The sequence below is a fragment of the Condylostylus longicornis genome, unplaced genomic scaffold (assembly GCF_029603195.1).
Source record: "Condylostylus longicornis isolate FDR11 unplaced genomic scaffold, ASM2960319v2 ptg000004l, whole genome shotgun sequence".
NCBI classification, from domain to species: Eukaryota; Metazoa; Arthropoda; class Insecta; order Diptera; family Dolichopodidae; genus Condylostylus; species Condylostylus longicornis.
In genome coordinates, this window is record NW_026577973.1 from 1,436,517 (window position 1) to 1,497,464 (window position 60,948).

Here is a 60,948-nt window from a genome sequence, read left to right on the forward strand (position 1 = left end):
CTCGAAGCTGGTCTGGACTTGCTTCAACAATCTGAAAAAACTGAGTGTGAATAACAAAGTCACTCTTATGTTGGCTCCTGGCCAAACAGGAATACCTGGAAACGCCGATTATCTGGCGAAGTTGAGGGCAAATGCCTTCTTCGTCGGGCCTGGTCCAAGTAGTGACTACCTGGGTGAAAAGGCGGGCTTCGGAGCTGGTGCGCCCCCGTGCGGAGCTGTCACGGTTCAAAGACTTCTTTGGTCGACGGATCGCAGGCGTTCCTGACATTGTAAGGCGGAGCCGCTCTTAACTGAGGGTTCTATCGTGGTTTGTTACTGGGCATGGGCCTTTTAACTCATGTCTACAAAAAATTGGCAGATCGAATATACAGCGATGTAGATTCTGCGACTGGGGGACGGAGGACTCCACTCATGTCCTATTTGAGTGTGATGGCTTGGCCCGCCTTGCATTCTCATGAGTCGATGTGCATGGCGGGACTGTTGAAATTTATCAGGAGCCGGAATCTTGAGTTCTAGTGATCTTGAGTGAGTGTATGGTCGAGATGTTGATTAAATTCTTCCCATACATAACATAACATTTTTGTATGTTAATGAAAATAATTTAAATAGCTTATTAAACCCAGATTAAGGCTGCAAATATTCGATCCACGTACAAACTTATGTGAGTGTTTGCAATTTCTTTATGCAATACATAAAGATCTACGTTGAGATCACCGGCTTTTTTTCCATAGATTTTAATAGTTCGATTTAGAAATGATATGGTTTTCAATGGGTTCGTTTTCGCGATTCAACTTGTCATTTCTTATAAGAAAATTGTTTATGATGATATGATATTACAGTAATTCTGATGTAAGAGATATACATATATATAATGAAAGCAGAACTGACTTAGTTTGAAACAACTTTTATTACTGAAGAAGTGAAATTAATAATAATTTTGAATTTACATAGTAAATAGATATTTGAACTTTCGCAAATTCATCACAATTCATTGAAATTTATTTACTAGAAAAGATGGAATATTTTGCCCTCGTTCTTTAAAATATAAATTGAAAATTATTAACCCGAAGGGTATAATTTTATATACTTTTCAAAAGAGATGTACGTATGTTTACGTTTATTTCTTTTTCCAAGTCAAAATAAACCACGTAATTCTGTGCGTGTATTATATTATTGCATTGTTTCAATTTTTAAAACCTGTTAGTTTTAGCCAACCCCCTTATAATTTTGTTAAAGAAAAAATTACACCATAAAATATTGAATGCAAATATACATACATAAGTAGAAATTATAAAAAAATAAATTGCAACATCTTTGTAAACCAAAAATATATTATTAAACTCGCACAATCGGATGTTCGAAGGGTATTATAAACCCATAGTGTTACAACCCAATTTTGTACTACAGGAATAAGAGATATGAAGCACATTTCAAAAACTATTTATAACTTTCTATCCTTTTCGGAAGAGCAGTATAAAAAGAAAAGAAAATAAAAAAAAGTTTTAGGAAACTAAAAATTCCTGAAAATTCGTTAAAATCCCTGTATCTCGGAATCCGCTGAGATTGTACACCTAGTTTCAAATAAATATTTATCCATTTTGAATACGTAAACGATTATACATATATAATATTGTGCTTTTTACTGAATCATCCTATATATTGGTATGCCGTATAATATTTCTTCAAGGCAACCCCCCCTAATGAATTGGAAAAACTTGTGGTGTTTAACGGCTGGAATCTCCTCAGCAAGTACATAATTACTCAATCTACAATGGGCTGACAAGACGCACATGACTCAATTGATTTCAATAATCCACTTAATATACTGTAAAAATTCATATTTAACATTTAGAACTTATGAGATGAAGCGTGTATTAATAGTAACTTAACCCAATACATTTTTAAATTCTAAATGTTGAAATGTGTATTAATACAACATTACTGTAATTTTGAAAACAGCGTTCATAAACCAGGCGTGGGTACATATACAACATATATAACATAATATTATAGTTTTGCTTGTAACTCAATTTCAAGCTCCTATTTGATAGCATACACTCGTATTTTGAAAATATTCTTTATACTTCTAAAGTTCAGATACAAAAATATAAATTTCGTGCATGCATAAAAGGTATTTAAAGTTTGCTACATATTAAACTACTTTTCTATATTAACCGTAGCAATACTAATGTATACAATTTTGTATAAATAACAATTTTCAATAGGTGTGCGTTTTCAAAGAAACTACTAACTTCCATACTTATACATTTTAAGCAGATTATTCATTACATTTTCTTCAAAAATTTTCGAAAATCCTGAATATCGAAATGAATATCGTTTAAGAAATGACGTCACATAAAGAGGAGTTATTTTTATGTATAACTATAGCCCCTATTCTTTACTCATTATTAGGAACATGCGCAAATATAAGAAAATCTAATAGAAAATTACACCAATATTTTCTTTCACTTTCATATCTGTTTATTCCCCATGTTAAGGCCTCATATTATAAATGGTACAGCATAATAATGTACATAGCTGCAAGATTCTCTCATTTAATATCTGTTTTAAGACGAGAGAACTTTTTTTTGTACATAAATAAAGTAAAGCAAATACTGAAATATAGCAGCTGTATGTATAATATATTTCAAGGTCAAAACTATTTAACGTGTTTAAAAACACAAAAAAGCTTCTTTGTATCCTTTCAAGGTCAACTTCAAGAAAAACTCATTATATGTATACATTGTGTAAATGTATGTACATGTGTATGCTAAGTTGCAATTTTATGTTATAAATAAGGCATAAGATACAAACAGGAAACAAAATTATAATATGTATGATTTTATATATCCCTATAATATTGAGTCATACATAATATTATATGCAAAATTGTGCACATGTACATGTATATTGACATACACATAAACACGAACACATGGTATATTCAAAAATTCTTTTTTTCACAACATATATAATACATAGGTATTCCATACACATATATTAAAAAAATCAATAGAAAACTTTTTGATTATAGCTTTCAGATCTCTGAACCATCAGTCTCACAGTCGATTTGAAGGTACTTTGAGACGCGACATCAGCAACTTTACTTTACCATTTCTGGCAAAAATTACTCTAGTCTAAAATAATAAAAAGGATGTTAAAATAAAAATTTTATATATTCATTAAAAGCTTATATTTCTTAAACCTATATACATATACACCTCATATTGTAGGTATATTGTTTGTAGATCAACTAAAGTTCAAAACAAGAAAGAATCTGAATTGAAAATTTTTTATGCAATTTCTAGAATTAGCTTTGCCAAATACTCGAATCTGTCAAACCATTCTATAGAAACTGCGCAGAATTTTACATTGAACGAAAATATATTTATATACATGTCCATAGCGGAGACAACTCCATTTCAAAGTAAATATATCGCTCACGCAGGTGCACGGTATAAAAAAATAATTTGGTTTATATTTAAATTAAGTTATATGGGTATGTATTCAGCTGTGTATGTATGTATGTATTAATATATAATAAGCTGACATTTAACGTAGCCACTGCAAAAACGTATTTAGAATAGCATGTTTCATGTTTCTAATATAAAGTATGGACCTAAGCGTGTTTTTATCTTGCTTTTTTACTCGGCGAATGAGATGTAAGTGAGTGAGCGTGAAATTATACATATTTGTATAATGTAATTTTGAATTGAAAATAATTTTTTCCTGTTACGTATCATGTTTTTTTCAAGAATGTATGTATGTATGTACATATCCAATAAAATTTACTTTTTCGGTTCTTTTGAAACGTGACAAGCATAGAGTTTTCAAACAAGTTTATGTATGTAAGTATACATACATATGTAACTACAGTTCTTGGTTTTCCTCATTTCCCTATCTGAAAACTTACACACTTAAACACTTTAACTTTTAAGGGTATTGTTAGATACGAATGGCTACCCAAGACAAGACACTGGATTCTTATACTTAAGTACATATTTTAAGTAAATGATTTTTAACTGACTACTAATAACAGTCCTAAATCTATTTTTTACATACATATTCAAATTTTTAATTTAAAAATTAACTCAATTATTGATAAAACTCAACTCAGTGTTTTTTTTAACCTAGAGGGATAGCGAACATGCGGCACGCGTGCCCAAGGTGGCAATCGTCTCTACTTTCCCTGGCACGCGCTAATAAATACTTTGGTGCAAAAATTTTTTATATTTTCGATATTATATTTGCTTAAAATATAAAAATTATATTTGCTAAAAATTGTTTCCAAAAATTTTTTAAGTGAAGCCTTTGAAGCCTGTATTCCTTTAAAAAAAACTAATTATCATCCTGATGTTGATGACTTAGCGGCAGCAATTCAACAAAAAAAAACTCATTAATTCTCTATGTATAATGTATGTATAAATATGATTATGTCAGTTATAAATAAATCGACATATTTGTGTAAATGACAAATATATTTTGTTTATTTTAAGGCACGCGAGTATTTTCATTTTTTTAAAATAATTATTTTTGGCACGCAGTCCGATAAAGGTTTGCCATCCCTGCTTTGAAATTCCATAATATGCACAGTATGTTATACATACGAGTACAATCATAATATAAAGAAAAGAACATGGTAATGCCCATATCTCTTGTTATCTTTTCTTAAACTCTTAACATGTTAATGTAAACAAAAATTTTTTTCCATAGCAAATTGGTAAGAGTTGATAGTTTTGAAAATGAAAATTAGTTGCAAAACAATATTTTAGCGAATTGAATTAGTCAAACTTTCATTTGAAAATGTGGGAAAGCATCAAAATTTTTTTATATAATATTTTTATAAATAAAATATTAATTTATTTATTGGTTGAATAAGTATGTTTTGTTTAAATATTCTAATAAGAGAATTATTTAATTGCTGCAGAGTACTCAAAATTAATAAAAAAAAACATTTTTTGGTATGTGGTACCAAGAGTTAGGTATGATTTTAAGGTTCCTGTACCATTTTTTGAAATTCAATTTATGACAGTCCTGTACTCAACATAATTAATCAAAAGAATAAACATGAGAAATGGGAATTCTCTTGTTATCTAACGGCACAGCGCTATACTCACCAAATTGAAGCATCATTTCTCTCACCATATTTTAGTGTTATATGTATTAGGGCTGTCGTTTGGCTCCGACGACCCTAAGAGAGCCAAATGGCTTCGTTAGGGCCTCCCATCAATGTGTGATGTGAATGAAGAGTTGAACTACTTCTTGGGTAGATATACATACTTTGCTTAAAATTTTCAGAAAACGTTAATTGTTGCCATTGTACTTTTAAAAAATTTGCCAGTAATCTTTTTAATAATATATGTACATACATAAGTACATATGAAGTATTGTTGAGTAAGTATATATGCGTTCAGAATGGTGATAAAATTATTTATGTATCAAATCACTATTTACGTTCTCAAACTTTTAATAAGCCGTGACTTCAATAATGCGCTTACGACGTAAATTTCACAAAGTATCAAATTCCAAAAAGTTTTGTAAAAGCTTTTGACATTCTACACTTTTCCTAAATGCGTTTTATACGTAATGGAGACGTAAAATAAGAGTAAATCGGGTATTGAAAAAACCGAGCACGCTTTTCTTATACCTTGTCATATAAATGTTGCCAGAAATAACCGATAAAATAAACTAGCATATATTTTCAGCAATAAAGTGCTAGTTATCAAGTTTTTTTCCTAAAATGCAGCATAAAAATGTTATATTTTTAATGATGTGGTAACGTTTTATAAAAATGAACATTTTCACAGAACTTTAAATTGAAATTTTCAAACAAACGTCAAAGTTTTACTGATATGGTAAAAATTGTATTCCAAAATGTACCAAAAGCTTTAGTAGTTTTTTTTACAATATAAAGGTATTGAAAGCTCTGAGACGGTACTACAACCGTATTAATACCGTACTTAAATCTTTTTTAAAGCATTATTGAAGTCACGGAAGCTTTATTACCAACGGCAATGAAATTAAATAACTTAGTCTAAAAAAATTTTAACGAAATTAGTCCTAACATTGAGAATTGGAAAGCAGTCTGGAATCATCTTTCACTTGACATTACAAAAAATCTGTATTTCTGTCAGCTGTGATCTTTCCAATATATTGATTCTGTCAAAATAAAGTGATTTTTAGTTCATATAAATATACATAAACAAAATTTAAAAGCGACAAAATACATAGCTATCAAATTTTTCAATTGAATTTTTCAATAAATATAACAATTTTTATTGTATTTTGAATAAGGATCTTAAGCAAAATAAAAAAGAAAAAACGCTATCTTGCCAAGTAACGTAAATAATCATAAATCTTATAAACAAAAATTTTTAATCAAAGTTTTGGTATGGAACGAGTTATTTGTTGACGAGTTATATGCTCATGAAAAACTCAAATAACGCAGAAATTTGGAAATGTTTATAAAATAAGAAGAGCTTTAATTACGCTTTGATAAATTTCACTTAAGAAAATACTTTAAGATTTGTCCAACAAATACAACTCTTCACTGAATACTTCAAGATTTATTCAACAAATATTGATTGCTCAAAATTTCGGGAAGTTTCGAAGAATTTTTGAATACAAAATAAAATATTTTACATACTAATAAATTTCATCTCTGTAATAAAACATTAAAGAGATGGAATATAATTCTTTTTTATGAAAAATTTTAAAATGTCCACTTAAACATTGATAAGTTGCTTTCAAATACATAATGCGATTGAAATTTTCTTTGAAAAAGTAAATGTTATTTTAAGGTACAGAGCAATAATGGGAACACAATTTCGTCATAAAAATGTCTGCAGTAATACAACTTCTATGAAAAGTCTGATTTAAATGCAGCTTCTGTTAAACGCAGAGATAAAATAAATCGCGAAGGAATTAATACAAACGAAGTAATAAAAGATTACCGTATCAAAATAATAAGTCAATATTTAACTAAATTAAAGATTATTGGTATCTGTGAAGTTTGTGGTGAAGGATCCACTTCAACTTCCTTCGTGTCTGAGATTGCACAGAGAACGTTTACATGTTATAGAGTTAAATAGGATTGTTCGCAAACACAAATGTAAAACTTGTAATAAAAATTTCATAAGGAATAATAAAAATATCTTACATCACTCAACGAAGAGAAAAAATATATTTGCAATACACACTCAAGGCGTTTTTCATGGTCATCAACTTTATAAGGACACATGAATGTTCATAACAATGAACGAGATTTTATTTGGAAGCTTTGTAAAAAGGATTCTACATCTAAACTTAGAATAAGTTGCCAAATGAGATCTCACGGATGCATATACATAATTATATTAATGAAAATGTTTATCGAAAATCTAAGAATAGCTAGTCCTAAAATTTTTTTCAACAATTGAAGAAGACTCATTTATTTTCTTGAATATTTATAATATTATTATATTTTATTAAAAACCAAAACAATATTATTTAAATTATATATCAATGTATTATCTATATCCTTATATAAATTTAAATTATATATAAGAACATGTTAAATTTAAAAAATTCAATTTGTGAAAGGTTGTTTTACAAATGAAGATACATGTATTTATCTGCATTTTCATTTTAGTTTTAAAAAAGAAATTAAATAGAAAAAATTATCCTACAAAAAAATAGCAATATAATATTTAAAAGTACACAAAAAGTAATTCTGACAGAATTCAAAATTTCTAAATTTTTCTTACCGCAGTTGTTTTTTATTAAGACGCAATTTAAATATATTTTACACCGGAAGATCTTTTAAAATGCTATCACTAACGTTGAACAAAGAATCATTAACATCCGTTATATTGAAAGTACCAGATGTGTCAGCACCCTAAAAAACGAAAATGTAAAATTATTTAATTATATTCATTAAAAATACCTGCCTTAGCAATTATAGCATCATCATCCAGTTCTAAAACTTCTAAATCAGACATTATTTTCGTAAAACTATTTTTATCAAATTTAATTAGGGGATCTAATCTCCCAGAAGGGGATGTGCTCATTTTTGTTAAACTTAGATCTAATGGATTTCCATTTAATAAAAAATTGGGTGATCCTTTGATAGCTTTACTCAATTTATGTGGTCTATCTAAAAATAATTTTCTTTTGCTGAATTCAGGTTTTTCAGCATAAATCGGTGATTCGATCATTGTAACAGTTTTACTCATTGCAAAACACAATTTAGCATTCGTTTCAATTTCAGTTTCTATTAGACATACCGGAACTTGCTGATTTTTTATTTCTGCTAGACTTGCATCTTGTGTTTTATTTAGTAAATTCGACTTCTTTTTAGAAGTTTTTTTCAAACTCCTCAAAAAAACGGAAGGATCAAGAATTTTATTACTTTGATTTTTACTGTTGTTCTTGGTATCATTTTTTAATTTTCGTGCGGATTGAGGAAACATTACTGTTGTTTGATTGTTTGCAAACGTAAATTCTTCTATAGTAGGAGGTGAGACTAAAAATAATTAAAAACTATTGATTTTTTTTTATACATCTTAGAACTAGACATAACAATACCACTTTCCATCAAAGGCAAGCAATGTCTAAATTGAACTTGATTGTTATTGAAGTGGGTAATTGGCGGGGTGCACAACAGTTTTGGGGCCAAATTAGAATTAAAAAGTGCATTATTTTTATGTAGAGCAAAAGAGTCCTTATTTTTAGCTATATTTTCATATTCATAATTTAAATTTGTCAACAGTTTCTTGACTTCCGTATCCAATTGCAAAACTTCTCCGTTAAGTTTCTTTAATTCAGTCTCTTCATAGTTAAAAACGCTTAAAGAATTTTCATCGAAAGTTTTTAATAAGTTATCAATGAAAGGACAAATGTTAACAAACACTTTTGATAAAACCAAAAAATTTATTTCATTTTTGGAAATTATTTCCTCTTGTGGGAAAAATGATTTGGCAGACATCACTAATTTCTCTACATCATATTTCAATTTATTTTTTTGTGAATCGAAAATTTCTATATTTTTTCGAATTATTTTCAAATTATCCTCAGTTGCAGCAATATTTTCTAATCGACTGGATATCCTAGTCTTCAGAACTTCATTTGAAAAATCACCAAAATTTTTAACGAATTCTTCGCTTAACAAATTTCCCAAGTACATTTCACGCTTTTGTAATATATCATCAATTGTATTTTTAATAATTTCACTATTGTCCTTACATTTTTTTGTAGCGTTATCTAAAGACCTTAAATAATTTTTAATTAAGAGAATTTAAAAAATATAATTTAGTGTTGCTTACTCTACATAATGCAAGGAATTAATTTTGAAACACTGATGGCGCAACTTTAATTTTGTCAAAAGGGATTTTCCAAAAGGCCTTTAATGAAATGAATAGTAATATAATTTTATATTTAAGATATAAACAATTTTTACTCTTCCAATTTGTAGTTTTTGTCGGCGAGATATTTCTCCTTTTGTTTTACTATTTCTCGTGTAATAAAGTCGGTTAACTCCATCAAAAATGTTAGAAATTTGATTCCTCCAGGCATTTGCACTAAATAATTCCACTGGTGTTTCCATTGTAAATTATATTTTTTATTTATATATGTCATATAATCAACAATTGATGTCCTGAATATTCCTTCAGATTTCTTATCAGCTATTGGCCAATAAAATCGTCTTTTAAACTCATTTAAATCAAAAAGCGTAAGCAAAAAATGCATTACATGAAAAAATGCCTTTTGATTTGGTTTTAAAAATAAACCCTTAAAACAAAATTATTAGACAACGACGAAAAATTATCAAACATACAATACCTCTGCAAATAATTTTTTGAACTCAAATGTTGGTTGATGAAATAACATAAGAGTTTCCAATTTTTTATGAACTTGTTCACTAAGCACTTTTTCTTCTGCTCTGTACGTATCGATTATTGTTCTGTCCATTCTTGCTGGAAAAGCAAATAAAACAAAGTAAATTTCATAAAAATTTACGTGATTATTAAAAGTTGTAATTTCGTTTTTCCTTTTATCAGCTCGAAAAATAAAATTCTTATATCAAGTTTTAGGTAGCCACTAGCTATTTATTTATTTTTGAAAATTAAAATATCAAATTCTGCCATTTTTTTCTAAAAAGGTAATTAATTATTAATTACATATATACAAATGCATTTTATTGTGTTGTAATTAGTTGTTTTTTAGACACAAGATACTTCTTAAAATGTTATGTTTCTCCTCTTCGGAATTACACATTAGAACACCTTCCAAAAATACATCCATTAATTCCTTATCAGGATTATAAAGTAAACAGATAGATGCATACTAAAAATATTAGAAATAAGTTTCTTTTGAATAAATAAATTATTTCAATAAATATACTGTTAAAAAAACTGAAAAATAAAGGCTGTAATCACTTCGGGTTAAAGGTTTTGCGCATATCAGCACTCTAGCTAACCCCGACCAATTTTTTTGAATTAAACACTTTCTAGCCAATTCCAAAAGATTTACAAAATATCCTGTGTCAATTTTTGCGTTTCTCTTTTCAAAATGAATTGAAGCCACGCATTTTTCTTTGTAAATATCTCTAGAACTTTTGTAGTTTTCGAAAAATTTTAAGGTTCTGCCAATTTCTTCTTGCGAAACATTACATGTTGGTGCATCTTAAATATCAAAAATGAATTTTTGGCTGCAAATCAATTATTGACTTACCTTGCTCGTTTTTCAAAATGCTTCGCACAGCTTTTCCACTTTTACGATTTTTAATACCGATTCTCTTGCGTTTTTTTAGAAAAGAAGCGGGCTTATTTGCAGCTAAAATACAGAAAACATTACAATAAAATTATGTAAAAATGATATAACAAACCTTTAATTTGTGTGTCTTTTTCACTTATATGTAATTCATGTATAGTGTTATCATCATGAAAATTATCATCCATATTTTTGTTTGATAATTTAATCAACCTCACAAACAACTGATTTTTTAACTTAAAATTTGACAACTAACTTAACCGACGTCAGTCGAAATATTTATAAAATAAACACATACCTGCAAATAATTTTCCGCTAAAACTTTATCTTTATAAATAACTTTCCGCTAAAACTTTGCTGTAATCTTTATATTGATTCAATGTAAATCTTTATTTGGTGATGAAAATTTCGTTTAAAAAAAATTGGAACTATTCTAAACTAAAAGTTGTAAATTTTCGCCTTTTTTTGAAACTATTAACTGTAACTTCATATTAAATAACTCGTTGAGTTAGCGACGATAACGACTCATTACCCCGATTGTCAATTGTAAACGTCATTTCAACCGTTGTCAAACGCAATTCAAGCGGTTTGTCAATTACACAACTTGTTTACAATCTGTGTAAAAAAATGTCGCTGTGTAGTATTCTATATTATCATTTATAAATAAAAAGACAAATGAAAGAAAAGAGTGGATGTAATATAATTTATTTACTAAACAATTTACTAAATCTCGAGACTAGCTAAAAAATAACGTAACTAGTTTAAAAATACGAGTAGAAACAAAATAACCGGCTGTCTTTGTTAAAAATATCTTAAAATTAACAGCTTGTCAAAAAGTTAAATCATCATTTTTAGCATAAAAAATAAATAAGAGTTAAGGCTTATAATTTTATAATAAGATAACAATAATTAAGAATTATAATTTGATTATGCCTACTGAAGGGACCTAATTTTTGTTTGTAATGAAAAAAAATTTTCATTGATACCGAAAAATTAGGAAAGTAAAATTCAATTTTTTTCTTTCAAAACTTTTTACTATAAATTTTTATGTCGTATATGTTAGACGTTTGATACAACAAATTATTCTGAAAAAGCTAGTACACTCATCCCTCGCTTTAAGGAACTAATATGTTCCGGAAATGTTGTCCGTAAATCGAATCTTTTTACTTACATTATGTTACAAAAACATACTTTTTTACCGAAACTTTTATAGGTACATATATTTCTGTTAATTCGCAAAAAATATAGTAGGATTTTATTATTATTACAACATTAGACAACAAGAATCAAGAACAAATTTTAATTGAAACAAGAAAAAAAGCAATTACATATCTCTCTGATCTTTGTTTACTTACAAAGAGACTTTGGTTTAAATTTTGAATTCCGTAAAACCGAAATTTCGTATAACCAACTTCCGTTAAGCGAAGCGTTATGTGGATTTATTACTATTTAACATGTAAGTTTTATGTCAAGTTTCTTTCCGTTCGGCTCTGTCTGACGTGATCCTTAGAGTATTCTTTTGGCTTCTATTCTTTCTATAGTCGCGACTAACGATGCTTTTGGCTCTGTTTTCGGTTTTGTTCTTTACAATTTTACCGATAACTCTAAGCGTTACTGAAGTTATTTGGGAAGTTTTGGATGGTGGTGTCCAACTAATAGCTTGCAACTTAACGTTAATAAAGTGTCTAGTATTGAGTTTTTCGCGGAGGAGATAGTTTTCTGTTATCCGGCATAATTGTTGCTTCAACGGAGTGGTATTGTGGAGTGTGAACGATTTTTATGATTTCAGGATAGTACTTAATCATAGGTTGGATTTTTGGATCTATTTGAGCCCTATGTAGCGGATGTTTCTCGTATTGAACCTGTTCAGGGGAAATTAATAACAATAAAAACTACTTTCTATTGAAGGTAATGGAATTTTAGGTCTGTTTAATTTTATAATATTTACTATAATTCTACTGATTAGGAAAGAAATGAGCCCGTCACTAGAAAAATGCATTGTGTTAATTATAATTCTTTAGTATTTGGTTGTGGCCTTTAAGTTTTTTTATTTGTACTCGACCTTTTATTTTTATTACCTTTCATCTCCTTATTTTATTTAACTTTCATTATCCACTCTTTTCCCTTTCTCTTTTCTTCCTTTCATGTAAATGATGGCACTTGTTGCTCGTCAATTTAAAGTTTCTTAGTTACAATTACAACACTGTCTTTCCAGAGAGGGGAAAAAGCGATTTTCTGATTTCTATTTTGGTCATAATTTTTATAGTAATATTTGAACTTTGTCAGATACATCGGTCTAATATGTAAACAGTCACCAGGCTTTATCGAAGATTTATACTTAAATATTGGCGTATGTTGAAACAGTAACTTAATATTAAATTTTATTATACATATAAACACTCTCTAAAGCACCATCACACAATTTTGACAGATTTTGATGTAGCATAAAGTGGCATCTTCTGTCAAGAATACCTGTAAATTGAAATTAGCAACAAAAATGACGTTCGCTTTATTATTGTTTTGCCAAAATATAAAAATCTAATTCTTAATTTTTTTGTTTTAAACCATTTTAAAAATTATTTTAAAGAAAATAATTATTTCATTTATTCAATAATAAAATGTTTCATTATTGGACAGATAATGTTCATACTACATCATTCACACCTCGAGATTTTCAAGTTGAATTACTAGCTTCTGCTTTAGAAAAGAATATCATTGTTTGTATAGGACAGAAATCTTCAAAAGAATTTATCGCACTTAAATTGATTCAAGAACGTGCATCAGATATTAGGAGAAATAATTATTCAAAAAAGAAAGCAAAAAAGTGGACGATCTACATAACTAATCGTAACAGTGAATCAACTTATAATTTAATACATCATTTAACTGATTTAAAAGTATACCTTCACAGTCCAACTTCTCAAGGAGTGGAAAAAGCAGATTATGATGAAAATCAAGTATTAATTTTAAGTCCAAAATTTTTTTTAAATGAGTTAGAAGGCAATAGAATAAATTTTTGCCATGTAAATGTATTAATAGCCGAAGACTGTCACGATTTGGAAAATCAAAACGTCCTTTTTCAAATATTCGATAAATTTTATTCCAAATGCCCAGAAAACTCTAAACCTAAAATTTTATGCTTAGCAGGGCCATTACATAGTGCGGGCTGCCTTCCTACTGATTTGAAAGGAACTTTAGATATTTTTGAGAAAAAATTACATTGTGAAGCAGAGACGGCAAGTGATATAGTTACTGTATTAAGGTATAAAATTATAAAGTATGTTAGGTTTATTTAAAGATTAAATAAATTTTGTTGAAGATATTGCTCAAAACCAACAGAAATTATATTAGAATGTGCTCAACCTCCTCAAAATGAACTTATTGCAATTTTAAAAGAAATCATTTTTACTAAGCAAGAATTTTTAAAAGATCACCGCTACGACCCATCTGAAATATACAGTGATGAGTTTTTAGAGGAATTGCAAGGTAATTCAATTACATCTTTCCTACAAATTTTAAAAAACATTTTATTTATAGGTATACCAGATCCTAAAAACGAACCTAATAAGTTTTTGAACATATACTTGGATGTACTTAACGAAATGGGGCCTTGGTGTGCCGATCGCGTTGCACTTAATTTTTTATCACAAATAGAAAAACAAAAAGTAAAAACACCGTATGAAAGGCATTTTTTACTTTTGTGTTTGGTTTCAACGACACTAGTTGAGATTCGATCATACTGTGATTATGTTTTCCATAAATTACCTAAAGAAAAGGATCGCATTGAAAAATATTCGAGTCCAAAAGTATTACGCTTACTTGAAATTTTAAGATGTTTTAAACCCGAAACTCAAAAAACGGAAAATAAAGAACTAGAAAAAATTATAAACGATATAGATAAATTAGATTTCAAAAAGCTAACAAATGTTTTAGAAAGCACTTCACAAATGCTGGAAAGAAATGAAAGTCGGGAATTACGGAATGTCATGGAAAATTTGGAAAATATAGTACAAGATGCACAATTGCAATATTCTACTTCTAAGGAAATAAATATAACAAAATCAGAAAACGTTAATATTTCTAATCATAAAATCGTGTATAATGATAGAAGTCGAAAAAATACCAATAATAGAAACAAGCGCAAGTTTAATCCTAATATTAATGCAAATGGCATTGGTACAGAAAGCAATTCAAGTTATTATCGACACAAAAATCGAGATAACTCAAGTGATCCTGATGCCTTGTGTGGAATTGTGTTTTGCAATAGTAAAAATACAGCTAAAGTTTTATTTGATTTACTATGTGAAATGTCGAAACATGATTCTGACTTAGGATTTCTTTGCGTGCAGTATACAGTCGACAGGGTTGCTGATCCCATTACAGAGCCAAAGGAAGCTGAATTAGAACATAGGCGACAAGAAGAAGTCTTAAAAAGATTTAGAATGCATGACTGCAATTTGTTAATAGGAACATCCGTTCTAGAAGAAGGAATCGATCTTCCAAAATGCAATTTAGTGATAAGATGGGATCCACCAACGACATATCGAAGTTATGTACAGTGCAAAGGACGTGCTCGTGCTAGTCAAGCATGTCATATAATGCTAGTGTGTCCCAATTCAAATCAAATCTCTGCAAAAAACAGCGAAAGGGAATATGATCCTAAGCGTGAAACACTATCACCTTATTGCCATAAATTAATATGCGCAAATGAAAACAGAAATAAAGAAAGAAAAAATGAAATGGAAAACATTTCGTCAGATCATCAGGAAACAAACAAAAAACACAGAATAGAGGTAAATAATCAGAAAACTTTAGCTTTAAAACCAATATCAAATGGCACAAAAGAAGTTGAAAAAATTGAAGTAATTACAATAGAGTCTGGCCACATCTTGGAACAAACCAATCAAAATAATTATTCCAATGAAAACAATGTTTACATAGAAAACAACAATGATATTGTAGGAGAAGAGGAAAGTTCGGATTTAGAATATAGTTCAAGCTCTTCTACAACAAACAGAATTTCATACACAAAATTTGACAAAAACGAGAAAAAATCAAAAAAAAATAAAAAACATGGTTTTGACAACCTCAACCAAATTAACATAATATCTTTGGATGAAGCGTTTGATGAAATTTCAAATCAAATCCAAAATAACCACTTAGAAGCTTCTTCAAAAGACGATAATAGTGATATCGAAGACTTAAATAATGTGAAAGCAGATAAAGAAGACCAAAATTTGAAAAATGGTGAAAGTAAAATACATCATTCTGACGAATTTCAAAAATTCAATTTGAAAGAGAATACATGTTCAAAGCTTGATGAATCTGGAACATTAAAACAATTTAACGAACAAAAAGTTCATAAATGTTTGGTTGAAAATGTAGAAAGCGCATCAAATCATTTAACGGAAACTAACACAATTAACATAGAAAATTCGATAAACTTTGTTATAGATCGTTTGGCAGAATATCGAGAAATAGAAAAGGTAAAAAAAAAACTTGAAATTACCATATTTAATGTATAGATTTAATAAATTCTATAAAAAGCATATTTATATATGTATGTATGTATATAAATAATAGTGTTAAAATTTAATAGATTTTGTTGCAAAAATGTGCCAACAGTGAGCCCTCAATGGAACATCATTTCGAAGCAGAAAGATTTTCTTCTTGCGTTGAACCATATAAACCGTTATCGGAACTCTTAACAGGAGCTTCAGTCGATATGAGTTCTGCTATAGCATTAGTCAATAAATACTGCGCCAAACTGCCAAGCGATACATTTACAAAATTAACACCGTTATGGCGTAAATCAAAAACTACTCGTAAGAGCCACGAACTTTTTCAATATACAATTCGACTTCCAATAAATTCACCTCTTAAATTTGATATCGTGGTAAGTTTTTGATAAGTTAGTAATTTACAAAATACATTATAATATAAACACTAAATTTAAAACATTATAATATAACGTAACCCAATTTAAAAAAAAACCAATCATCAAAGCAACCTTTTTTTATATACATAAAAAAAATATTTTAAATTTTAGTATTTTAACAATTTTACGGTAAAAGAATTTAATAATAAAATAGGAATCTGCTTTGATATTTCAAAAATTATTACATATACTCTATTTAATTTTAATCGTTGATCCAGATAAAATAAATTCGAATTTAATTACATAAGCATAACTGATGATGCAGTCTACTAACTTTCTAGAGAATTCTGCTTCCCTAAATGATAATTACAAAAAAAAGCAGTTAATGTTAAATCCCACCAACTGGAATGTGATATTACGGCAAAAAACTTCAAAGATGGAAAATGTTGATCCCAATATTAGCAGGAAGTTGTTGCCTTATAATAGTAGAAACAATCAGCATCATTTTTCCCACAATTGGACTAATTCGATCTCCATGAAAAAGTATCAACAACATTTTGTAAAAGGTGAAGATTATTTTCTACGTCCTGTTCAAAACAACTGTGCAAATCTAAGTTCAAGTTTTTCAAAAAATTATGCCGATTTTGAACTAAAAGCTCAAATTGACAAAGAAAAAAATATCTTAGAAAAAAGAAGAAACCATTTACGTAAAAACGCATTAGAAGCTATGCTCATGGTAGAGCATAGACGCTTGAGAGATAGAGTTGAAAAAAAGAATCCTGATGACACGATTTTAGGAAATTTAAATTATAAATTTCCAGCTGTCAGAAAAAAAGAGGAAAATCTTTGTAAAGAAAAAGAGAAGATAAAACGCGGAAAAGAATTGAAGGCTGCTAAAATTCATTACTGCATAGAAGAAGCTAAAAAGCAAAAAGAAATGGAATATTTCTGCAAGAACATGCAAAGTGAGAATTCGGGATATGTCGACAGTAAAAAATATACGTCAGATGAAGAAGTAAAACAAAAAGAATTGTTACACTATGACCAACCAAAATTGTTGCATAACAAGTGCAATAAGGAAAAATACACAAAATTTGCACGAAGCTTAAAATTTCCAGAATCGGAAATTCAGATATTTCCCTTTAAACTTCCTATTTGGCAAAACTTAAATGTTAAAGCATCATCTTTGGAAAATGACGCTTTCCAAAATATCAGAAACGAATTTCTTTACAACTTGTCTGTGCCGTGTAAAAAGGAGGAAGTTTCAGATAACAATTTAAAAACAAATTTCAACAATGGTTCTGGTATTTGTCCTGAAATAAAAGAAAATCCCTTAACAGAAGTTAAAAAATATAGTTTGTCTGTATTGAAGCAACTTAATCCATATAAATAATCTTGTAACAATAATGTTATGTACTACATAGTATAACAATACAAAATATAAAATAACTATATTAATATGATTGATATTAATTGAATCAAATATTTAAAAAATCTATTTCATTCGAAAAAATAAATATTAACAATTACTCACTATTGCTTTTTATTAATAAACTTTTGATGTGCACGAACTTGCAGTATTTATTTAGATTTAATAATATTTTTAGGGCCTTCCAATGCCAAGTGATATACTTGCACGACGCTTAGCTGCACTTTTAACTTGCAGAGAATTGCATAAAAATGGAGAGTTGGATGACAATCTTCAACCAATTGGAAAGGAAGGTTTTCATGCTTCAGAACCTGACTGGGAAAATTTTGAGCTTGAAGAGAACGATGAGCAAATTGTTCAAGAAAATTCTGAACCACGACCAGGTACAACTAAACGGCGACAATATTATTACAAAAGGGTAACAGAGTTATATATCAAACAAACATTTTTAAATAAATACGTGTTATTATTTCCCACTTTAGATAGCAAACGAATTTTCGGATTGTCGCCCAATACCTGGTGAACCAGCTTATTTATATTTCATAGATCTTACATTACAATGTCCAATTCCTGAAGAACAGAACACTCGTGGCCGTAAAATTTATCCGCCAGAAGATGCACAACAGGGTTTTGGCATTCTAACTTTAAAACAGATTCCAAAAGTAAGTTCTTTTCCAATATTTACACGTTCGGGCGAAGTAAAGGTGTCGTTAAAGCTTTGCAAAGAACAAATAGTTTTATCAGAAGAGCAAGTAAAAAAAATCAATGTTTTTTTGAATTATACTTTTACAAATGTTCTGAGGCTTCAAAAATTTTTAATGTTATTTGATCCCGATGCAACTGAAAATAGTATTTTTATTGTGCCAACTATAAAATGCAAATCTTCCGCGCAAGGTATCGTTATTGACTGGAATTTTTTGGAGGTAATATGCAAAAATTGTGATAAGATGCCGACACCTGTTCCAGAGCCTGATCGCAAAGGCAGAGACTTTGATGCAAATCGATTTAAAGACGCCGTCGTGATGCCGTGGTACCGTAACCAGGATCAACCGCAATATTTTTATGTTGCTGAAATTTGCTATCATTTATCACCAGAAAGCTGCTTCCCAGGACAAAATTATAAAACATTTCAGGAATACTATTTCCTCAAATACAACATAAATATACAAAACACGAAACAACCTCTATTAGATGTTGACCATACAAGTGCCAGGTTAAATTTTTTAACGCCTAGATACGTTAACCGAAAAGGAGTCGCTTTACCAACAAGCTCTGAAGAGACAAAAAGAGCAAAAAGAGAAAATTTGGAACAGAAACAAATTTTAGTACCGGAATTGTGCACAATTCATCCTTTTCCCGCTTCACTATGGAGAGCTGCGGTTTGTTTGCCTTGTATATTATACCGAATCAATGGTTTGCTTTTAGCTGATGAAATTCGGAAAAAAGTATGTAAAGATTTAGGGTTAGGCAGAAAAGAAATTTTTGACGAAAATTTCGAATGGCCTATGTTGGACTTTGGGTGGAGTTTAGCAGAAGTATTGAAAAAAAGTAGAAAGCTAATTACAGAAGATGATATAAAAAAGCAGGAAGAACAAGAAAATGATATTTTAAAAGAAAATTTTGAGGAACCTGCAAAGCCTACACATAATGAAAGTGCAAAAGAGAAAGAAGAAAAAGTTACAAAGTCAGTGAACGATATTTTAGAAGAAGCTGATGAAAAAATGAAAGCTGATAATTTTGTAGAAATCGGAACATGGTCCAATGACATGGCCAACAACATTGAAAGTGATGCTGATTTAGAAGATGATTGGGGTCTCTTACCATCAAATATTAATTTATGTTCCACCAAGAACACAAATATTCGTTATGGTTCTCCAACGAGCTGGGTGTTTCTCGGCGAAAATAATCAAAGAGATAGACATTTTTCAGATTCCGATGTATCTTATCAGTCGGACGACGAATTTGACATGCGTTCTTTAATAAGTTATTCCAATGGTAATTTTTACCAATGGCAATTCATAAAAAAACTGATGTATTTGAATTTTTCTTTTAATTTCCAGGTTGTAACAATGATATTGAAGATGAAGATGAGAGTAATGAGGCTGGGTTACGCATAGAATTCAAATCTAATAATGTTGCTGAAGCCATTGAAACAGAAGAACAAATTTTAAAACGGCAGAAGCAATTGGCAATTATTCAAGAAACAAGTGAAAACGAAAAAAAATATCAATTGCAAAAAAATCAGGAAATAGGTTTTGAGCTTGAATTATGCCAAAAACAGATTCTGTATCAATCAGAACATTACTTAAAAACTTTTGAAGATTTTCAAAACTCTATATTAAACTTCAAAAATGATATATGCTCGTCAGGGGTATTAAAACGCCATGATGAAAAATTTTCACTACCAAAAAAAGAAGTATTAAAAGTTAGTAATGTAGAAAATGATTTGATAAATGTTCAAAAATTGGTTCCTTATATTTCTCTTAAAAAATTGCAAAGTTATATGTCAGAAAAGTATGGTGATTTCCAATATTGCAATGTACAACTGAAAATTGAGGATATTGAAGAACTTAACCGAATTCACTTGTTGGAAAATCAAGGAGAACAGAAGGAGAAATATGAGGTTCTAGGTATTGGAGATTTATTTGATAATTTTAATGATTTAAATGCCATTCAGTCTAACCAGGGTAAATGTAAAAATATATTAATCGATTTTGAAAGGAATCCAAATTCAAATATATTTAATAAGGATGAACAAAAACAATGTGATCCTATAAACGACAATTTAAATATTGAATTTAGCTTTGATTATCAACCTGAACTAGATGGACATCCAGGCCCTAGTCCTAGTGTAATATTGCAAGCTTTGACTATGTCTAATGCAAATGATGGAATAAATTTAGAACGCTTAGAAACTATAGGGGATTCTTTTCTCAAATATGCTATTACAAGCTATTTATATTGCACTTACGAAAATGTTCATGAAGGAAAATTAAGTCATTTGAGATCAAAACAAGTTTCAAACTTGAACTTATATAGATTAGGCAGAAGAAAAGTGTTAGGTGAATGTATGATTGCAACAAAATTCGAACCCCATGATAATTGGTTACCCCCTTGTTATTATGTTCCTAAAGAATTGGAGAAAGCTTTGATAGAAGCTAAGGTTTGTAAATTTTTTTGTCATATTTTATGGTTATTATAAAACATATAATTATAGATCCCACCTTGTCATTGGAACTTGGCTGATTTACCAAATATTAAACAACTCAGCAGCGAAGAGATCTGTGAGTTAGTGAGAAAAAAGGCTGAAGCTTTAGATTTATTAGATGATGATACTGTTGAAGAAATTATAGCATCTCCACTTGATAAAAACATTGATGACACGAATTTTACCTGCTTCATTCCATACAACCTTGTTACACAACATTCCATTCCAGGTATTTAACAGAATAATTGTTAAATTAATTACATTTAGCAAAAATTTTAGATAAGTCAATTGCCGATTGTGTTGAAGCTTTGATTGGAGCTTATTTAATAGAATGTGGACCACGCGGGGCACTGCTTTTCATGGCATGGCTTGGGATAAGAGTTCTCCCTATTGTAAAAAAAAATAATAAGCCCGGTGAGCTGCGTAAACCAGGTACAACTTTGCCTGATGAAAATAATGAAATTACTATTTATGGAGAATGGAATGCCCCAAAATCACCCCTTTTAAAATTTGCTCCTAATCCTTTTGAACAACTTGAGCTTCTGTTGGATGGTTTCAACCACTTTGAAGATGAAATTGGTTATCATTTTAGAGACCGCTCTTATTTATTGCAAGCTATGACACACGCAAGTTATTCACCCAATAGATTAACTGACTGTTATCAACGATTAGAGTTTTTGGGTGACGCTGTTTTAGACTATTTAATTACACGTCATCTTTATGAAGACCCGAGACAGCACTCCCCTGGCGCTCTGACAGATTTAAGATCAGCGTTAGTAAATAATACCATTTTTGCATCATTAGCAGTTAGGCACGGTTTTCACAAATATTTTCGGCATCTTTCCCCAGCATTAAACGAAGTTATTGATCGTTTTGTTAGGATTCAACATGAAAATGGACATGTTATTAGTGAAGAAGTAAAAACTATAACGGAATAAATCAAAATAATAGCTTCAACGAATTTTTCTTTTTTGCTTATATATCTAGTATTATTTGTTATCAGAAGAGGAATGTGACGACGCAGAAGATGTTGAAGTGCCTAAAGCTTTAGGTGATGTCTTTGAATCTGTGGCAGGTGCAATATTTTTAGATTCCAATATGTCATTAGATATGGTGTGGAAAGTATACAGTAATATGATGAAACCTGAAATCGAACAATTCAGTAATTCTGTTCCAAAATCTCCAATCAGAGAATTGTTAGAATTAGAACCAGAAACCGCTAAATTTGGGTGACTATTACATACAATTTTCTAAAAACAAATGTTTTCCGATTATATATCACTTATTTAAGAGTTATATGATTTACTTTAATTACAGACGCCCAGAGAAATTAGCTGATGGCCGACGTGTACGTGTAACAGTTGAGGTTTTCGGTAAGGGAACATTCCGAGGCATTGGCAGAAATTATCGGATTGCTAAATGTACAGCTGCAAAGTGCGCTTTACGTCAATTGAAAAAACAAGGTCTTATAACAAAAAAACATTAATGATGAATCATATATAAATTTTTTGTATGATAGCAAAAGTAATTAAAATATTACAAAACGCTTAAAACTGGGTAAAATAGATTGTTACATACTTATTTGTATGTAAATTAACATTAGCTTAATTTCTATTAAAGTTAACTTAATGGTTAATTTTAAAATTTGCAACAATAAATTATAAGTTGCAAATTATAAAATTAACCATTTTTAATTTTATCTTTTAATTATGTATGTATGTAAAAGTTAATTTTTTTAAACTTAGCTACTTTTTATATAATTATTTTGTATAAATCAAACATTTTATTTTGGTAAGCCAAAGAATTTTGAATTCGAACAATAAAATTAAAAATTTAAAAAATGTTTAAAATGAAATAATTTGTAGTTTATTTGTGCTTTAAAATATATCTCATATGAAACACAAAATATAAGACAGACCTTCATAATATGTAAAATTTTTTGTTAAGCTATAATTTTCTTTATTTTGTCCAGTTGTACTCTACCCACATTCATTCTATAACTTTATATACAAATGCTTATCTATAAAATCAGTTGTTTCTTATTATCAATAAAAAACTATTTTTAAACTCTCACAAATATTTGTGAATGTACCTTGGAAAACTAACGTTTCAAAAAAAAGTGATTTAACAAAAATAATTGAAATAACATTCTGATAAAACTTAAGTTACTTTTAATGTATTATTGCACGTACATATTATGTATTCAAAGTATGGTAAATTTATCTTTACATTTAATACAATTAGACTACAATTGAAAATATGTATTTGTTTTACGACTATTTTCATACATACTTACATGTGTATATCATTAACGAGCACATATTATGTAGGTACCTTTAAGAAAATAATGAGCATTGATAATTTTTAAAATTAAATTAAAATTTTTATAATTAAAAAAAACACTAGATATTATACTATGTGTTATACTAGTGGGCTCCTAAAAAGTGAAATTATACATGATTGTTATTTCTTTTAAGTAGTATTCTAATAATAAACATATGTATTTGATTTGATTAGTAACACAAACAAACCAAATTGAATTAATTTTCAAAAAATTATTTATCTTAAGTAATTGGGAAATGTACTTTCAAAATTAGCTAGGTATTTATTTTCATAAAGTAGTGTGTAGGTATATCTAACTTTTTTAAATACTATTTTTTAAAATATATTGGTTTTAAGAAAGCGGTAATTTGAAGGAATTGATAAAAAATAAATCAAAAACCAGTTCATAATTAAAATAAACCTCATCCACTCATATGTACGAGTATATATACATATCTACACTTACTATATTATTTAAGCACCATTAAAGACGCGTAAATTGTAATGCATTATATACTTTATTGTTACAAACAAAGAACACAGGTATGAAAATAATATGTATAATTACAAATATATAAAATTCTTACATACTTTAATGTTAAGGTCAGTTGTAATACATAATATCCTGAAAAACCAGTTTTTACCTATCTAAAAAAACCTATTTGCTATTCAATAACTTAAGGAAAATTAAAATGAATGCAATGTTATGCCTAATATATTTCAATACACATTAAAAAAATTGAAATATATTAACAAAAAAAAAACTCGTGACAGTGGTGGGATTCGAACCCACGCCCCCGAAGAGACTGATGCCTAAAACCAGCGCCTTAGACCGCTCGGCCACACTGCCTCATCTATTTTTCTGTTCATTATACAATATACGTTTCTATTTCTTTTAAGTTTTTAAATTTATAAGCTTTAAAAAACTAGCTGTAATTTTAAAAAATCAAATTTACATGTAATAAAAAACAAGTACATACCAATATTGATTAAAATTATGTACATAATATGTGATACTCATTATTTGATGTGATTATCTTTTTTGTTTCGTATTTTCTTTTAGTTTTTCCAAATTTTACTCAGATGCTTTAATTTTAGGTAAGTTAGTTATTAGGTTTTTTGGGGACACCACTACAAAGAATGCGTTTTCTTACCGCTATAAGATGGTATGGAAAGTGGGGTAATTATATATGTATTTGCAATTATATACATATTCATATTATTGTAATTATATATTGTATATTATTTCATTAATCATATAATCATAAAAGGCGTCATTATATTTCATAGACGCATTTTCATGTCATTTATATATGTAAATGTAAGAATGTAGATAATAAAAACGAGTATATGTAGTTAGCACAGCACATCCATATGTATATTTATATCAAATGTATACTTTTCCAAATTCAAAACGCAAAAATAACATCAATATTCTACACAAAAAAAAGTTATTTTTTCTACTTATAATGTAGCATTTTAGTAAAAAATTAAAAGAATTTAGGTTTTTTTAAATCAGTTTTTTAATGTTCCTATAACACAAAACTTTAAGAAAACCGTTAGTTCGTCAGCTGTGAAATGTCACTCTCTCTTAGCGTCCAAACCTGTATTTCTGCCAGCGTGCGAAACATTTCAATCCAAAAATTTGCTGCTGTATATTTACAGATGTCACGAAAAACCAGATAAAATATGTCAAAAATAGAAAAAAAGAAAACAGTAACATCCTTCCTCGCAAGAAAATCTTATTTCTAAAAAAAAAAACCCAACTTAAGAGTTCAAAAAGCTTTCAAAAATTTTATAAAATAAGTAAAACATAAAAAAATATTTTTAAATTTATTTTTTAGAAAATTTTAATTTTGGATTAAAAAATATGAAATTTACGAAAAACCATTTATGAATTAATGAGTTTTTAAAAATTTTTTAAAAACAACACCTTCTCACAAAACCAAAAAAAAAATATGTTTTGCTTTTGACAACTTTATGATTTTAAAATTTTAGGTCTATCTAGTATAAGAAAGTTTTTAAAAGGTTTATGAAGTTTTTGCGTGCAAACCCTCTGGGATAATACTTTTTGAACAAAAAGGAGAGAAAATGATGACGTTTCATTCTCTCAATGTTTAACATTTTTTTAAGTTTTGTAAAGTAAAATTTAGTGTTTTGAAAACATTTAAAATCTTACAGCTGTCGAAATATGTACATGTTTTTCTTTGTTATGTCTGAGTCTGTTGTTTTTAAAAAAAAAGGTTCATCAATAATAATTCTTTTTTTCAAAACTTTTCAATTAAAATAAAGTAAACAAAATGGATTCGCAAATGGTTTTATTTAAGTTTCACAAGTTTATAATCCCAAATCAAAATTTTCAGTTTTTGATATAACCTTGACATTACAAAAAACATATTTCTGTCAACCGTGAGTATAACCATAGACTTCTATAATGTACTATATGTACTGTAATGTAATATATAAAGATGTCTATGGTATAACGAAAAAATTTTTGTTTATGTTTGATAAATACTTTGAAATTTGACGTTTATCGCATATTTATAAAGTTTTTATAAGTTTATTCAAGTTTTCCCGACTGATTTATTTTTTTTAAATGAAATTTTTTCTTTGCCAGAAATTATGTCAGTTTTTCGATGACGTCATCGTTGTTCTCAAAGTATTAGACGCTTTGCATACTAAAACATTGTAAAGTTTTTTCAACTTTTATACCTAAAGTTTTTAAAAACTGTCTTTTACAAGACAAACCTACAAATTAAATGACGGGTTTTACACGAATGATTTTTTGAATTCGTAAACAAGACGATTAAATTTGTAAAAAGTGAAAAAAACATCAAGGGAAAAAACATCATTTTTATCTCTTTAAATAACCACAAAAATATGTACCTATGGAAACGTGTACTCGCCTAATAACTAGCAATTGTAAATATTAAAACAATAAAACATAAAATATAACGGGTAATTTAAATTTTTAAAATAATTCCGATATATTATGCATAAATTATATATAATTATTTCGTTTCTCAATTTCAAAACTCAAATGCTTAGTTGTGACTTTGTTATGACATTGTGTATGTAAATTTGTAAATCATGAACTAAAAAAAATCTCAATTTAATCTTTTAAATTCGCCATTATCGTTAAATAATTTAGTTTGACAAGACCGCATACATATTATTATATTACACAAAAAAAGCATATTAAATATGCAACATTTTTTGTTTCTTTCACGAGACGGTATTGAATTTTAACTGAATTAAATTATTGAAAAATAATGCCTAATTAGGCGTTTTTTTTTTTTCGTCAAAAATTATTTTTTAATTTTTTAATAACATATAAAACGTATGCTACACCATTCATACAAACGAAAAGACGTGTCAGATAAATTATTTATTAGGACTTTCGAACTACCATTATGTAAACCTAAATTCTTTTAATAGTTTTAGTAATCTGACAAAAAACTGAGCTATTTTTTGACAACGTACCATAAAACTTGTACAGCTTATCAAAAGATTAAATAATAATTTTTAATTATCATTTCCTCTAATTTTTAGTACTTCACTTCTTTTTTGCCGCGAACCATAAATAAAATGAGCGCATTTAGCATCACCGACTATTTCATTCAATGAGGAAAAGCTTTATAGGCTTAAAGCTTTCTCGTTTCAAATTGACAGTTCTATTAATTGACTTTTAGAAATTACACGTCATTTATGTCAAAATATTCTTATCTTTTGCGGGTTGACTTCTAGCACATAAAAAGAAAAAAATAATGATTTTATAAGAAAATTATTTATTTTTAAATACGAAAAGTGATTACGTGTTAATATGTAATAAACTGTTAAAAATATTCAGAACTCATAATAGATGTAATTACAATGCATTAGAAAAGTTCTTAAATGAATTTTATATAAAAGATCTCACATTTATTAGAAACGTAAACAAAATATTTACTATTTATCAATTAAAATGTGTAAACAATAAGTGTAATTAATTTTAATAAAAAGAATCTACGAACAACAAAACGGCAGAATACAAACAAAACTAAAAGTATAAAAATACCCCAATGGATTTAGAAAAACTAATTGATTTTTTAAAAGACATAATAATTGTTTCTCACACAGCAGCCGATAAGACAAGGAGTGACAATAATTTTAAATATTCAACCTCTAATACCAATTTTGTACAAAGTCGAAAAGAAAAACTAAGAAAATTTAAAGTAATAACATTGGTGCTTCAACTAGTTTATAAGCTAGATAAAGTTACTAGTTATATCAACATAATATACAAATATAATTTCCTACTCCAACAACTTTCACTTCTTTGTACGTGAAAAACCTTCAGAAAACTTGATTCTCGTATTGTGGGTTTTAAATCCAAAAATTCGAATGCTCATTATGAACTAAAGCTTCGTAGTTTTATCTAGTTTTTTAAATTCAGTAGGTAATTAGATGTCGTACCGTTAGGATATAACAACGGTTAAGAGCGGTCAAATAAAAAGCTTACTTAGAAAAAAATAAAAAATAAAAATTTGTTATCAATTTTATTTTGAAAAGAATAAACAAATATATATATATATATATTTTAATAGATAAATCCAAAATTTTATTTTTGGCATAATGACTGTTTTTGAAAGTTTAAGAGAACGTTTGACTAAGGCTGGACAAGAACATTTACTTAGATTTTGGGATGAATTAACTGTAGATGAACAACGTCAATTATGCGAAGATATAGAACAATTAGATTTGCTAGAATTAAAAACATATTTTGATCGTTCTACATCTTCTTTAAGTGAAGCTGCTGGTTGTTTGGACGAACGCCTACAACCTATACCAGATTCAAAATTATTCAGTTTAAGCCGAGCATCTAAAGAAAAAATTGAAAAATATAATAATGAAGGCTTGAGACAAATAAGTCAAGGTCATGTTGGTGTTTTATTAATGGCTGGCGGACAAGGTAATTTGTAATTTTTTTAACTAATTAAAGGATAACATAAACAGACAATATCGAAAACACTAAAGCCTATGAACCGACTTTCAAAAATGTAATAAAAAATAATGTAAAATATTTATGAGTAGTAATAATGTAAAGTATTTACCGGTTATTTGACATATATTTTTTAGTATATAAGTATAAATGTGCAATTGATTAAAAGTTTTGAATTTGTAAACTTACTTACTCATTGAATTTCACGTTTTTTTCAAGAAATTCCCCTTTGTAATTAAATTTTGTGTTGATCTGATACTTCTACCATTACTTCTTTTATTTCTTGCTAATAGTTTTTATTTATGATGGCCGGTAAAAAGTTCGAATAGTTTTTTTCCAAGTTGACATGGATCGTTACATGAATTTTTTCTCATCCATATCGTTCTTAATTTTTTCTCATCATATTTATTTTTACAATTACTAGCGAAAAGTACAATGCAATTCATACATACAAACTTTGTGTTATACTTTACTTAAGTACATCGACTTTGGTCTTTTGTAATGAGTACCAACAATTTGCATTAACATTTATTTGGTGAAGTATTGTGTTCATTAAATATTTTTATTTATAAAATCGATGGGAACATCAAACAAAATATTCAATATAATATTATTTAAAATATTTACTATTGAACTTATGCTTGCATTACATTAACTACAAGATCATTAAACAAATGATTAGCTTATATTTTTTGGATTGTGATGATTGATGAGAAACAAGTTCGCCGTTTCCGTTCTGACTTTTAAACATTTTTCATATTTCCTGTGATTATTTTACAACAAATTAAATTAAATAAAACGATCTGAATTCATACATGTGCATACATATACAATTCTTTTTGCCATAAATGTAGTTATTAACTTAATATATAAACACAGTCCATGCACTGTGTATTTATATTAAGTTGATCAATACAGTTATTAAGTTATCAATATATTTTATGATCATAAGTAAAAGGAAATAGGTTAGTATCAAATATCATAGATTAGTTTTAGGTTATACGTACGTTAAAATTACACTACAATACTACTACTCCTATTACAAAATTCATATGCTGATGTTCCTTTAGAAGACTTAATAATTTCAATTTTGTAAAAAATTTAGAAGACAAAGAACACTTTTATTCATTATAAAAAACTTTACAATAAAATTACACCACTCCAATATTATGTACATACCTACCAATAAATATTCAAACATATACTTACCATGTAGTAGGTATGGTTTTTGAATTCCTATAGTTAAATTTTATTTAAGCTACATATTAATGAACAACAATATTGAAGGTAAGCAAGTTAAGTTCAGCAAAATATGCGTTTATTTTGAAATAAACGCATATCTTGGTAGAAAATATTCATATACCAAGATAATGTATAAAAAATTTCAAGAAATTGAATAAGTAATAATAGTAAAAGCTAAGGTTTAAGTTTTTTGAAGTGCATATTTATAATTATATTTAAATGTGCTTTATGCACATACATACTTTGCATTAATTTAAGAATACAAATTTTGAAAATTTTTATTAAATTAAATTTTAAATTTATCTTCCTTTTTTCATTTTATTACCATTTTTTAGGAAGTAGTTAATAACCCATATTAATCTACTTCTGTTAGAAGTATCGCAAATTTTGTATGATTTAATTGGTCAGATTTTATAGATAATACAATAAGATACAAAATAGGGTCAGAATCAAGACTGGGTTATATTTTTTTTATTATTTTTGAAATTTTTTTGACTTCTATACATTCTTTTACCATCACCTACATACATTCTTTTTTAAACTATAAGTATATAAAACTGTAAAGAAAAATCAATCTTTTTCTAGGTGATTTTTTGTGTGATTGTGTATAAATCGGCATTTATAATTTATCATACCTGTTTATAAACATTAAAATTCTTGAAAGAAAAATATGCTAAAAATTAGTTTGAACTAATAGATATTATTATATATTACCTATATACATATTATATATGTATGCATTTAAAAATACATACTCACTTTACTATTTTTTCAAATTTTGTTTCGATTCTAAGTTATATTGTAAATTATATGAATATTGTTAGAAATGTTTAATTTTATTTTTCATTATAATATATGTCCAATTATTCATTTTCTATATGTAAATTTGTAAATATGTAAATTTTTAAAGTTTAAATCAAAATTACAACTAACTCATGTTATCAAAATTATCTTATACCAATTTCACAGAAAAAAAAACAGTTCATATCTAATATTTTCCCGTACTTAGTACAAATATAAACAAGATTTACTGAAATACAGTTTTACATTAAGAAAAAAAAAAAAAAAAAAACATGAAAAAGTTTTTTACAGTATTATAATGAAAAAAAAAAGAAGTATCCCTGTTCAGTCTTAACTTTACTCACACAAATTTCAAATAACTACTTAAATATATTAAATATAATGTTCCAATATTTTATATTTTAATATACTTAAATAAACTAATTGTAGGTAAGGTTCAATATGATTTACTTATATACAGTGCTGTACTCGTAAAATTAGCATAGGGTATACGCTTGAGAATATAAATTTTTGGTAAAAATAAACAAGGTTATTTTTAATTATATTTTTATTTGAAAAAAACATAATTACCATTTTCAAAAATTAAAGGTTCGGTTATATTCGTTTTCCGTTTTTCGTTAAAGGAGGCTTGTTTGATTATTAATTTGAATATATATATAATATATTATATTATTTGTAGTTGATATATTTTTCCCAAGAAATTTTTACTAAATGAATGAAATATTTTGTGTGAATTGTTAATTTGAAAATTTTTTGCAATTTTTCAGTACAATTTTTATCATCATTTTTTTTTTACCATTACAAAGAAAGAAAATAATAAATTTTTAATAAAAAATTTGAACAAAATCATAGGGTATACGCTATTTTTAAGTAAAACCACTAGGTATACGCTATCTAAATTTTAAAAGCATAGGGTATACGGCGTATACCCTCGTATACCCTCCACTACAGCACTGCTTATATATGTATATTTATGCATATGTTATAATATGCATAATACTAAATAAATTTATGCATATGTTATATATGTATTAAATAAATTTTAAAAATAAAAATAAAGATATGCATAATATTAAATTAAAATTAAAAAAAATAAATTAATAAAGAAAAATTATACCTAGTATTTCAAAAAAGATAATTATTTTTATTTAAAACAATATATATAAAGCGAAACAAGAACACAATCAAATATGTTATGAATTTTATTATTGATTCTTAATTAATAAATGTCTTCAATATACAATTTTTACATAATTTTAAGTAAACAACTTATAGGAAGGCATTAAAGTAGTCTATTTTTTTTTTCATTTCTAATAAATTTTTTCACATTAACAATTATGTGTAATTTGTATTTTTTCGATTCAAATAATTCTCTTTAAATAATCATGCAAATTCATGTAATTTTTTTCCCAAAACTCCCAATACTATAAAATACAAATGATTAAAAAAAAAACTCTCTTAAATATTAAATGAATAATAATAATACTATAAATATATAAGTAAAATTTTTAACAACAAATAAAAATCTGTTTTTTTTCTTTTTTAAAATGGATTTTAAGTGCTTTGCAGAGACAATTTAATTTTAGATTTAGATAAATTTTTTCTCTTACATTTTTCTTCTATTTATTTACTTACACGCATATTATTCCTCAGTATAAGAAAGAATATAGGTCTAAAAATTATTCTTGTTTTTTTTTTTCAATTTTTATTTCGTTTTGAAAAAAAATATAAAAAAAAAATTATTTTCTCATATTATTTTGTATCTTAATCTTTAGCTATACTGCACAATAATAATTTCTACCGGTTTAATTGTGAGAAAAAACATTTATTTCATTAAATTTTTATTTTTAATAATTGTAAAGACACATTGACTTTCAAAAAACTTTGTTTAACTAAATTCAATACACCATAAATTCTATTTATGTGTTAGAATAAGGAATTGTAAAACAGTTTTTATCTTAACAGCGTTCCACTTATTTATACAATTTATACTTGCTTATATAACTTGTTAACTTACATAACATTTAAAAGAATTTGTCAATTAAAATTAAATTCACCCGTTTTGTATGCCTACAGATACACTACAGATGTAGTTATATGAAACCAATTTTATATGAAACAATTTAAATACGAATTATTTCTCCTTGATTAAACAAAATTCTTATGAAAGGAAACCAAAAAGCTTAAGTTAATAAATTTATAGTATTTTAATTTTTATAAAAACATGCATAGATATATTTCATTTATATTACTTATTTTTTATATTTCTATGTTAAAATTTATAAATTTTCTATCTTGTATGTTGTAATTTCTTTAAAAAAATACCAAAATACTATTGATATTAACTGGCGTCTAGTATAGCTTTTAATTTATCAAAACACAAAAAATATTCTTATAATATAAGTATTTATATTAAAATGTACATACAACACTTATATAGTTTTCAACATTATATTATAGTCTTACCCAATTACAATAAAAATTATTAAAAATTGTTAAAAAAAGTAAGAGATTAAAAATTAAAATTATCGAATTTTAAATTTAAATATTTTCTTTTCCGTATAAATCACTCTTATTATAAATTTACCTTATAAATTAAAAAGGTGCATAATGCATAACAAAATGATCTGCTGGAAATGCTAAAGGCTTTTTTAGTAAAAAAAAAACACATTTTCAGAACAAATTAATTTAAATAAGAAATATATAATATTATAATACAGATCACTAAAAACAATTATGCCTCAAACAAAATAATTGAATTTTTTAATCATGTTGCTGTTCATATTTTTTTTCCATTAACTTTATTATTTTTTTTTTTTTTTGTTTGTTCAAAAGTACAAAAAAAAGGCACATTTTTCAAAAATATTATTGCATTCTCCGACAATAATAACCCAATGTTTTACATTTTTCACATAAAAATTGTGGATGAACTTTCGATTGATCAGAAACATCTAATCCATCAGGTTTGTCAAGTGGTCGTTGTTTATGTGGATAGACATTTATATGACATTTGATACATTCCTGGCCCATATTGGCCCATGAGTTTCCGGACATCCATTTTCTTTTACATTTTTGACATTTGTATTCACCAAAACAACGTTTTTTACCTTGATATGGTGTTAAGCCTTCACCTTTTGGATGTGCTTGTGGGCAATCTCTAATAAAATGTCCTTTTTTAAAACATAAATGACATAAATAATTGATAGGCGGTGGTCTTATTGATTTTGTAGTATTATTGCTATTGTCATTATTATTATTATTAATATTATTATTATTATTATTAATATTGAAATGATTCGGTTGATTTAAATTCAATGGAATTTGATGATTATTTAAAAAATCAGTTTGATAAAATTGTTGACATAATTCAGCAATTGCTAAATCGAAGTCATTGTTCATAATGTTAGGATAAAATCCAGATGATGTGGTCTGTGTTGAATTTAAAATGTTGAAATTTTGTTGATCGATTTGATGTGATTGCTGTTGTTGTTGTTGCTGAGATTGTTGATGAAAATGATTAGGTATTTGTCCATTATGATTCGAAATTTGTGTTAGTGAATTTGAGAATTCTTGAGAATTGTTGTCAATTGGTAAATAATATTGTTGATACCAATGTAAATTAGTTGTATTGATTTTCGGATCTGATGTTGAGTTAGATATTGTTAAATTTTCAAATTCATTACAACTATTAAAATTATTTATCGATAAAAGATTCGTTTGTTTTAAGTTATTCAATTTTTGTAATGGCGACATATAAAAATATGGGTCGTCAAATTTTGGGGTTATTTGAGGTTGCACTGTTGGTGGCATATTTTTCTTTTAGTTTTAATTTTTGTCCCGTTTTTTTAGAATTTTGCCATATATAATTAATTTTTTTTTACCAGTTTTATTTTTTTATAATTTAATCTATTTAAATATTTGAATTTTATTTGATTTTTATATAAAAAAGGTAATTTTAAAATTATTACGCATTTAGTGCGACGGAATATATGTAGGTACAATACATATGTATAATATTTTTCACTTTTCTTAACATTAAAATATTATAAAAATACCGATATTATATTGAGTAATGTCTGTATTCTATATATATATAGAAATCTATAAAATATTTATTTATAAAAATTTTTCTTTTCGATGTAAAAACAGCGCAATCCTCTCGAGTACTGAATAAAATTTTTATTTTTTAAAACTTATTCACATTGTTTCGGGTTGTATATTTATTTTTTCATTGAATTTTAAAAAAATTTACAGCACTTTGAGCATATATATATCTATATATACAACATCCTATATCATTTTATATATATAAAAAAAGAAAACTTCTGATTTTCAACTTAATCAGCAGAATTTTCATCTAATGTTCAGCTCTCTTTCTCTCAGCGGGAGCAAAATTATGTATCTAAATATGATTTTTTTCATTCTTCTGTAAGATCTGAATATTAAATTCAAAATATTTATATAAAATTAAAAAAAAAAAAAGATGAAGAAAAACAAATAAAAAACAAACATTTTGATATTAAAAGATTATATTATATTCCAATTCATCAAGATTTATGAAAAAAATTACAATATTTTTATAAGGACACTGAATATGAACTGAAAGTATAGAATGAAATCTAAAAAGGGATCATTATTATAGTTTGCCACTAATATAACTTTCTTAAATTGCAGTGAAAATTACATAATTTCTTATTAAGGGTCAAAACTACTTTGCTATTTAACTTTTTTAAAAAGCAAAGTGCTCTTAACAGTTTGCAGTGTCCAATCAATCAAAATATTATGTTTTTTTTTTTGTAAAAGTTCCTAAAACGTAATTCTAAATTTTGTTGGATCGCTTATAATAATTTTTAATATCTAAATTTATTAAAAGTCATCTTTGTTCTGCAAAATCTGCATTATCTGCAATAAATATGTAATATTGCGTTAAAAAAAGAAAAATAAAATTGATTAGTTTTTTAAAAGTTTTTTTGCCAATTACAAAACGCTTATATATAAAATGCATCATTTATCAATTTCAATGTAAGTTTCAATTCGTCAAATTTCATTACTTACATTATTATATAATTATAAAATTACTCATATAATTATAAAAGTATTAGAACCAGAAAAGATTTTGAAAAATTTAAAAATCTGTTCAATCGGAAATTAAAAAAAAAATTTCAACTTTGAGATTCGAAGAGCAGTTTTGTTTACTGTAACTTAAAAAAAAAAGTGCTTGATTTGCGTTTTATGTAAAAATCTTATAGCACAAGTTTAGTTTGCTTAAGCTGTTTATTGTTTACAAGTTTTTTTTTTATTGGCTGGTACTGTTTATTCTTCGGTTTAAGTTTTCTATAATAATAATTTTAAGTTAAAATCAAATGATTATTAAACGTTTTTATATTGATTGGATATTTGTAAAATTCGTTTATTTCCCGATTAAATTTATGACCAAATTCCGGATAAAAATAGTTTACTTTATTTTCAATTCTTATGAAAAAAAAATAATAATTATACATAATATATATGTACCAACGAATATATGTATTTAACCAGAGTTATATACACGCATCAGTACGCACATGTGATATAGCTAATAAAGCTATATTATTTTTATTAGAGACATGTCCTATGTCATAACTTTTTGAGACGATAATAGCACATCTTAAAAGCATTTATTTACCTTATTGCAATTCCGATTATCTATTATTTTTGAAAACTTACACATTTGAAAATTTGAAGGTTGTATATAACCCAAGTAAGAGAATTTTATTAAATATCGCTTGTTCTATCTTCCAAAAATCTTATACTTTCGGTATCTTAACAATAAATCTAAAAATTTTTAAATAAAAAAAGTTTTATTTTTTTTAATTTCAATTAATCATTACTTATATTTAAATGTCTTATTTTGTGGATGCCGTGAAAATTGCATATTTGTGGAGTAATTCCATTTACTATTGCATATGAAGAATAAGTTCGTGTCTTGTAAAATCATTTACTATATATTTTATTATGATGCAATTATCAACTTTATACATACATTAAAAATTGAATATATTCAACCACATGCAAAAATACAAAAATTAAATAAATAAATGATAAAACAATCTCCAGCTTACCACTTCCTTAATTTAGTACCTCTCTTATTTAAGTTCTTACATTAAGAACAACTTTATAATATCCAATTCAAGGTTATTTGAAAACCTTTTTCTTTTAAATTTTTAAATAACTTCATATGTAGGTATTAAAGCTTTGAAATTCTTTATTCTGGTTTCATAATTTATGTCATGCAATAAAGTAAATCCGTGAGTAAAATTAAAATACATATGTATATGCATAACAGATTTTAAACGGTTTGATGTTCTAGTTTTGAAATATTCTACTCTTCTATATGCAAACACTGAAAATTAAGTAAAATTTTTGATTAAACCTAACTGTTATAAGTTGAATAAATTTAAATTTGTTTAACATTTTATAAGTTATATATATAAAAATGTAGAATAAATCATATTAAATCATAATAATTTGCCATAAAAATTATTTCACAATAAATTATCAATTAATTCTTAAATTTAAAATGAAAGTGGTTTTTTTTTGTGCTCGAAAAGTTCAAGGATATTGTTATTCATTTAGTTATTAAAACAAGTTATTTTTATTTTATAACAAACACGTACATACGTTATGTGTTTGTACATTTATCTGCAATATAAAGAACAAACGTACCAGAATTTTGAGAAGTTTTAAAATAGAATATGTATTATGTATTGTCAAAATATTTGTTGAATGTATGTACATATATATGTAGCGCTTTATAATAATTAAGATAATAAATTAAAAAAAAAGTATCCAAATATAACAATAGCCAGTTAGGATTAATAAAAGCAATAACTGTTAACAATAATAGTTATAAAATTTTAAAAGAAAAATTTAAAAAAAAAAAAAAACAAGACAACAGAAATAATTTAAAAAAGACCAGTTTCTTTCTTAAATTCCACTTTGTTTTATTATGAGGATCGTAATTCTTACATAAAAAAAAATAAATAAAATTTAAACAAAATTTTTATAAAAAATTTCAAGGCCATTTGGTCAACTTTTAAAAAAAACCAATTTTTTTTTTCTGTTTTTGTTTTTTTGAAAATTTAATGGAAATTTTTTTTTAATTTTATTTATATTTTACTATTATTTCATGCATTCAAATTATACATACATACATACATATTTATCAAAATATGCATAATTATACAAATCTATTATTTCAATTCATTTTTTAATAATAAATTCAATAAATTATTGCAAAATATAAATTTCTATTGTATTAAAATAAATAATTTATGTACATATACATATTTATTATATGTATTATATGTATTATATGTATATGCACATTATATGTAATTATATGTAAATTTGTAAGTATGTAAATAATTTCAAGATTATTTTGAAATTTTCTTTTACATTTTACACCGTTTTATAAAATAATTAGTATGAATTATAATAAATATAAAAAACGTAAAAATAAGTATATTGTAAATAAATTCTGTTCAACCGAAACTATGGTACATGCTATAAATACATACATATACTTACATTTTATACTAATTCATTAAACTTTCAATTAAAATAGACCAAAAGTAAATCGAATCTTGAAAAGAAAAAAAAAGTGATAGAAAATAGGACGTTATTTACAATAAAAATTTTCTTCTAATTTTCATAATATTTAAATTACATAACTATTAATATGTATAGAATACAAAAAAATAAAATTGATGTGATTAGAACGATCGCAAGACGTATTGCCTAGTTTTGCGAATATGTTGCACAAGATTATTAAAATGCCTTTTATGCACTTCTTATAATTTTACGGGACGCTCCTAAACTTTTAGTAAATATGCCTGGAAAAATATAAATTTGCCTTTTATTAGAGGCTCAGTCTATGTCATTCACATTTCCTGAAAAGTTAATTAGCCACAATAGATCTATACACTTTCCGGTCGCGCTGTTACCCCCTCTTTGCAATCTGCAATCTAAAATTTGACGAAAGCATCTAAAGTTTTCTTACATATTCTTACTGCGAGGTTAAATACTCCAAAAAAAATTCTATTGTATTAAAGTAAAAACTGAAACCATTAAGGGTACAAATTACCTTCTCTTTATTCTATTGATTCAATCACAAAAGAAAAAAAATTGGTAATTTCCTCAAGATATGTAATTAAAATTAATTTATTATTATTAAACTTAGGCCTTGAAATCATATTGCAAATTATAATATAATAATTTAAGTTTTTTAAATACATAATATATTTAAAACGGTCATGATTAAAACAATAATCGAAAATCAATTCGATTTTTAATTTCTTGAACAGTTTTAAATGTACATAAATGCATAAATACATAATCTTTTTTCGCTTCATCTCGTAGTATTTTTAAGTTACACACCAATAGTTATAAGAAAAGTCTTTTTTCTAATTTAATTTTGCCACAACCCAAATCTTTTGTAATAAAAACCTCTTGCAATCAGTTAAGACTTTCAATTTTGTTAAAGCATTTTAAACGTAATTGAAGGAATTAGAGAGGCAGTAAACAGGGAACTAGCCTTGGTTGCAAAACAAATTTCAATCAGTTTACAAAAAAAAAAAAATATTAGAAAAAATAATTGCATTGAAAAGAAAACAAAAATTTTGGTGAAAAAAATAAAAATTAAAGTTTTTCACAAATTAGAAAAAAATTCACTAACAAAAAAAAATTTTTTTTCAACTTTAATTCGTTTTTGTGTTTATACCCATATTGAAAGCAAAAGTTAATAACAAAGAACCAAAACTTATTGAAACTTTAATTTACGAGTACTTATTGAAAGTGAATTTTATAACATCAATAAAATTGAATTTATAATTTTATGTTCAGTACATTCACAATTAAAAAATGGTTGAAAAAATTGAATTTAGTGATTTGCACAAAAAGATTTAATTTTACACTGAACAATAATTTCTTTGATTTTCTTATTAATGGAATATACTTAAATCAAAGAAGATGCAAATATGAAGAAGTACAGATACAAATATTATTTGCATCTTTGATTTGAAGTACATACATACATATATCATATTTTACAAAACATTTATACCTTACCTTATTCAATTGCTTAAGAATTATATTTTGCTTAGTTCCAATAAGAATGCATTCTAGTGTACCAATGCAAGTACGAAAATAATTTGCAGCTAAATGATTGACACACCTAAATCAACTCTTCTAACAAGTACTTAACAGAAACTGAATTTATATTTTTTTCTTCATAAATACAAAAAAAAAAAAATTAGTCAATCAGTCGAAAGTCAGCAAATGTTAGTTTTCGGATAAATTGAAATAACCGCAAAAATTGTTAATTAGAAAGGATGTTTGAAAGAATGTTTTCGCAAATAATTTTTTGCAAAATTCCAGCAATTAAACGAAAAACCGGAACTTAATTCTTTTGTCAACCGAAGGTTTATTTTTAAAATGAAGCATCTTTTTTTTTTATAATAAAAATAATTTTTGATTGAAAGGTGACTCACACTGATTGATTTTTAAAACCTCTATACATATACGTTCACTTATGTAAGTATGTAACTATATGGATAAGTAAACGTGTAAATAAGTGATTAAGTGGACAAATCCAATAGACTTATATTTTTACAATTCATTAGATTGTATAAAATTTGTAAATTTTTTTTCTAATTTAACTGTACAAATATTTTTTATTAGTAAAATTAAAAAAGCGTTAAAAATTTTTCAATTTTTATGAATATGTATTATTAACTTTCTTATACATACATATATACATATATGCATGTATACATATATGTACATAGCACAAACGTATTTAAACTCCCACTTAATGCAAAATTAAAATTAACTTTATAATAATTTCAATGCATACATACATTTAAAAATATATGTGTGTATGTACTACATAATGTAGTGTTAATTTGAAATTTTACTGTTATTTTGAGGTATACGTACATATAATTGATTTGCATGTATGTAATTTACATACATAAGTCTATACAAAACAAACATTATTTTAAAATATAATTGATATTGATGAAAGAATGTTAAAATTTTAGAAAATAAATTGTTGGTATTCAATAATTTACCATAATCAATTGATTGTTAGTTATTTTTGCTTAATAGTAATATGAACTTTGGTAAGACGTGACACCAATAACATAGTAAAAATTTAATTTTTCAAACAATACACCTAACGTGAGAGAAAAACAAAAACCGAAAGCATAAAGAAAAATGTCGTAATTTTTGTAGGTATGTACGTTCATGTAAACAAACATTCATGCAAATGGTAGATCCCAAAAGTTTCTTTTATCATAATAACACTTAACACTTAACTATGGATATTACATATACATATATTTATGTGTGGTCGCATATATACATAATGCATACATATGTATACATAAAAAATGCAAAGTCGCGGTTACGGCATAATGGCCTATAACCTAGTCAGTCAAGTTTTTTTTTTTAATCTTGTTTCTTTTGTTAAAAGCAAAAATATTTAATAACAAAAATTATGAAAGAAAAATAGTAAAAATAAAAAAAAATTGTAACGGTAACATAATAAATTAAGCGGTAATTGGAAATTAAAAGTTGATTTTAAAGTGGAAATTCTTATATGATTTTGAAATTTAGACAAAACAATGATTACTCTGCAAAGTAAAGCAAAAGAATTTTTTGATTTTTTTTCTTTTTCGTGATTTTTTTAACACACCCTATTTTTTTTATTATGTACATATACACTTATTATAATTTTCGTTTTACATTTATGTTGTAGGAATATAAATTTTCTTATAGACTAGGTTTGAAATTCATTCTGTTGTATCTTTATAAAATATCCCTTTCACTTCACAATCAATTTGGAAAAATATGTTGCACTTTTTTTTATATGTAGCTTAATTCAGACAGATACATGAATATTTAGAACAGAAGCAAGCGGTCGTTTTAGTAAAAAAAAAATTATAGCAGGCTTGCTCGACTTTTTTGTACAAAAGATCGATTTTTTGGATTCTCCTACCTCGAGATCTACCCATTTAAAAAAAAAATTAGATGTTTGTTTTATTAATTCAAATTGAAATTATATTAGAAAATAGTTCTAAAATTAATAATTAGTTATCAAAAATTTAATAAATTTATGCACAGAGCTGCAGTGGTCGAAGTGGGATACTCAAAGTGGTGGGATGGTAAAAAAAAAAAAGTTAGTTATTTTATTATTTTAGTTATTTTTTAAAAAAATAACTAAACAAAATTTACCAAACTTTGGAAGTAAACTAACGAGAATATTTATATTCAAAATTAAATCAACTAAAAATTGATTCAAAAACTGTGCAAATTGTTACCAAAGAAATGCATAGACTACTATGTAGTAACGAAAATTTCATTAATAGAAAAAAATTATACGTTACTATTTGAAATTGGTCTTTATTTAAAATTACATACATATATTTAATTTTTCGTTAAAAAAATTTTTAAAATTCATTAGAAAATTTTCTTAAATTTTAAAAAACATGTTCCGGAACGCATTTTTCTCTCCCATTAAGTAGTGAGATGGATTTCCAATTATTTAAAAGTACTGGGATGGCATCCCACTCCATCCCGCCTCACTTCGAGCACTGCACAGAGGCAATAAAATAAAAAATTTTGATTTTAAACAAAACAATTAGATTAAATAAAAATTTAATAATCCAAACGAATCAAAAGGAAATTTTTTTAATTTGAAAAAAAAATTACAGATAAACAAAGTTTCTAAGTCCTCGAGGCATGGTATCTTCTAATACGATATTTCGAGTTACAACATGATATAAATTTTGATGATTTTTATTCGAGTTACGACATTGTTCCTGATACGACATTTAAAAAAATTTTTTTTTGAAAGGTTTTAATGATCTTAAAAACACTAGTAGTTAAAAATACGAATTTAAGCGACACACACACATATCAACTTACTCAAATTTTATTTTATTTATTTTTGTTACAAACTTGAATTTTTTTAGTTTCGTTTCTATTTTGTTATTTTTTTTTAATTTTGTTAACTTTTCTTAAAAGACAATTGAATTATAATATAAAATAATAGTTTGTCTAATTCGCTTTTTGTTTCCATACATTTTTTTTTTCCTCCTCAAACAACAATTCGAGTTACGACATAAATTTCTGGAAACAAAAATGTCGCATCTCGAGGACTTAGGTAAATAATAAATTAATAGAATTTCTTTGTACACAATTAGGCATTTTTTATTAAATTTCGTAAAAATTCAATTGAATTTTTACTGAATTAAAAAAAAAAGAATCCAAATATTCACAATTATTTGATCTCGTTCAATTTTTTTTATGTATGTATGCATATATTATGTAAATGGTAGTAAAGTTCATACCCTTTTCATACTAAAGGAGAATAATATGTTATACTCTTCCATTAACATGTTATAAAAAATTGTATACGAGTATATGTATGTAAATAATGTAAATATAAACTATTTTCATTTGATAGTAAACCTTTTTTTTTAAAGTTTTGAAACAACTGTTTTTGTATTTCGAATTATAAAAATATTAAAACTAGTAAAAACAATAGATTTAATTTAATAAAAATTATTATGGATTTAATTTTTCTTTAAATTTTTTTGAGTTTCTTTCGAAATATTGAGATTTGATTTGAGGTAAAAATCTCAAAAAATAAATCATTTACAAAAGGAAAACATGTTTGAAAAACATATTTTACTTTGTTATTACAATAATTTATTTATTTTCAAATTTCATTAATTTACTATTTTTTATTAAAAGTTTAAAAAATACAAAATTATTCATGCATTTTCTATTCTTAAACCTTATTTTTTGAAATTCTTAATATAATAATTAACATTTAAATTTTTATCTAAGATATATCTAATTTTTATTACTATGACAAATATTATCATTAAATGGGGCAGTATATTATTGTATGTACATATATGATATGAGAGTTACTTCCGGGTTCACAATATAATTGTGAAAATTATATATGTACGTAATTATTTCCTTCAATAAAAATAAAAGTGATTAAAAACGGTTTCTTTTGAAATAATATACAAGAGTTTCTAAGTATAAATAATCGATGTAAATAGTCAAAGGCATATAATAATATAAGTATGTATGTACTCGTATATATTTTCAACATAACATTGAAAACATTTGGTTTGTTTAACATTATGTAAATTATGGTTACAATTGTCTAAATTTAGTAATGTGCAGGATTTTTAGCCAATGCAATGTTTGAAAAATAATTAAATTTAAATCGTAAATTTAACCAAATAAATATTAATCTTTATAGATACATATGTATATCCAATGCGTATCTTTTCAAATTACTAACACTTCATTATAATGTCTTATTAAGCACTCAAAGTAATTTTTAGTAAATAGTCATTTGGCCATTTTTGTATCATTTTTTTCATGTTATAAATTGATAATATTACAAAAGTGACTAATATAATTTTATTTTTCTGATGAAATCGGTTATTAAGGCAATCTTAATCTAAAATCAAACAAATTTTTTATCTAAAGAAAGTTTACAGATCTCTTGAACGATTACAAAATATTAACCCTTTCATGGGAATTGTAAAGAACAAAAATAAATATTTTAGTGAAAAGTTTATAGGTTTCACAATTTTCCAGCAAACTAGATTTTCTTTGTAAATTTAGAAATTATTTTGTTTTCATTGATATATTTATTAAATTTTCATTATAGTTATTTTACAAAACATTTAGAAAAAATTCAAAAAGTGCAATTTGCGACTTTGCTTTTCATATTTTAACCCAAAAAGCGGGAGCATTATATATTGACTTTTCATTTAGAACAAAATTGAAAACTGTATATAAAAATCTGTATATGCTATGTATTCAAGGGTTAATTAAGTTTAATTTGGTTCTGCATTTAGAATATTTTGTGTAATATTGTCGTATACGCAATATGTACATTTTATATTATTGTAAAAAGAAAATTTCAAAATATTGACTATTAGTAATAAAAGGAATGTACTGGCAAATATCTATTGATTCTTTCACAAAATTATGTACAGAATATGTTAGAAAAAACATTTAACATTTTTATAAAATAATTGTTTTAATTTTGATAAAATAATTTTTTATTAATAAAAGAAATTTTTTTATTGAACATAGTTCAATAATTAAATTATGTAGATGATACTTATATTACTTGATAAGAAAAAAACAATTTGATATCTTTATAATGTATATGCGTGTGTACTTTTCTTTCACAACTTTTAAAAAGAAAATAATATAGATAAAATTTTTTATATATGTACATACGTACTTACGGTATGATAACAAAATTGAAAACAAATAATTTTTAATTTTCAAAATAGAATTTTTCTGTTAACTGATATTTTTTTAATAAAAAACATTTCAAAAGACTTATTATGAAATTGTAAATTTTACTTTATAATGGTGTAAATGTGAATTTCTTGAATATGAATTGGAAATGAAGTTGTATAACGCTTAAAATTTTTTATTATTAGCCAAGCCAATGATTGTAACACTTCAAAAATACTTTTGCCATGCTATATTTTTTTTACTTGTGGTAGGCCAAACTTAACTACCAGAAACAGCATTAATATATATTCAATTCTTAAATAGAAAAATAAAAATTATGTTGTATTTATGTACGATTATACATATTAGTTTATTAAAAAAAATCAATTTAATATTAAATCATGTAAATATACGAATTTACTCAAAATTTTAGAACCTATTTCATCAACAAAGAGTACGGAAATCTTAAAAATTTAAAATTTCGACTATTTATAAATTTTAAAACATAATTATTTAAAGTAATAATTACTTAATTCTATAGAAGCTCAAGAATATTTTTAAATTAAAAATTTATAAAGATGACTATAATAATTGCAAGCATAAGATAAATTTAATTTCTAATCACGTCTTTTACAATTTTTATTTTTTCTTTTAGGAACTCGTTTGGGTGTGACATATCCTAAAGGAATGTATGATGTTGGATTACCTTCGCATAAATCACTTTTTAGAATTCAAGCTGAACGTATTTTAAAACTTGAACAATTAGCATATGAGTTAACTGGTACACATGGTAATATAATATGGTATATTATGACTTCAGAACATACAATTAAACCGACAATGGATTATTTCAAAGCAAATAATTTCTTTAAAATGAATAAAGAAAATATTGTTATGTTTAGCCAGGGTTCATTGCCATGTTTTGAATTTGATGGTAGAATAATATTAGATAAAAAACATCGTATTGCACGTGCTCCAGATGGTAATGGAGGAATATATCGAGCATTACGCGATCAAGGCGTTTTGGATGATATTAATCGTCGTGGTGTTTTATATTTACATGCGCATAGTGTTGATAATATTCTAATAAAAGTAGCTGATCCATTATTTATTGGATACTGTGTTTTAGAAAATTCAGATTGTGCCGCAAAAGTTGTTGAAAAGTCCAGCCCATCCGAAGCAGTTGGTGTTGTTTGCAGTGTCGATGGAAAATATCAAGTTGTAGAATATAGTGAAATATCAGCTAAAACATCTGAATTACGTCGCTCTGATGGTAGATTAACATTTAATGCTGGTAACATTTGTAACCATTTCTTTGCGGCATCTTTTCTCAATAAAATTGCAACAAAATATGAAAAAGAGTTAAAGTTGCACGTTGCGAAAAAAAAGATTCCATTTGTTGATAATTCAGGAAAACTCTGCCTTCCCGAAAAACCAAATGGTATAAAAATTGAAAAGTTTGTATTTGACGTTTTTGAATTTGCGCAAAAATTTGTTGCCATGGAGGTCCCAAGAGATGAGGAATTTAGCGCTCTTAAAAATCCTGAAAGCGCTGGAAAAGATTGCCCTACAACTGCTAAAAATGATTTGTTTAGATTGCATAAGAAATATATTGAAGCTGCTGGCGGCATTGTACATGGTGATATAAGCGAAATATCACCATTTGTTAGTTATGCTGGAGAAGGTCTAGAAAATTTAGTTAATGGAAAATCTTTTACGAGCCCAGTTTATTTAAGAAGTAATCATGATTTATTAAATGGACATTTATAATTTTATTCCTTCTTTATACTTGACTAATGGCATAATAATAAAGTCATAAATGTGTTAATGAAATTTATTTTAAAATAGGTAGGTAAATGAATAAAAAATTAAAATATATTTATGATTCAAACATTATGTCTACAATAGTGTTTTTTTATTTTTAGAACTATACATTTGAAATTCGGACCTCTTTCAATTATCGGATTATAATGATAACAAAAATTCGAACTGTGCCTAATCAAAAAAAATATATTAACAACCGACAAATTCAAGTTTTACTTTCTAATACAATTATGATATGTATATCTTGAATACAAAAATTAAATTTTTGTTCTTGTGTTTCTTTCCATGTTTTTGTGCAATTTTTTATTATAAAAACAATAATTTACAATTAATAGCTAAAATGCTACGATATATTTTATAATATTAGTAAAAATTTATTCAATTTGTGATTATTACCCAATAATTTAAAAAAAAATTACAAGTTAAATCAAAATATATATATTATTTGTATGTACATATATTAAATTTTTTTTGTAAAATAAAATGTTTATAATTTAAACCTATGTATGTATGTATGTTTATACTACTTTTATCAAAATTTAAGAATACATATTCAAAAAATTTATTATAATAAGTTTTTGTATATATTATTCTTTTAATTATGTGTTGCCTGCAAAATCAAAACAGTAAAATATGTATGTTTATATGTATATCTCAGAAAGGTACATACATATATTAAAATAAATAATAATGAGCATTTTCGATAATTCAGTTTTAACTTAGAAAACGTAGAGTACTCGATAAATCTTTACTTTCCAAAAAATCACTTTTAAAAATCGAGCAAAAACGTTTTGAGTTTAAAAAAAATCCAATAAAAATTTAATGTACTACCAATCTGAAATAGTGAACTAGTTAGTTCTCGCAGATCTGTAATAATGCAAATAAAGATTTTTAAGATATAAGTTAGAACTTTAAGTACATACCTGAATTATTGAAAATCTCCAATTATAATCAATTTAAAAATAAATTTATGAATACCATGTAATATGAAAGGTCATAATTTTAATTACTGGCGCGATCTGAATATCCTTGCACCATAAACAGTAAGTAATTATAGAACACTGTAAATAGAAAAAAATAATCGTTTCATTTATTGTTTTCTAAAATGTACTTATGTATAAATTAAATCTGTTACAATTAGAATATGTATTGTATATTATTATTGTGTATTATATTATAAGAAAAAAAAACTTTAAACATTATAATATCAGTAAAATTACATTCTGTATTATATTATATTAAAATTAAATATGTAACGAAATATTTGCTAATAAATTCATCTTTTTTGTAGTATTATTTCTATTTTTTTTACCTTAAAGTTAGAAAACGTTAATGTTAACCGGAAACAATATTTTGTTTTTTAATAGAAGTTGGTTGATACCTTTTTAATAATAGAACAATTAACTCAAAAGTTATCAATCAAAAGTTAAAAATATCTTAAAATTTTTCTTTTTTTTGTTACAGTATTGTGTTATAGTGTTCAAGTTGAAAATTTTATAACATAACAAAATGTAGAAATTTTGAAATCTAAAGTAACAAATTAAATATTTATTTTTCAATTAGAATAAAATCAAACAGTACATGTAAACTTTCGAATGGATTTTTTAAATCCTGTATATATGTATGTACATATTCGTTAACAAAAAAGGAGTTATGTAGCTAGCCCTTAATCGATTCTATTGTGTATTTCTGAAAAATGTTTATAATTTCCTACAAATTTATTCGAATTAACCTAGCGCACGATTTTTAAAAATAAATTTTTAGAAATAGAAATGAAATAACGAATTTCAACGAATTTCGTTATTTCATTAAAAATCACAGTGATAAAGTGCGTATGCGCTCGAAATATATTAGCAAAAATAAATATAAAATTAGCACCGACACCTCTAAAAAATTTACTAGTTGTTTTTTTTTTTAAATCTAGAGTTTGAATATAAAATTTTAATGAAATTTATTGACTCCTTCTTTATTTATTGGCATAAATTTAAAATTGGCGAGTAGTAAAGGTCCACTTTCTGGCAACTCATTTTAAAAAACTTGTAGGCACATCATGTTGTCAGACGGAACTTATTGAATTAGCTTCAAAAAGAGCTGAAATTTTCTGGAAAGCAATTTTAAAATTCTGAAAGTTGCTCCCGATTATTAATGAAAGGAGAAAACTGATAAAATATTTTTACGTAGTTTTAAAAAGTTTTGGAAGATTTTCAAAGTCTGATAACTGTTTGTATTTGATTATGTACTTGTATTTGACGACTGGAATTACAGATTTAATTATTGAAGCTTATGTCAGTCCAATTTCAAGCTCTAATGTTTTTTCTCCATTTTAAGAAAATGGTATTTTATTAAAACTGTTCCTTTCATAAACCACGATCAATTAATTTTTATTAATATTGAAATGTTTAAAATAATATAAATTTGAATTACTTATTCTTATTCTGAATAAGACTTATATATTAAAAAAATTTAATTTTTCCAATTTTTTCAAGTTACAAATTTCAATAGCATATAAAGTATATTAACCGTTATAAATAAATTAATTTTTTATTTTTTTTTATATTTTTAGTTAAATTTTAAAGTTATATATTTTGTTTTCTGGGTTGCGGTTTTTAAAAATTACAATTTACTTTTACAAGCAATGCAGAATATGAGGACAATGAGGACTATAATAAAGAGCTGGTTCCAGATAACAGTCTCCGTAACAGTATGATGTCATAACATATTATGAGACAATAAATTTTTGGTGTAGTAATTTTAGCCAATACATGTATATTCCAAGGACGATGAGAATCTTCAAAGATGAAATTTTTAAAATCTTTGAAAGCTTATTTTTCTTAAACTGCAATTTCATCAAAACTGATTTTGATAAAGTGCGTATGTAGCGTAGTTTTATTATTAGCAAAAATAAAAGTAATTTATTCCGAATAAGAGGGAGTTTTCTTTTCATATATGTATGTACGTAAGAAAAATTTTATATTTCGGAAAGATTATCGACATTTTCAATGAACAAATTTTTTGAAAAATTTTTTTAATGTAGAGTATTAGTATCATACGGTAACATAATTATTTACATACATCAAGTACTACGTATAATATTGCAATGAGCACATAGTAAATGCATGTTACACATAACACAATTAAAATAATTACACCAGTTTCAAAACACATGAACACTTATATGTAGATACAGGTACATTCAGAAATCTATAAGTAAATTTTTATTGTAAATACTAAATACAAACATACACCAATATCATATTTATTTATACGTTTTGTCTATTTTCTTTGATAATAATATTCTTCACTTGTTGGTAAGTATATTACCCAATAAGCTAAAAATGTTAAAAATTTCGAATTACGTAGTTTTTTCTTATTGTGAAGCTGTATTGAAATTTCTTACATGTATAAAGACACCAAACATGGTAATAAATAAATATAATATATATATACATATATATATATATATATATATATATATATATATATATATATATATATACATATATATATGTAGATATCTGGATCAGAATAGCCATTTCACTAAAAAATTTTGGACAGACAGGTGGACATGGTTAATTCAAGGCAGAATTTTATGCTAAACAACAATGTCTCACGCATTCGATTTTGTAAAGTTTACTGTAAGTTGAGATGCGTTAACTAACCGATTGAAAAATAGACAATTATAAAGCTGTAAAAATTATGTCGATGTTCAAGTAGACTTTACTAATAATTTGTTTTTTACTTCTTGGTTGTTACTGTTTATTGAAAATTTCTATTGTGTATTGGATTCATAATTCAGGGAACGAAAGTTCTAATCCAGTTTTGGAGGGTATTTATTATGTAAAGATGTATTTTTACAATTTTTTAGGTCTATATATGTATATAAAAATTGAGCTTCAATCCATATGTATCATATTTTTAAATATGTACGCAATCCGTTTCTTATACATTTATTGTTGAAAGAGCAACGTAAAAAAATGTTACACGATCGCTTCGACAATAAAAAAACTGCTGACAATTATTATAGTTTGTTTTGTTTTGTTCAATTGTTTTTCGTTACAAACTGCATGCCTAGGTCTGGTATAAAACTTAAAAAAAAATTTAGCATTGAGAAAACGTCATAATTTTAGTACAAGTATTATACCAGAAATTTTTTCAAATTTTAAAAAGTTTTTGAAAACTGTCTTATACCAAACAGATCTATTGTAACGTGTAGGTCAATTATAATGAATTTTCATTTAAACGTTCAATTATTAAAAACGCCTAAAATATGTAAGTATGTGCATACATTATACTTTATTTAGAGTTATGACAATTGCGTGAATTATGAAATATGGACGTTTAACGTGAATTGTGGGCACCTTATATTTCCATATATGCAAGTACATATTAATACACGTTATATAATATTAATATACATACTTACGTACATATATTTTCACAACGTTCGTTTCAAATTTATTGATGTAAAGTATTATGTAAAAAATATGGAAACTGAATGTAAAAGCGCTAAACGAACTCAAAATTTGCAAAAACCTACATATAACAAAAAATCATAGCTTTTTACCACTTCGTTATCTAATTTACTACAATTGCATTTACATATGAACATACTTATGCCAATATTATAATAATATTTTTTATTATGAATATGTTTTCAAACATTAGTATAGATATTGGTATGTTAATATACATACATACATTATCATAATATACATATGATTCAGAACACATATGTACGTAAAAATATATTAATGTATACATAAACATACATGTATATATTATTTCATGTTATGTAACTATGTACATAGCACACAACCTAAAAACTGCTCATCTAGAGTAAAGCTTTTGTGATAATATACAAACTTAAAAGCCTTTTATATTTTAGATTGCATTTGACGTTCACGATCGATTAATGCGACCTTTGATGGTTGAAACTGTATTTAAGTAGCAACATTAGATATTTTATGCAATTATTCCCTTACAAGAAATCATTGTGTATAGTGATAACATTTGGAAAGAGGTGATATACTAGGAAGTCGTAGTTTTAAGTTCTGAAAAAAAATTTTAAAGTGATTGATTTTTATTTTGGGTGCTTTTAGAATGACTGCATTCATACCAACTGGTAAGCGCAACATGTTATAGTCACTTCTTTTGAATTTCGTGTCTTATTTCGCAGTAATTTTGTCTGTTATAAAATTTTTAGTATTAAATTCAAGTTATATACCTGTACATGTACATAAATATACGTATTTGATTATTAACTATGTGCATATATGTATGTAAATAATATGTAATTTGTAATATTCATTTTCTTTAAGAACATCAACATCAAAGGTATAATCCGTTGACTGGGGAATGGGTTCTGGTTTGTCCACATCGAATGAAGAGACCATGGTCAGGTCAACAAGAGCTTCCCCAGAAAAACAACCTGCCAGAATTTGACCCAACAAACCCATTATGCCCAGGAGTTACCAGAGGCAATGGTGAAGTAAAGAACATAATTTTTTTGCGTTTAGCTTATATGTATTTATGTAGTTCTTACAATATGTATATTACGTTTTATCTATTAAGTATTCTATAATTATTATATAAAATTTTATCAGGGAAGTCTATCATTGTAATGTATTTAATATGTACCATGTTGTAATAATATTTAAATAAGCCTATTTTATCATTATAATGTATACCTTGCTATGACAAAAATATATATATTATGTAGATAAACATATGTATATGTATATAAATAGATACGTATACTTACATAATATATATATATTGAACATTATTTTTTACAGAAAAATCCGGTCTATACTTCTACTTTTGTGTTTCCAAATGATTTTCCTGCACTGTTGGAAGAAGTTCCAGGTTTTTACTTTTTTTTAATTACCTCCTTAATGTAATCTAATTTTGAACTTTTCTAGAGCCACCCGAAAGCGATGATCCCCTATTTAAAATTGCACCAGCTCGTGGTCAATGCCGCGTAATGTGTTTTCATCCGAAATCAAATAAAACATTACCTATTATGACTCCAAAAGAAATACAGAATGTTATTACAGAGTAAATTTTAAAAGTTTCCGTTAAAATATATATATAAAAATTTAGTTAATTTTTGCCACAGGTGGATTAATCAATTTAATGAATTGAAAACGAAATATGTTTGGGTGCAAATATTTGAAAATAAAGGAGCATCAATGGGATGTTCAAATCCGCATCCGCATTGTCAAATTTGGTCCAGTTCTTTTTTTCCTAGAAACCCGCAAATTAAGGACTCCAATTTAAGGCAATATTATGAAGTTCATGGAAGACCTATGTTAGATGATTATGTTGAAAAAGAATTGCAGAAAAAAGAAAGAATTGTTGTTTTAAACCCAGACTGGCTTGTGGTAGTACCATACTGGGCTACTTGGCCTTTTGAAACTATGTTGATTTCACGTAACAAAAATAAACGTATAGATGATCTTACTAAGACACAAATTGAGAACTTAGCGTTAACGATTAAAGAATTAACCACAAAGTATGATAATTTGTTTCAATGTTCATTTCCATACTCAATGGGGTGGCATGGAGCACCAACTTTTGATAAATATACCGAAGAAAACACGAAACACTGGACTTTGCACGCAATATATTACCCACCATTACTTAGATCAGCCACTGTACGGAAATTTATGGTGGGTTTTGAATTACTTTGCCAAGGTCAAAGAGATTTAACTGCGGAACAGGCAGCACAACGATTAAGAGAAATGGACGGAACTTATCACTATGATGAAATTGGAAGTAAAATTTAGCAAGTTAAGGGGAAAAAAAAACCACATGCGATTTTATTTATTAGAAATTTTATTTATATAATGTATTTTGTATAAATACCATACAGTTAAAAATTTTATTCTGGCACATTTTTAATTTGAATATAACATATTATATATGTATACATAATCATTTTTGTTTATTTAATATTTACAAATAATAATTTAATTACTTTTTTTATCTAATAAAATAGTTTCTTACTTATGTACATGCTATGTAAGATATATAGTAAAGATTTTAAACACCTTTAAAAAGTAAACATAGGAAATTTTTAAAATAAATATGTATTTATATACGTAAGTAATACAAAATATTTAAGTAAAAAATACAAGCTGCAACCATTGTTCTTGTTTATTTGCAACAAGCTTGTTTAGTAAAATAGTTAAATTTTCAAAAAAATCTGCATAAAACTAGATATATATATAAAATATTGCTTTACTAATCAATTTAAAAGAAACTATTTTTCGAAATTTTGTTTTGTTCCTGTCACTCTTTCGTTTGAACTTTCAAAGCACTTATTGCTCTTATAGTATTTTTGAACAAGTATTTTTTATTTCTACAAGAGAATAATATTAAAGATAAATAAAAATAATCTATAATAAAAACGAAAATTTAAAATTAATGTCTTCTTTTAATACGTTGCAGGGATTCGACAACACTTTTTGTCCATATAAGCGCGTAAATTATTCTATTGGATTTTTACAACTTGTTTGTCAATATTGGAATAATCAACACTAAAAATCTAGACTATGAAAACTTTGGAAACAACAATTTATAATATCTATTTTAGCACATCTATCCTCATGTTTGGCATGTTATTCTTGAAAAAACCAACTTTAATTTTTTCTAGTTAAAGATTTGTTATTGATCGATTCCCAAGACTGAAGTTCTTTCAACAAGAGTGCTACATTATATCTTAAACGATGAAACATTGAAAGAGGCAACTCAAATGTTTTGATTTCATCATTAACCGTTTGAAAATGTATAATTACAGTTGGTTGATTTAGGTGAGATATTCCACTAAAATAAAAAAAATACTGTATCATACATACAAGATGTTTTACAATTAAAATAATCTAAATTTTTAAATTATATATTGCATATATGAAAATCGTTCATGATGATAAAATACATTACGTACATTTTGATGGAAACACAATAAGGACAAAAATGGAAAATATTTCATAGCGCATTACAATTTTTATAGCAAAATATTACTAGTTTGAAAAAATTTTTAATTTATTCAAAGATAATTAATAAGTGTTTATTATTCGCGGTAACAATTTTGCAAAGAAACTAAATCAGTCAATTGGAAATATTTTTTTGTTCTCTTTAACTTTCAGTGCTTTTTTTATTGCAATCTAGGATACTCGTAATAGCATTATATACATAAGTATAACATTTATCGCTTAATCGAATAAATTTAGTTTTTCAATTTTTCTTTTATGTACTTTTACTAGGCTTTAATTTTAAATTAGTTTCACTTAAAATATAAAACAAAACCCTTTGATGTTTTGAAGGTTATAAGAGTAACAAAAATGTTAATAGCTAGTTAATTTTTCTTCTAAACTGTATATGTAGTTACACATGTAAGTATTTATTTTAATTGAGAGCAGTAGTTTCAGAACATGACTTAATTTATTTCATCAGATCGTTATTGGAAATGAATTATATCGACCAGTTGGGTTTTTCATCTCTCAAATTAGGTTCTGTTAAAGATCTTACGAAAATTTAAATATGGTTATTTATTATACCATGGTTTTCCATCTCCCCAAAGATTTGTTTATAGAAGAATCTGTTGAATAGTTCCACAACTTTTGTTCAGTATTTCAAACAAAAACTATAGCTTTACCTTTAGCCGCCGCAACTAAATTAAACATTTCCAAATTCAAAATTTACTTATTTAATAAAGAAGTTATACTCTATATTATGATAATTTTTAAAATTAACGCTAATGAATTGGAATCTAGATTAAAAATCTATTTTAACTACAAAAGTTTTAATCTCCAATTAATTATTCGTTTTCTTTCATTTGTGAAAAATCAAGCTGAATTTTTAAAACTTTGGTTTAAAGTTTGTGATTTGATATGTATGTACATATGTAAGATGCTTACATACATAATACGTGCACCCTTGTACAAAAATAAAATTTATACTTTTACCTGTCTATCAAGGATATATTAATTTTCCATTGGAATCTCTTAGGTGAAGATCTTAGACATTTTACTTCAACAAAATTTTTGGTCAGTGATTCCCTATGATTATGTAAAACCTACAAATACAGGTGATAAAAAAACAAGATCTCAACTAATATTGATGATATTGGGATTACCTTGCTGATATCATCAATACATTCTTCAGTAAACCTTTTATCGAAATATTTTTACATTATTTTTTTTAATTTGATTATGAAAGTTCTTACTTGAGTTCTCGCAAACCTTCACGTAATTCCTCATCTTTCACACTTCCTTTCGGTGTTCTTAAGAATATTTGCATTATTTGCAATATGGCAGCAAATAGCTCGCAAAAATTTTCGGGAATTTCGTTACCATTATGGGTTAATTTAGTTAAAGCTAAATCTAAAATTTCTGGAGAGCATTTTCCTTCAAAACACAGTAAATATTGTATCTTGATTTCATTAAAAAACTTGACTCCATTGTTTGTAATACCTACTTGATTCTATATAATGTACGCAAACTTGAATTAAAACTCTTAACACGGGTTTACTCAATTGAGGAACAAATCTTACATATGGTTTTACACTTTTAAACAACGTATATTTAAAATTTGAAGACATGCTTATAAACTATTCCTTATTTATTTGCCCGCTTTCATGAAATTTTTTTGTTAAGAGCAAAAAACAATCCAATCAGCTGCACAATTACTTTTCTGTTGACATTTTAACTTATTTAAAACTCAGTACTGCCAATTTTAACAAAAATTAAAAATTACTAATCCTTCAAATCTTAAAATTTTCTATTATTTAAAGTATCTTAAAAAAATTTCTGTCATGGAAGTAATGTCACCAAGTGTTGTCTATTAAATTTGACTTTTTTGTCAAAATGTTTTTTCATGGAAAATATGGAAAATAGTGTAAAAATTTCTAATTCTGAAAAACTTCAGTAGCATTAAAAAACCTTATTTTTGAAGATATTTTTGTATGTAAAATTTAAAAATTGTGAAAATTTTATTTTAAAATTTAGCACAAAATATATGACCAAAAAATATTGAAGATAAACACTTTTGGTAGCGCTGGATATAACGCTGGATGCTTAGAAAAGTAAAATAAGTATTTATTTAGAATATAAAAAGTAATTCATTCGTTAAATATTATGGAATGTGCAAGGTTAATTTCCTTGCTTGTTATTTAAATCTAGGAAATTTATTTCTTGTTAAAATATTTTGAAATATTGTGTGATGATAAATGAAGATAATTTGACCTTTACCTATGGATATATTTGATAATTTTACCTAACTGTATCCAATTAGTCAGAAAGGCAGCCGCTGTCTATGTTGATACTAACAACCAGGTGAAGCTGGTGTATTATTGTGAAATAAAATATACAGCAACTATCTTCTTAATTAACAGAATACTAATTTTTACATGTTGACATTGTTTGTAAAGTAAGGTTGATTTTATAATATACATATACATACAAGTGACGATCCATTTTAAAAGCAATCTTGTGCCAATATCATCAGAAAGAGTATATATTCCCGTATTTGCTATAAATTCAATTCAAAAATCTACAAAAAGAAGTTATCTGGAAAATTTTGCACAAAAATTATATTTTTAAAAATAACTTGAATAAACTATAATAAAAATAGTTTTTGATAAATACAAGTTACAAACAATAAAAATCTGTTTAAATTAAATTTAACAGTTGGTTATTTTTATTAAATTTTTCAGACTTTGTGGCAAAATTTTGTCAGATTTTCTGTGAAGTCAATATGGTAACGTTGATATACAACGGCTCAAACAATTCTTGACAGTGGTAACCCTGGTTAGCAGATGAGAAATATGATTTGACATATTTACATTATCAAAGTGAGGAAGAGTTCTTAAATGTCCAGAATTTCAATTGAAGTCCACGGTGCTACAATTCTTAAATATTTGAAAAACATGGATATGGATCTTTTGTGTTCTGATTATTACAATTTATTTGATTCCTTAGAGGAATGGGGTCAATTCGGGAATAAATACGATGAAAAAGGAATAAAAAGCAGTTCCGGACTCATAAAGTTCATATTTTAATAATTATTTTATGTAATTAAAATTTTCATAATACGTTTATGTACCTAACTTTTTCTAGATTCGGAGAAATACTCTATAACGAAAGTTCAACTTCATTGGTGTATATTTGTGAACTTTGTCATAAGAGCTTGCAAACAATATCAAATTTTTGTGATCATATTAAGGATGTGCATGATTTTCAAACAAATAATCTAGTTGAAGTGTGTGACAAAGAAACTATAAATTTATCATCTATAAATGATAAAATCAGAAAACTTTCTACCGATTCTAAAATACCAGATACGGAAGTACATGCAAAGAATGAAATCCCAAATGAGAATTTAAACAACGAAGAAAATTACTTTGTCATTCCGGTATCTGCTATTAAATTTGAAGATGATTCATCAAGTCTAAATATGCAACTTAAAGAAAGCGAAGAGTTGAATAATAAGCGTGCAAGAAGTCCATCTATTATGAGGAAGATCAATAAAGATTCACGACCGATTGATTTTATCAGCAATCCTTGGCATTGCGAATGTGGAAGAGTTGTACCGATAACACACAAATATCAGCATATGAAAAGTCACAATGATGTTCCTATTTATGAATGTGAAATATCTGGGTGTTTTGACATTTTTTTTCGACAAAGTGAACTTAATGAGCATTATGAACTAATTCATAATTCGAAAGATCCCAAAAAGCCTTTTAGTTGCCAATTTTGTCAAAGACATTTTTCAAACAAAAAAAGTGAAGTTAAATTTTTTTTTGTTTTCAAATTAGTTTTCGGTATATAATTTCCATATTTTTTAGATTATACAACACACGTAAAAAGAATTCACTTAAGTGATCCTCGACATCATACATGCCCATACTGTCATTATTATTTTTATTCAAAATCGTATTTACAACAGCACGTGTATAAAAAACATCAACAAAATTTTTCAACAGATAAAGAAATTACGTCTGTACAAGGCGATAGTGCGCTGATTGAACAAGATAATTTTCCATCAGAAGATTTCTATTCTGACATTGAAGAACCAATTAAGAATGATAAATATTTATGCAAATTTTGTAATACACATTTGAGTTCAAACGAGAATTTATTAGCCCATATGGAAAAATTACATAATATTAAAGAGATCTCCTTGTGTCGCGTTTGCGGATGTGACATAAATTCCGTTCTACATGAAAACAATTGTCTTAGTGGGACTAAAATTATTTCGGAAGGATGTACTGACGAAAAAATGTCTCCAATAATATTTAGTGTCAGTCATGAACCATCATTGAAACCGGAAACTGATGAAATAGGTGAAATTCCGGATGACGAAATGGATTTCTTAAAGTTTCTAAATGTTGATTTTGACAGGTAGCAGTTATACGAAAAATGTTAGACTTAATAAATTACATTTCTGACTGGAAAGCCTTTCAAATTATATAAATTAAACAATATTATTTAGTTTGAGAAAATTATATAAATAAATACTTACCTACCTAAATACAAAAAAAAAATTTTATATAACTTAGAAATGAATTATCTTTAGATGGTGTAAAGCTGTGAGTTAGATATGTACGTATATAAGGTCTGTCCGGTATAATTAAAAACTTAAAAAAATTAAGGTCTGTCCGGTATAATTAAAAACTTAGAAAAATTAAGGTCTGTCCGGAAAATTAAAAACTTTATAAAGTTTTTGCATGCAAAAGGTCTGGGGCAATACGTTTGGATCAAAAATTAATGAAAATTATGTCGTTTTTATTTTCTCAATGTTCAAAGCTTTTTTAAGTTTTGTAAAGTAAAATTTACAGCGCTATCATGAATTATGTACGTAGCTCCGAAATTCGGAAAATTTCGAATTTCATATTTTCAATTCTGAATTAGTAAAATTCTACTACGAATATTTGTGATAGAGCAATCATAAATTATGTTCATAGTAAAAATAACTGGCAAAATTTTAATAATTACTCGTCGCAAGCAATTCAAAGAGAACGGTAATTTTAATTTTTTTTTAAGTTTTCTTTTGTTAAATAATTTTAAATAGGCAGTATTAAAAGTAAAGTATTTATTCTGATTTGTTTATTTTACATCTTAATTACAATTATTTTAAAGGTACGGGATATTAGTAGAACTACTAGTGTTTTAAAAACTATGTCAAAAATTAGCTATGTATGTATGTACGTATGTATTTTATTTAGAAAATTATGTACAACTAGAAATAAGTAAGAGATACTGAACTGAAACATTTTTTTAACGTTTACCGAAATCAAATTTTTCAAAAACTGAATTAACAGAATTTTTTTTAAGCACAAAATAAACATAAAAACAACAAACACAAAAAAAATTAAAATTTTAATATTTTAAAAAAAAATATTTAAATAATTTTAGAAATGATGCTGATGAAGTTGATCGTTTTGTCTTCTATTTTTTTAGGACTATTCAAAAATTTTGAAAATAAGTGCTTATAGTTTCCCTCTGTCCGTGTACCCGTTTGTAAAACTTTTTAGAGGAAGAAGGCTGAAATTTAAGAAAAAGAAAAGCTATCTTTTCCTATTTCTCCTCAAAGAGCCATTTTAAAGAAAATATAAACATACAAGAGTTACGACTTGCATTTTTTGCAGCGGCACAGCATAACTGAATATCTAAAAAAAAGTCTGCTAGAATTAACCTTTACCTGAACCCCTTCCTTTTCAGGTTTTTGATATCAGTTTTCTTCTATAAAATAGGTTAAATTTCTAGCTTTTAGGTATTAACAAAATTTTTTTCCAAATCCAATTCGCAAGTTTTGTCCTCTCCAAATTTGTAAAAGTCCAATTTTTGGCAGCATATACATATTTCCGTATCTGCAAGTTTTTTTTCAAATTTCTTTGAGTAAAAGCTAACAATAAATGGCGCAATCAACCCTTGAATTCGAACATTACGTTAACGCCTCTATATTTTTTTAAAGCAGCAGTTACTTTAACTAAAAAATCTTTTCGATTTGTAAATAATTTATTTTGTTTATAAAAAAAAAAACAAATATCTATGTGTGAGGGTCTACTATGACAAAATATGCACATTTTAACACAGTCAGTACTTTTAATAATAAAGATTGGTGTCGTTTTGAAAAAAAAAATTTGAAAATTAAATCATATGAACTGAGTAATATGATTT

The 60,948-nt window shown here is 26.0% G+C and overlaps 7 protein-coding genes and 1 non-coding gene across 11 annotated transcripts; 4 read left to right on the plus strand and 4 right to left on the minus strand.

Annotated features, from left to right (window-relative positions):
* Positions 1-7,545: 7,545 nt before the first annotated feature.
* LOC129609689 (augmin complex subunit dgt6) lies at positions 7,546-11,209 on the minus strand. Of its 2 annotated transcripts, none has more exons than XM_055521801.1 (8): positions 11,048-11,209; positions 9,820-9,949; positions 9,437-9,768; positions 9,303-9,380; positions 8,566-9,248; positions 7,929-8,503; positions 7,746-7,876; positions 7,546-7,663 (listed from the first exon to the last, which is right to left on the minus strand). In XM_055521801.1, exons 2-7 carry the CDS (start codon positions 9,946-9,948, stop codon positions 7,784-7,786), a joined length of 1,890 nt encoding a protein of 629 aa, XP_055377776.1. In that variant the 5' UTR covers position 9,949; positions 11,048-11,209; the 3' UTR covers positions 7,546-7,663; positions 7,746-7,783. The 2 variants fall into 2 exon arrangements, with proteins under 2 accessions (XP_055377776.1, XP_055377767.1); XM_055521792.1 differs by having other exon boundaries at positions 9,820-9,953.
* Positions 11,210-13,277: 2,068 nt separating this feature from the next.
* On the plus strand, positions 13,278-23,050 carry LOC129611439 (endoribonuclease Dcr-1). 2 transcript variants are annotated; one of them, XM_055524601.1, is made up of 11 exons: positions 13,278-14,011; positions 14,069-14,235; positions 14,287-16,235; positions 16,349-16,645; positions 18,235-18,474; positions 18,539-20,051; positions 20,117-21,219; positions 21,274-21,493; positions 21,544-22,181; positions 22,252-22,493; positions 22,582-23,050. In XM_055524601.1, exons 1-11 carry the CDS (start codon positions 13,368-13,370, stop codon positions 22,748-22,750), a joined length of 7,182 nt encoding a protein of 2,393 aa, XP_055380576.1. In that variant the 5' UTR covers positions 13,278-13,367; the 3' UTR covers positions 22,751-23,050. The 2 variants fall into 2 exon arrangements, with proteins under 2 accessions (XP_055380576.1, XP_055380587.1); XM_055524612.1 differs by lacking the exons at positions 22,252-22,493; positions 22,582-23,050 and having other exon boundaries at positions 21,549-21,715.
* A 1,304-nt stretch (positions 23,051-24,354) lies between these two features.
* Trnal-uag (transfer RNA leucine (anticodon UAG)) lies at positions 24,355-24,436 on the minus strand. The gene has a single exon. It is a non-coding gene; the product is annotated as a tRNA-Leu (tRNA).
* Positions 24,437-28,031: 3,595 nt separating this feature from the next.
* Positions 28,032-48,058, plus strand: LOC129611443 (UDP-N-acetylhexosamine pyrophosphorylase-like protein 1). Its single transcript, XM_055524623.1, has 3 exons — positions 28,032-28,537; positions 45,594-46,786; positions 46,864-48,058. The coding sequence occupies exons 1-2, from the start codon at positions 28,201-28,203 to the stop codon at positions 46,706-46,708; spliced, it is 1,452 nt and encodes a 483-aa protein (XP_055380598.1). The 5' UTR covers positions 28,032-28,200; the 3' UTR covers positions 46,709-46,786; positions 46,864-48,058.
* LOC129611452 (putative uncharacterized protein DDB_G0282129) lies at positions 33,184-34,758 on the minus strand. Its single transcript, XM_055524633.1, has one exon. The coding sequence runs from the start codon at positions 34,418-34,420 to the stop codon at positions 33,476-33,478; it is 945 nt and encodes a 314-aa protein (XP_055380608.1). The 5' UTR covers positions 34,421-34,758; the 3' UTR covers positions 33,184-33,475.
* A 3,597-nt stretch (positions 48,059-51,655) lies between the features above and the next one.
* LOC129607994 (probable galactose-1-phosphate uridylyltransferase) lies at positions 51,656-53,698 on the plus strand. 2 transcript variants are annotated; one of them, XM_055519293.1, is made up of 6 exons: positions 51,656-51,782; positions 51,862-51,884; positions 52,081-52,250; positions 52,558-52,627; positions 52,684-52,819; positions 52,881-53,698. In XM_055519293.1, exons 1-6 carry the CDS (start codon positions 51,727-51,729, stop codon positions 53,548-53,550), a joined length of 1,125 nt encoding a protein of 374 aa, XP_055375268.1. In that variant the 5' UTR covers positions 51,656-51,726; the 3' UTR covers positions 53,551-53,698. The 2 variants fall into 2 exon arrangements, with proteins under 2 accessions (XP_055375268.1, XP_055375276.1); XM_055519301.1 differs by having other exon boundaries at positions 51,666-51,884.
* A 149-nt stretch (positions 53,699-53,847) lies between these two features.
* LOC129608010 (COMM domain-containing protein 5) lies at positions 53,848-56,564 on the minus strand. The gene is made up of 5 exons (XM_055519310.1): positions 56,243-56,564; positions 55,992-56,172; positions 55,902-55,935; positions 55,732-55,841; positions 53,848-54,589 (listed from the first exon to the last, which is right to left on the minus strand). Exons 1-5 carry the CDS (start codon positions 56,364-56,366, stop codon positions 54,406-54,408), a joined length of 633 nt encoding a protein of 210 aa, XP_055375285.1. The 5' UTR covers positions 56,367-56,564; the 3' UTR covers positions 53,848-54,405.
* A 246-nt stretch (positions 56,565-56,810) lies between these two features.
* LOC129611134 (zinc finger protein 569-like) lies at positions 56,811-59,409 on the plus strand. The gene is made up of 4 exons (XM_055524100.1): positions 56,811-56,849; positions 57,480-57,811; positions 57,883-58,550; positions 58,614-59,409. Exons 2-4 carry the CDS (start codon positions 57,636-57,638, stop codon positions 59,171-59,173), a joined length of 1,404 nt encoding a protein of 467 aa, XP_055380075.1. The 5' UTR covers positions 56,811-56,849; positions 57,480-57,635; the 3' UTR covers positions 59,174-59,409.
* The last annotated feature ends 1,539 nt before the right edge of the window (positions 59,410-60,948 follow it).

Coding starts and splice junctions, on each gene's coding strand:
- LOC129609689 (XM_055521801.1), bottom strand. CDS start 9,948: ATGGACAGAACAATAATCGATACGTACAGAGCAGAAGAAAAAGTGCTT. Junction 8,504..8,565: donor CTTGCCTTTGATGGAAAGTG/GTATTGTTATGT, acceptor AATTATTTTTAG/TCTCACCTCCTACTATAGAA. Junction 7,877..7,928: donor ATGATGCTATAATTGCTAAG/GCAGGTATTTTT, acceptor TTCGTTTTTTAG/GGTGCTGACACATCTGGTAC.
- LOC129611439 (XM_055524601.1), top strand. CDS start 13,368: ATGTTTCATTATTGGACAGATAATGTTCATACTACATCATTCACACCT. Junction 18,475..18,538: donor GACAATATTATTACAAAAGG/GTAACAGAGTTA, acceptor TTCCCACTTTAG/ATAGCAAACGAATTTTCGGA. Junction 20,052..20,116: donor TTTAATAAGTTATTCCAATG/GTAATTTTTACC, acceptor TTTAATTTCCAG/GTTGTAACAATGATATTGAA.
- LOC129611443 (XM_055524623.1), top strand. CDS start 28,201: ATGACTGTTTTTGAAAGTTTAAGAGAACGTTTGACTAAGGCTGGACAA. Junction 28,538..45,593: donor ATTAATGGCTGGCGGACAAG/GTAATTTGTAAT, acceptor TTTTTCTTTTAG/GAACTCGTTTGGGTGTGACA.
- LOC129611452 (XM_055524633.1), bottom strand. CDS start 34,420: ATGCCACCAACAGTGCAACCTCAAATAACCCCAAAATTTGACGACCCA.
- LOC129607994 (XM_055519293.1), top strand. CDS start 51,727: ATGCAATTATTCCCTTACAAGAAATCATTGTGTATAGTGATAACATTT. Junction 52,251..52,557: donor TTACCAGAGGCAATGGTGAA/GTAAAGAACATA, acceptor TATTTTTTACAG/AAAAATCCGGTCTATACTTC. Junction 52,628..52,683: donor ACTGTTGGAAGAAGTTCCAG/GTTTTTACTTTT, acceptor GAACTTTTCTAG/AGCCACCCGAAAGCGATGAT.
- LOC129608010 (XM_055519310.1), bottom strand. CDS start 56,366: ATGTCTTCAAATTTTAAATATACGTTGTTTAAAAGTGTAAAACCATAT. Junction 55,936..55,991: donor GAAGGTTTGCGAGAACTCAA/GTAAGAACTTTC, acceptor TTTCGATAAAAG/GTTTACTGAAGAATGTATTG. Junction 54,590..55,731: donor AATATATCCTTGATAGACAG/GTAAAAGTATAA, acceptor TTTTTATTTTAG/TGGAATATCTCACCTAAATC.
- LOC129611134 (XM_055524100.1), top strand. CDS start 57,636: ATGTCCAGAATTTCAATTGAAGTCCACGGTGCTACAATTCTTAAATAT. Junction 57,812..57,882: donor AGCAGTTCCGGACTCATAAA/GTTCATATTTTA, acceptor AACTTTTTCTAG/ATTCGGAGAAATACTCTATA. Junction 58,551..58,613: donor ACATTTTTCAAACAAAAAAA/GTGAAGTTAAAT, acceptor CATATTTTTTAG/ATTATACAACACACGTAAAA.